The sequence below is a fragment of the Miscanthus floridulus genome, chromosome 1, assembly GCF_019320115.1.
Source record: "Miscanthus floridulus cultivar M001 chromosome 1, ASM1932011v1, whole genome shotgun sequence".
NCBI lineage: Eukaryota > Viridiplantae > Streptophyta > Magnoliopsida > Poales > Poaceae > Miscanthus > Miscanthus floridulus.
In genome coordinates this window covers 54,606,892-54,678,582 of record NC_089580.1, presented here as the reverse complement: position 1 = coordinate 54,678,582, position 71,691 = coordinate 54,606,892, and the positions used below count along the sequence as shown (strand labels likewise).

Here is a 71,691-nt window from a genome sequence, read left to right as displayed (position 1 = left end):
ACAAGAAACAATTTTTTCTATGAAAGGACATGGACAAAAAATTGGAGTGGGCTTGCACAAATGACAATAAACAAAGCAAAAGGTGTGTTAGCACAAATGACAAGAAACAATTTTTTTCTATGAAAAGACAAGGACAAAAAATTTCATGTGGGCTTGCACAAATCATAATAAACAAAGGAATAGGTGTGTTAGCACAAATCAGCATGCATGAGAAACAAAAAATGCTTTGGCAAGTTTGTTCAAGGTTAATGTCCCAGTCTTGGGAGAGGAAGGCTGACCGGTAGCAAACAACTTCATAAAATATTGGAATTAGAAGATCAATGAAAATACCCCGCAAGGAGATGTTAGTGCTCCTGGTGTTGTGATTGGAGCCGGAAAAGTGTGGTTTGTACAGAAGTTAGTCCAAAACAGAGACATTTGGTCTATTTTAATACACAGCTACAAGTACAAAAGCAAATATAATTTGTCCGTGAACTCAAAACAGTGTCACTGGAAGAACCGATCATATCTGATAACTTTTTTTCCCTCACATCATCTAATTTCTCCAGGGATCGTTCCAATGGTTTCATACCAACCATCTATAGAGAGCAAGAGTAAAAAAATCCACAATTTAAAGCTACATTTTGATACATTTAATGAAGTGAAGAGAAAAGCAAGCTCTCAAGAAGGAAACCTTGGCTATGACAGTTAAAATAGAAACTGAAGCATCTCAAACTTCTGGAGTACCATCATTCAAGCACTACATATAGAAAATCAGATCAGCATAAATACAAAACAGAAAAATAAAAACAAGGATATCACAAGAAGTATATAAACACATGGGTGTTACAATCCTAATGGTTCCATGCTATTGTGAATTGACATGAATTTGACTCATCGCAGTGGCAATGATTATCAATTACATACATGGCAGGATAGAATTATATCACCACCGGCATAATGTTGGTAGAGACTTGTTCATTATACATGACTTGCACAAGATGACACAAACAGAGAGGTATACATAAAAATATGTAAGCACTTGATGCACAAATTTCAGGATTCAAGCAAAGGCTTGATATCATTAGTCTAAATTTTAGATGGCATAGTAAGGAACCAGGTTCGCTACCCAATTCCTTACGAGGCAACTATTCAACAAGGACTTTCACTATGATGCCATAGTGTAAATTTCAAATGCCATTGGACATATATAAGGGGAAAAATGGACTTAATTAAGGGTCTCAGGAAGATGGGGGGCTTTAGACAGGAAAATTACCATATGCACTATTTGCAATTGCTGCAGCAACAGAAAGCAAGTTATCGTAACAGCTCCTCATATCTGTCATATCCTGTCAAAGAAAGCAACAATTCAGAACAAAACTAGCAGGAAGCAGACCCAGAACTTGAACCAAGAGAAGTTTTAACATCATCCATTATGGTATTCTGATGAAGCTATACAGCTGGTAAACAGCAGGACTAGGTTATCACTGCTTTTTGTTTTTAAGACACCCACACAAAATAGTTCAATTTTGAACAATTGAAGACTTCTGGACAAACTGATTGGGAATGGGGCACCCATTTGTCAGATCCAACTAGATTAGACAAGGTCCCAATTGGGCAAAATGCCACTTTCATTTATTGTAAGGAATTCAGAAGTATCACGAGTTCTGCTGCTGCCCCCACTACACTAGTGCAGAAAGACCTGCCAAATGCATAAATACATCTCCCACCAAAGCGACACCGCACACAAGCATCGATGCATGATAATCACTCGATTACCACCTCATTGAACAGGAGAAAATGCTTCCCAATGAAAACCAAAGCAAACATGACTCTGCCAAGTAACCATAGAAGTTGAGCTGAAATCACGCCACTAGCAGATCAAAGGAAATTCTCTCTCAAGACTATGCTAAACCAAATGTGAGCGGATGATTCCCACCGCACCAGGAAACAACCCCAAAGCAAAGCTCATTCCTCCCCGTGGAATCCCAACGACGTCCAACCGTGTGTTGTGAAATTGAGCACAGATCCGGACACTAGAATTTCTTATGCAATCCCCACGGCGACGATGCTCCACACTCTCACACACCAACAACCGAACTACGAACCGGCCATCAAAACCAATCGCGCGGAATCCATCAACCCGTGATGGCTGCTGCGGAAAACCAGAAGCGGAACCGGAGCTCCCCCGCGAGATCTCCACACCCGCAACAGACTGACCCACCCACCCGGCTCGCTCGCTCGCCCACGAAGCGAAAGGGAGAGGCAAGGTCCACACACCTGGGCAGCCACGAGGAGCTCGTCCGCCGCCGTGGCGGCGGCGGCGGTGGAGTGGCCCCGGCAGCGGTCCCGGTCCCGGTCCACCCGCTGCTCGTGGCGCTGCAGCGCGAAGCCCCGTAGCTTCCGCAGCGACGACTCCATGTCCTCGCCCCGCGAACCCGAGTCAGGGCGGGCGCCGGATCGAGCCCCAGATCGCCCGCGGCTGGGCGGCGATGTGCTCGCGGAAACCCTAGCGGCACTAGTAGCCCCGCACGCACACTCCCACTGACGAGCGGGAGAGAGGGAGCGAGTGGGGAAATGGAGAGTTCTTTTTTCCTCCTTTTCGGAGCTCTGGGACAGAGGGAGAGAGGGAGCCACGCGACCCATCGGATATCTGGCGTGACTTCCAAAATACAAACAGTAGCAGTGGACCCATGCATCAGCCAGACAACGAAAGGGCACCTCACTCTCTGCCAAAACCAGCGCTCCCAGGCTCCCAGCCCTCCATCGCCAGATGAACGCAGCAAAAAAAATCGTGTGCTGCCAATAAAAGAAACACACGGGCAACAGATAGCGATCCCGTCCAAAATACAAACAGTAGCAGTGGGACCCATGCATCAGCCACACAGCGAAAGGGCACCTCACTCTCCGCCAAAACCAGCGCTCCCAGGCTCCCAGCCCTCCATCGCCAGATGAACACAGCAAAAAAAAAATCATGTGCTGCCAACAAAAGAAACACACGGGCAACAGATAGCAATCCCGTAACAAGAAAGAAATCATGCCGAGATCAACGCATCAGTAACAAATTTCACGGGTTTCCCTCAAAAGGAAAAAAACAAATTTCCACTACTATAAAAAGCATTTCTAGGGGCGGCCAGTAACCCTTTGTAGGGGCGGTTTGGCCAGCCGCCCCTACGCAAGGGTCTCTACAAATCATGCATTTGTAGGGGCGGTTCCCAGGCCGCCCCTACAAATCAATTTGTAAGGGCGGTTGGTGTTTCCAGCCGCCCCTACAAATCGATTTGTAGGGGCGGCTCGTGTTTCCAGCCGCCCCTACAAACAGGTATTTGTAGGGGCGGTTCAATTTATAGTACGTTTTTCCGTAAAAAAAATTCAAATTTACAATTCAAAATCACGTTGCCGAACATCCCACGACCAACGTTTCGAACCGCGTTCGCGTTGCCGAACGCTCCGCAACCAACATTTCGAACCGCGTTCGCGTTGCCGAACACCCCGCGACCAACGTTCCAAACCGCGTTCGCGTTGCCGAACGCCCCACGACCAGCGTTCACGTTGCCGAACACCCCGCGACCACGACTACAAGCACAAGAGTATTCTATAAACTACAATTACAAGTCAAATTCACAAGAATATATACAATCCATCATTAAATATACAAATTCCATACACAATGTTATCAACGTCCTAGAGCTAGCCTTTCAGTCTCACGAAGGTGTTGGTACTAAGGATTTGTACCTAACTCAGACTCTCGGTCATGGTAGGCGCCTCTAACGTGTACAATCTGGTCCAATATGAAGTTGCAAGGGTCGCCAATGAGCTCTAAGAGTTGGTCATCCTTGTATGGGTCTCTTTTCATTCCTTTCTCTTCTCTCCACTATAAGAAAACAAGTTTTGGTTTAGTATTTCATACCATTTACAAAGTTTTTATACTACGGGTGAAGAGGTTCAAACTTACCTTTAAGGGGTGTCTCCTGTAGGCACCGGTGTTACCCATTATAGAACATATATAGTATCCACAATGTACACGCCCAGGCTTCTGCTTGGGGCACTGTGTGTTTTGCATATAAAAATGTTAAGTAATGCTTTTGACAGCCATGTAACGGAGTACTGAAGAAGTAAGTTACACTTACCGCACATAGTGTTTTTATAGCCAACTTTTCCTTCCTTGCTGGATCATGCCTTCCATGATGATTAGTGACATAGAACCTAAATGCCATGTTCGAATTATTTTAGCAAATACAACTTGTTAGTATCCAAAAGTGAACGTTACAAGTATGTATACAAACATATAAGCTAACGAGGATTGTCGATATGTATACGTCTTGAGAATCGATATGAAGTCTTTGTATGTCACCGTGTCCTTACCTAATGAATCAAAGACACATGCCATGCTCCTCCCGACATCGACGGCTATACAAATCCAGTGGTTGCTGCATGGATTTAATCATAGAACTAGATAAGTCATTTTGCATTGAATAAAATATATCGAAAAAAGCTTTAAGTATAGAGTTGAGCTTACTCGAAGTTGTATGGTAGCCATATAGTAGAGTGGTGTTGGAGATTTTTGAAAGCCAAGGCAATGTATGCCGCAACCTTAAGGGACTCTTCCCTTAGCTTCGCACTACGCATGCGCTCTTTCTCTCGAAGAGTCTTTGCAGCTGCTAGCTCTTTGGCATTCAGTGTCCACCGTTTAGGGTAATTAAAATTTGTTTGGGCTATAGCTTGAGGGTCTACATACCCAGCTTTCACACTTGGCATTTGTTTGACAATGTGCACTTGCATTCTACAAATCACGGCATGGGTTAGTTACAACAAAATTCAAAGATTACATTCATATCATATCGGGAGGACAAGGACTTACAGGCACCACGTGCGAATTAGATTCATCTCCATTTCTCCCAAGTGAAAGCATGTGTGCATGTCATTGAAGTCAAAGACAATTTTCCCAGCTGGGCTTCCAAATGTGCCGGTGGGAAAGCATGCTTGTATGATATCTATGCTCGTTGGGAGAACACGCAAGTACTAATCATGGAACTTTCTCATTCCAAGTGGTAGGTGCTAGATGTCCCAGTTTGGTAGGAAGGGCTTACCTCTTTCATATGTTTTCGGGCAATCCTTTGACCATTTGATGGTATCAACATTTGGATACTGCTTTGCAATTTGGTGGAGTTTGCTAGTGACAGCCTCCTTAGAACCCCGTGATGAGACTTTGTTAACTTGATTCTCAGACTTGAACTGGTCATGGGAATACCACTTGGACACCGACGAGATGTCTTTGATCGAAATATAAACTAGCCTTATGTTGATTGGAATCTTCTTTCGAAGTTCCCATTCAGGCATGTCCTCATCTTCTTGTGCATCACCTTCTTCAGCAGACACTTGTTGTTCATGTATCGGTTGTGCTTGTTGAGAAGACTGTGGCATCTCATGATGTACTTGCTTGGTACGAGCTAGAGAAGGTTGTGGCATCTCATCAGGCACATGCTCGATAGGAGGTGGGGAAGAATGTGGCATCTCAGGAATGTGGGGGTCATGAGACGGTGAAAATATCTCCCCGACCTCAACAACTTGCTCCAAATTTGGGAGAGGGGGAGGCGGCAAAGAAGCAGTCAATATAATGTCCCGTTTGTGCCAGAGGATGAACTGCCCCATAATGTCTCCGAGTAACACTAGCCCCTTGGGAGTTGCGTAGTCTATCCTCCACTGCATGAACTCGGGCTTCACTGTATGCACCTCGACCCTAGTGTAGTCCGACGGTATCTTATTATTGTGGTGTAAGCCACTGGGAGGATGTGCCACACTCGTTGCCACCTCCATCACAGTGTTCTGCCAGCCGCTGAGAAACACCAAGGTGCAACTAGTTGGTTCCCGTATGTGATCGACTGGGGTTGTGGCTGCAGTGGAACCTTGGCTGCTAGGAACTTTTGGAGGGCTGCCAACTAATGCCTGTTCTCCCAGCGGCGTCACTAATATCCGTGGCTCCGTAGACAGTCATTGCTCCTCCAGCGCCTTCGCAACTAGAGCCTTCACTTGAAGCTCAAGACTAGTCTCCTGGTCTCGGTCATGTTTCTTGTACATGTGTCTGTCCTCTTCGAATCCTTGCTTCCAGGTCATCCTTTTCCCTAGCCCCCTGGTGCGGCCTATGTGCTCCTTATTTCCTAAGCCAAGGCTAAGCTCGTCCCTCTCTCTAGAAGGATTGAATGAGCCCTTCTCTTTGTCTTCAGCATATTTCAATATCCTTGATACCGCCTCTTGGGTCTCCGGCTTATCAAACTTAAGATTACTACCGAATGATTCTGTACTCCTCGCATATATTCAGTTCCTTGAGCGTACCTTCAAGTTCACCACATCGATATTCCTAGCAGTTGTGGCCTCTTCATCCATCTTCCTAAACTGCTCTTCCTTGGCATAGTAGCCACTAGGGCCTAGATGATGGTGGTGTTTGTTCTTCTTTGCCAGCTCGATGTTACGGGCACTGAGTTCCAATGCCTCTGATAAAGTCTTCTGAGCCACGAGCTCCTCCCATTGACTAGGAGTTATTTTGCCGAACTCGTTGAAGGGAGTTAACCCCTTTTGGATATACTTCGTGTTGAGCTCCGACCTCCAATGTTGGAATGACTCTCCCATCAGCCTGATAGCATTTTTTTACCAATTCGTGCTTACCCTCCGGAAATCTAAAATTGACCTTTAGCTGCCTATCCTATAGTGCATTCTTTATGTTCTCTGGTACCTCTTTCTAGTTAGGGATTGCTAGGTTCAATTTATCTCTTACTAGGGCCCCAATCGCATTACGGAATCGTCCTCTTAATTCCTTCGGCTCAAGGATCTCCCCTGCTGGCCCAACCTCCGTTATCACATAGCAAGCCTTATTTGGATATAGATTTCCTTTTCTATCCCCTCATTTCCTCTTAGGCTTGGTAGTCGTGGTTGTGTCTTGAGTTTGTGGAGCAGAGGCATCGTGATCCATCTTTGTGGCTGTTGCCTCTACTCTCCTTTCCTCTACTTCGTCTTGTCCAGCAAGATGTCGCGGACATCGACGTTGTCTTTTCTGAGTTTCAGGAGGGACCTATATATAGGATAGGTCAAAGTGTTAGCAGAGGTAACACAGCCAAAGCTTTAGCAAAATTTACAAGCTAAGGCTTGTTCCCTACCTCCTCGTTCGGGTCAAAATCCTTGTCCAAATCCTCCTCCATTGGCCTCCTTCTTGCTTCAGGTGGGAAAGGATCCTTGGGACTTTCATATCCCTCTTCTGAGTCATCATCATCATCATCCTCTTCTTCTTCGCCTTCAACAGCCTCTCCTTCGGGGCCTTCCTCCTCGTCACACTCCTCCTGAGTAAGCATCACTTCTAGATCCTTTTCTACCTCGTTATCGAACTGTTCCTGAGTAAGCTGGTCCTCTAGTGCTTGCTCCTCAAGGGTTGGCTACTCATCATGCTTGGGGCATCGAGCTGCACTGTCTGTTGTCCGCGACATTATTGCATGCTTTGTTCTAAAAGATGCAAGAAAGTGTGCTTTAGGTACGCAAGAAGGTATAAGAAATAAAAAAGGGCTATAAACCAAAGTAGTCCTATAAAACAACAATATATCAAAAAAACTAGTAGTAGCAGTAGTAGAGGCCTCAGAAACATGTCAATCATCATTTGATCTTGAACTTGGAGCATCAAAGCATCATAGCAGAGAAGAGAGGAGAAGGTAATGTAGGGGCGGCTGCTAATGATGCCAAGTTCCTCATAAGTTCTTGATCATCAGCTCATATTCCATATAATGTATGGACTTGGACAATTTCATCATCAGCAAAACAAAGAAGAGGAGAGGAGAGGAGATGGGAGATTTGGCAAAAAAAACAAACAACTGCTTAGCAAACATAGTGCAGCAGCTGATGGCAAAAGACAGGACAACAAGTCCTGGGCGAGTCCTGGGAGATTTGGCAAAAAAAGCAACAGCAGCCACTTAGGAGTAGCAAGTAGTAAGACGAGTAGTAGGAGTAGTAAGAGGAGGAGTAGTAGGAGTAGTAAGAGGAGGAGTAGTCGGAGTAGTAAGAGTAGTGGAGTAGTAGTAAGAGTAGTAGTGTAAGAGTAGTGAAGTAGTAGTAAGAGTAAGAGTATAAAGTAGTAGCAAGGACAACTTAAGTATTAGTTAAGTAGTAGTATAGAGTAGCAGCAGCAGTTAAGTAGTACAGAGTAGTAGTAGTAGTATAGAGCAGTGGTAGTAGTTATGTAGTAGTAATAGTATAGAAAAGTAGAGAGTAGTAGAGATAGTAGAGTAGAGTAGAGGAGTAGTAGTAAAAGTAGTAGAGTAGAGTAGAGTAGTAGTAGTGGAGGAGTAGTAGTATAGGAGTAGAAGTAGAGTAGTAGTAGTAGTATAGGAGTAGGAGTAGAGTAGTAGTAGTATAGGAGTAGGAGTAGAGCAGTAGTAGTAGTATAGAGAGTAGTACGAGTAAGAGTAGTGAAGTAGTAGTAAGAGTAAGAGTAAGAGTACAGACTAGTAGGAAAGACAGCTTAAGTAGTAGTTAAGTATTAGTAGCAGTAGTACTAAGGATTTGATATTGACGACCACTGCTAGTAAGCATCAAGACAGTGACAACCACTGGCATGTGCTAAAAGTAGTAAGCATCAAGACAGTTACAGAGTGGCATGTGCTAAAAGTAGTAAGCATCAAGACAATTGAAAGTATGCAGTGTAAGTGTCATGGAGCCCAATCAAAACCAAACACAAAACATAGAACAAAATATCCTCCAGCTTGTATGTCAAACATGATAAGTACTTGTGTTGTTTCTAGGATGCTGGAGAAATTTAAAAATGATGTGGAGAAGCAACAAGTAGAGCAAATGACGGATTGGCAAACAAAGCTTGTTATGATGGACTCCAAGGAACGACAATATATCCTCCAAGTCTCAAATTATAAGGTGAATAGCATTTTGTATTATTTATATTAGGAGTTGGCTTTTGCTTGTGCTTCCAGTTCTTGATTTTGACATGCTAGGTGTGGACGACAATCACCTAAATCGAAACTGTCAACTAATACAGCCAAGCAAGTATCATAGTCCAGCAAGTAATACAACTTTCCTATCATAGTCCAGCAAGTAGCACAAGTTTTCATAAAAAAATACAGTCAAGCCAGCATGCTAGAACAATGCAGCAATATTTTGACAAGCAATCTAGCACATCTCATTACGGTGAAGTCAAACTGATAACTCAACAATGAAAACTAAATTCTTCTCTGCAACATCATGTATCAATCCAACCATAGTTCAAATGCAAGAACCTACCACAAATCATATCATGTCATACTACAAATAAGAAATAACATGTGTACTTGCTGATAAAAAACAAATAATTAAGTTTTACTATAGTATATAATCCAGGAAGTTAGAACAGATCATTAAAGAAATAACATGTGTACTTGCTGCTAGAAATTTCATATTCATCACCAGCACCATGTAAAAAAAATCCTGCAAACTGCATTCTTAATTTCTAATCCGTTGACAAATTGATATCCCGATACCTAAATTTTTGAAACTGCCACTCTAAAAAAATACTTCAATCCTAAACCTGTGTATAAGCAAACACAAGCATACTAATTTTTGAAACTGCTTATATCATGTTCAATTTCATTCCCTTCAGTGGTACATCTAACAAATACAAGCAGTTTTGTAACCAGATATAAAGATAAACAATTTCATTCCCTTCAGTGGTACATCTAACAATAGCATGTACCATTTTCTAGTGTGACTAACTTAGTGGGAGTTTCCTCAGTGGCTGGTCCTTTGAGCCCAACTGTACGAATTACATATTGAGAAGTGAAAACATGTTCAGGACCACCAGTGGTTTGCTACTCAATCTTACGACAAGTCTGAAGGCGAAGGCATAGAATTGCATAAGCAATATAATTAAGAAGAGCAAATAAAATCAGTTTTGGACTTATATGCTCAGCATTGAAGCTCATTATAACTCTAAAACAGAAAACTTCTATCAATCATAAAACCATTGTCATATTTTATCCAACAGCTAGGACGTCTACAAATCTCAGCAGCTGAGCAAATTCTGCGCTCTGAAAGTGTTCTCAAATACAACTTCGCACTAAAAAACCACACAAAAATAGTGACAGCTCAAATTGCATACAGTGAACTCAATTGCTCACAAAACTACTAACCATCCGCCCCCACTTCACCTTGATCGCCAAAATCGAAGCCTTACTATGTTCAAAACACAGACAAGGGGGACAAGCTGGGATCAGGGGATGGGAATCCTAGCATAGGATTCTTCAGCCTCTGTTCAAGATGGGGATGGACAGCAGAGAAAGGGAGAGGAGGAACATACATGTGTCGTCGGTGCACGGGGGCAGGGGGCCGAGCGCGGGGCGCCGGGAGCGTGCGTCGTCGGCGTACGGGGGCAGGACGCCGGGGGTCGGGCGCCTAGGGCCGGGTACGGGCACGGGACCGGCGGCGTGGCCGGTGGCGTGGCCGGCGGTGGAAACCCTAGGCGCACAGGGGCGGGCGCGCGGGGGCTGGGTGCGGGACGCCGAGGGCCGGGCGCCTGGGGACGGGTGCGGGCGCAGGACCGACGGCGTGGCCGGCGGCAGAAACCCTAGGCGCGCAGGGGTGGGCGCCGGGTGCCTGGGGCCGGGTGCGGGCGCGGGACCGGTGGTGTGGCCGATGGCGGAAACCCTAGGCGTGCAGGGGCGGGCGCCGGGGGCCGGGTGCGGGCGCGGGACCGGTGGCGTGGCCGGCGGTGGAACCCTAGGCGCGCAGGGGCGGGCGCCGGGCGCCTGGGGCCGGGTGCGGGCGCAGGACCGGCGGTGGAAACCCTTAGCACGCAGGGGCGGGCACCAGGGGCCGGGTGTGGGCGGGCGCGGGCGCGGGACCGGGGGCGTGGCCAGCGGCGGAAACCCTAGGCGCGCGGGGCAGCCTGACGGCGTCGTTGGAAGAAGACAGCGCCCAGATAGTCTGACTCGTGTGCACCCTCTTATTTATACTTGGGACTATTTTTAGGGGCGATTTCTGATCCAGCCGCCCCTACAAATGCATTTATAGGGGCGGTTCCTGATCCAGGCGCCCCTACAAATAGTTTCTATTTTTTAAATTATAAATTCTATATTTTTATATCATAAAAACACAAAGTAATATAAAAAATTGTGTATATGCACAAATATAATATTTTGTATTATTATATATATGAATAAATATATATATAAACAATTGTAGTCAAAACAATATAGAAAACAAAAATTAAAAAATTGAATTTTAATACTTCAACTACAATTTTATGACATTAAATGAAATAAAATGAAAATGTTGTAATAAATGAAAATATAGTGGATGTTCAAATAGAGTCATCTGGATGTTGCAAAGGGTAGTCTCACACACATGCATAAAATATAGTCTCACACACATACAAAAATATGTAGTCTTACACACGTACATAAATATATAGTCTCGCACGCATGCATAAATGAAGTCTTACAAACACACACTTACACAAACACTCCACGTTCAACAACTAGCTAGCCCGCTGTAACGACTTTCCCCTTGACACCTTTTCGTTCCCATGGCATTATGTCTTTGGGGAGGTTCTTTTCGACAACACTGATCTTCTTAGGAAAGTCTATGAATAGCGGTATCTCATCGTAGTTATTGTACGCTTCAACATCGTCCATGCCATCAACTCCAATAATGTGTTGTTTCCCAGAGGCAACCACGTGCTTTGTCTTCTTCTTCGGGAGGAGGTTACTTTGTGGGTTAGACATATAGAAAACTTGTGCAACACGTGAAGCGAGCACCCAAGGGTCATCTTGGTAGCCTAGATTCTCGAGGTCCAAGACTCTCAATCCGATCTCGTTCAGTTGGTGTTGTTTGATCCAACGGCATCGAAACAGGGCCACCGTTATATCCCTTCCATAGTCAAGTTCCCATATCTCTTCAATGATGCCAAAGTATTGGATCTTTCGCCCTAATCTATCGAGAGCCTCTATTCGAACACCGTTGTTTTGGTTCACATATTTACTATCCTTTGCGTGGGTATAGTACGTATACCCATTGATGTCATAAGCATTCCAAGATGTCACTTGTCTCGATGGCCCCTCCGCCAACCTACTGATGGTAATAGAGTCTATGGTTTCTCCAGGCGGTATGTTTTGATCCTTCAACCATGTAGTTAGTCGTTGCTTGTGTTGTTTCATGACCCAATCATCTGAACGGCCATTTCTCTCCGCCATAATGATAGCCAAGTGTTCATCAATATATGGTTGCATCAGTTGTGTACTTTGCAAGACACTGTAATACGCTCAACTCATCTCTTTGTAATCATGGTCGATGAACACTTTTCTACCACTGGTGCTCTTCCCAGCCAGCCTACCCTTATGACGAGAATTGGGTTTACCAATCCCTTTCTATACTTTTAGGTACTCTTGACAGCACTTGACAACTTCTTCAGTACTATAACCCTCTATCATGGAGCCCTCTGGGTATGCTCGATTATGCACATATCAACTTAAAACCGACATGAACCGCTCATAGGACCACATTTCATGCAAGTAGCAAGGGCCAAGCGCCTGTATCTGATGAACCATGTGAATCATGAGATGTGGCATTATATCAAAAAAAGCAGGAGGTAAACACATCTCTAGTTGGTTTTGTGTCTCTACCACAAATTCATGTAGGTCACTCAGCTCTTCCTTGCCAATCGTCTTCTATGAGATCTTTGAGAAGAAGTAGCACATGCGGGTGATGGCCATTTTTAAGAACTCTAGCTTTATAGCCCTGATTGCAATAGGTAGAAACACTGTCAGCATCACATGGCAATCGTGAACCTTGTAGTGTGTTATTGACAAGTCCTTCATCGACACTAGCTTCTTCACATTTGCTGAAAACCCAGTCGGGACTTTGATCCCCCTCAGGAAAGTGCATATAGCTCTCTTCTCGTCTGGTGTTAGGTTGAAGCACGCCATGGGCAGAGTGTATTTTCCATTAGCCTTAGGTACCGGGTGAAGCTGTGGCATCATGTTTAGCTGCACCATGTCTTTCCGTGCTTTCAGACCATCCTTTGACTTGCCTGTGTCCATCAAGATAGCAATGAGACTCTCAAAGACATTCTTCTGCATGTGCATAGCATCAATGGCATGGGGGACCTCCAAGTCTAGCCAATAAGGCAGATACTGAAAGAAGATCGATTGTTTCTTGAAAGGTACGCCTTTGATAGGAGGTGTGCTTCTATCTCTGTTCATCCCATCCGGATTCTTCTTTCCATAGACGACGCGTATATTTTTCACCATTCTGTACACATGTTCTCCGTTATGATGTCTCTCCGGAGGGGGTTCAATCTCCGGGACGTTGTCATAAAATCTAAAGAACAATTTGCTGCGGTACTTGTGACTTATCTTTAAGAAGCGTCGGTTCCTTAGGTAAACTATCTTCTTAGATGCATCTAGGTACACCCATGTAGTACCATCCAAGAAAACCAAGCATCCCGTCTTCCCTTTGATCTGTCCAGACAAAACAAACAGCACAGGGGTAATCATTGGTAGTAACAAATATTATTGCTCTACATATGAAGTCCTCCTTTCGGAACGCATCGTACATCTGCTCCCCATGCCTCCATAGCCTCTCCATTTCTTGCATCAAGGGCTCGAGGAACACGTCTATATCAATGCCTGGTTGTTTAGGGCCAGAAATAAGAATAGTGAGGAGAAGGTACTTTCTCTTCTAACAAAACCATGTTGGGATGTTGTACATGGTCAAGATCACTGGCCATGTGCTGTGGTTGCTCATCCTCTCATTGAAGGGATTCATTCCATCGGTGCTCAAGCCAAACCGTACATTCCTTGGGTCATCGCTGAATTCTTTGTGCTTCTCATCAAACCTTTACCACTGACTACAATCAGCCGGGTGTGTAATCTTGTCATTATCCACCTTGCGCTCATCATCCCACCATGTCATGAGTGCGGCTTCTTTAGGGTTTAGGAAGATACGTCTCAAGCGATCGGTCACTGGCAGGTACCACATTACCAGGGCAGGAATTCTTCTCTGCTTTGCGTCATTGCCTAATGGAGTGTCCTCTGGGGACTGAGATTCTTGTACCAACTTTTTTGTACCCTTCTTATTCCTCTTTTTCCTCGTGGAGGGTTCGTCCCTACCGTAAAGGTCATTGTTCTTGTACCGACTGGCCCCACACCGGGGACATTTATCCAGTGACTTGAACGTTTCGCCACGAAAAAGTATACAGTGGTTGGAGCATGCATGTATTTTTTCAACCCCCATTATCAATGGACTTATGACCTTCTTCGCTTGGTATGTGTTGGCAGGAACTGAGTTTGGTTGTGGCAGCACCCATGACAGGAGATGCAATAGATCATTGAAACTATAGTCTGACCAACCGTACTTAGCCTTTAGGATGAGCAGCTCAAGCACGAAACGTAGCAATGTCCAATGTGTCGGACAGCCCTTTTCAACAGCATACACAGTCTCCTTCGATGCTTTTGTCACTCTTTCCAAATTTTCTAGACCTTTCGGGCTATTTAGTAAAATCTCTGGTCCAAGGGTTCGAATTATATCCTCTAAATCATCTTCATCCCCTACACGTGCTCCACCATCATTATTGGCACCACCTTCGTCGTTACCATCCCAACCACCAGCATCACCACCTTGTTCATTACCAAACTCGAAATCCATTCGTGCATCAAGCTCTACTGAATATTGGGACAGGGATTCTATGGTTTCATCGTCGTATTCCTCCTCATCCTCATCATTAACAATAACCGTTTCACCATGATGAATCCACACTGTGTAGTCCTCAACAAATTCTCGCATAATCAAATGTGATCTGATGATAGTTACATCTGTCTATATCATACGGTTCTTGCAATCTTTACAGGGGCAAATAATTGTATTCTTATTCTCTTTCAATGTCGTTGCATGCTTCGTTGCGGCTTCAATAAATTTATCCACCTCTTCACGGAAACCTGCCTTGAACCTTAACGAACCATACATCCAAGAGTTCCTGTACTCCATTTTTTACAACAACAACAAAACAAATATTAAAGGACTACTTATTCAGATATATATAAAAATAAATCAAAGTAATAATTATTTGAGAATAATTGTATATACTTCAGATATATATGAATATAAATCTAATATAATTACATGAAGCATACAAACACACCATGGTAGAGGAAAATTAATTAATGGTCCATTTATCCATAAATAATTAAAATACATATTTATTGATTACAATAAACAATTTCAAAGACAACAATTAGCAATAATTATACTTTACCCAATATCTTTTATACAAACTCTAGTCCAATTTTATCAAACATAAATTTACAAAAACAAAATTAATAAAAAAACCAAACCCTAGATCTAGATCATCATGCACATGAAACATCCATAAAACTAACTAATTGTTCACTAAAATCAAGAAACAAGGACCAAATAAGGGTATGATCTTGTTCCCCTCCTTAATTTACCCTAGTACATTTAAAACTTGAGTCTAATTTGCTTCATAAGTAGCTCAAGCACCATAGAAGAGAGAGAAAAACAAAACTCTAATTACTCACTAACCAACCATTAAAACTTCAAAAAAAATGTAGAATAGTATTTTCTTACCTTCTACAACCTCTCCACCAAAAGATTTGAGACCAAAATCTTCCCCCCTTAGTAGAGCAATTTTTGGGAGATGCCCAAGACCTCCCCACCTTTCTTTCACGGGTTGGAGTGAGTGACCCGAGAAGGAAGAATGTGCTGCATGTGTTTTATATGGGAGGGCATTTATAGGGGCGGCTGGTGATTGAGCTGCCCCTACAAATCGGAGCTATAAATACGGGGCTATTTGTAGGGGCGGCTCAATCACCAGCCTCCCCTACCAATACCATTTTCAGGGGTGGCTGGTGATTGAGCCGCCCCTACAAATCAGACCATATTTATAGGGGCGGCTCGTATCACCAGTCGCCCCTGCTGTTCCATTTATAGGGGCGGCTGGTATCTAGGCACCCGAGCATGTCACTGTAGGGGTGGCTCCATCACCAGCCGCCCCTACAAAAAAAAATCGAACCGTTACTAAAAAAATCGTTTTTTACGTAGTGTTCACGGGTGCCGTCATTGGAATCCAGGTTTCGCAAAATATAACTGAACAGTTTTTCTTTTCAAAACACGCTCATATACACTGACCTTTATTTTAGACTACCACTTTAGTGCATCAGCTACCTTAACGGTTGCAGAGACAAGCACACGGAACACACAGAACAAGAGCAATACCCTGTGTGGCTATGTCATATATGAAATTCCTGTATATATCTACATCGAGAACAAAGATTATGTCCTATTTACAAAGGAAGATATGATATGTACTAGAGCTAAAATTAATACACGTGCGTGCTTGACGCTTATGGCTTCACTGTACTCATGCCACTCTATAACACGGTTGTTATTGGCCATGTTATATGACCACATTTGTTTATGCTTCTAACTAATTACTTTTTTTTTAGAATTTCTAACCAATTACTAGTAGCAAAGAAAAAGTTTGAAAGATTATGTCTGTGCTGCATGCGAGCTTATCACGCCTACATCAGGGAACCGATGGATCAATTACACGTAAGATTTAAACCAATAGGATCTGCATAACTTGGTCATAATTATTCTTTTAGTGCCAGGGGATGTGCCTTTTTATTTACAAAGGGTACACGTAAGACCCAAACAATCGTTTACCGTAACTTTGTCGATCTTTTAAGTGATGCTAACTAGTCTTTAGTAGCATCATGAGTGTACATAGGGTAACAGTGCGTGTTTGTGTTTATGATAAACTAGAAGCATACTCTGCGCGTTGTTGCGGAAATCGCTAATAAATTTTAGGGCCTATTTGGAACACACATGAATTTTACATGAACCAAATAGGAATTTCACAGGAAAAACATAGGAATGGGAAAGTTTTCCCATATTCCAAACAGTCCCTTCTAGGATTGCGGTAAGCTGGCCTGGAAAAATAAATGCATATTAGTGGATGATGTGGTTTACTTACGTTGATAGCTTACATGAATAGATATGTGCCATAATTGCATGTGTCAGTGGGCTGCTGATGTGGATGACTTGCATGTGCAAGATTGACTGTTAGTGGGGTTTAGGATTATAGGAGATAGAGATTTGTTAAAGGACATCTTTCAATGTTAAGGAGTGTTCGGGACTCCTCCGCTCCTGTTTTTTTAGCTCGGCTATAGCTCTGTGTTGCTAAACACCTTCAACTCCAAAAACTCCGCTCCAAGAAAAATGTGGAGCTGGTGGCCAACTCCATGTTTTTTCTGGAGCACCTCAAAAAATATTTTAATTTTTAGAGTTTTACACTACTACAGCAAAGATTTGTAGAGGCGGCTCGACCAGCCGCCCCTACCATACTGTCTATACAAATCAATTTGTAGGACACCAGCCGCCCCTACAGTTCATTTTTCCACAAAAAAAAATAAATTTACAATTCAAACTCGACTAAAATATATATATATATATATACACACACACATATATAATTAAAATCTGACCACAACATATATAATTCAAATCTAACCATAAGCACAAGAGCATTATATAAACTACCATTACAAGTCCAATTCACAAGAATATATACAAACTGTTTTTCACGTAGTGTAACCAACAATTAGTATTAATTTAATGAAATTACTTGCGTTACATGCATATACTGAGGCATGGTACAAGAGTGGAATGTAGAGCACTGGCGTATAAAAACTGCACAGACAAGCATAATGTCAACTTACATGACTAGGTGGAATGTGCTTTCCGCTGAGGAGATCAAACATGAATAGTGAACGCCATAGGAAATGGAAAACAGCCAAACACGATTCTATTGAAAGTTTACCTCTGTTTTTTTGTGACTTCCGATAAGGAGCAGCTTGCCTTCAATAAGTATTTAGGTTAGAAGTAAGACAGCAGGTGACCATATAAGCTTGTAGCATTTTCATACCGTCTTTGCATATCTCCATGTCCTTTAGCTGCAGTATGTGGTACTTTGGCCGCCTTCGTTCCATATCATATTAGTGGAGCAGGTTTCTGCGTTTAAACCAAAAGCTTCTCCCAAGGTACTAACATATATATATTGTAAAGGCTTCTCTCTGGTTTAGCCTCAAGTGGTCAATAGATATTACCTTGGTGCATCTTTTTAGATTGTATTTTACTGCCATTTCCTTGGCCTGTTGCTTGCAAAGCACACTTCTATTGTTCTGAAGCTATATAACAAACCCATCAGTATGATGGAGGAAGCCACGACACTGTCTTGTCTTTGGCAGTGGCACTATATTGCAGTTGTTTCATTCCTAGTTCATATGTATAGGCATCTATGGTTCATGGTAAAGGTTATAGATTTTTTTAAAGCAAAGCATGCAGATTTAACCGTAAATATTTTCATTCCACCACTGGATAATCGTCCACTATTATCCTATATTCGAAAAGCTAGAACTTGGATTTGTTTTAGCCCCAAATAACATATGGAACTGACAGAGCAACCAACCAATTTCAGAACAGTAACAAAAATTGTACCATATAGCTAGAATATGTCCCTTCCATGTATATTGGCATGACTAATTCCATTAGGGAAAAAATAATCTCATCATGCACATATGATATATTAGACTTAAAATGTGAGCGATGCCAATCCATCAAGTTTACCTTTCAAAAACAATACATGGAAGAAGATAAAAGAGCTGTCCCATGGCTTCCAGCATATCCACAGGTAGAAGATGATCTGCAAACAAATAAATTCTTGAGTAATTTAGAATTCAGATTTGAAGAACTGTACACCTTTGCTGGAGTAGCTTGCAACTACCTCTGCAGATGAAATGCAGGTTATAAAAATGATAGTGTGTATTGAACACATCTCATATGGACATTCCATCGAGCACATGGGATGCAGAGTCATTCACATCTTACTGGAGAAAAAAAATGGGAGCCACGAATCATAGAACCAAGATCCATATATATGCAAAATTGGGGAAATTAGAACCCTACATGCCTCCTAGTGCAGCACGCGCACGCAGGGAGAAGAGGTGGGAGGGAGAGGAGGCGATGACGCACCATGCTGTAGACGTGCCGCTGCAGATGGGCGGCGGCTGAGCGCAGCTGGGTGGCCAGCCATGGAGGCACCGGATCCGGTCATGGGCCGGTGATGGAGAGGCAAAACCCTAGGTCGCCGCTGCCGCCACCGCGCCGGGTGTCAGCCGCCTAGGTCGACGTGCCACTCCAGGGGAGCCCACGCCGGGGCGCCAGAGCGGGGCCTGCCTGATGCGAGCTCCGCCAGGACGTATGGAGAGGTTGCCGGAGGGAAGGATGGTAGAGGCCAGGAGCAGACGAGGAATCGTGGAAGCTGGAGGAGGCGAGGATTGGACGGGGAGTTCGACATGGAGGCTGAGCTGCGTGGGGGGGGGCAGAGGGGAAGGGGCCGACAGCACGCCGCCCGCAGAGGGCGCCGCCACCTCAGGAGCGACCGAGGGAGAGAGAGAGGAGGGCGTTTTTTTGGGCCTTTTAACCGTGTGCCATTATAAATGGACACAACAAGGGTTCAGCCGCCGGATCCGGGACCCTCCTCACCGGATCGAGCTCTTCCTTGCAGAATCAAGCTCCTGCATGAGGAAGAGAGCACCGGCTACCGGGTGAGAGAGCTACGGAGAGGGAGTAGGAGAGAGCGAACAGAAGAGGGGGTGCGGAGGAAGCGGCTGGATAGATTGTCCGTGTGTGTTATACTTAGAGTCATTTGTATGGGCGGGTGCATTTACAGGCGTGGTTTCTGATTTAGCCGATTCTATAAATATTTTCGTATATTTTTAAATACTATTTCTCCATATTTTTTATAAATGTGTAAATATATATATAAATATATAAATGTAATAAAAATAATTTGCTATATTTTTTCGTACACATAAAAAATTACTTGCTTATATATATAGATATAATGATACATTTTATTTTCTAAAATAAAAAAATATATTTAAAAATTTTAAAATTTGAATTTGTGAACTTCGAATTGAATTTTAAGACAAAAAATGATCTCAAATGAAAATATTGTAAACATCAAAGTTGTAGAACTCATCAAGATGTACAACTTATATTTTGGTCATCTTTTCATTTGACAAAATTTAAAAAGTTCAAATTTTGAATTTTAATAAATCGCAACTTCAAACAAGATTTTAAAAACTTAAATGATTTTAAATAAGAAAGTCATGAACATAAAAGTTATCGAACACATCACTATCTACAACTTTTATTTTGATTATCTTTTCATTTGACAAAATTTGAACAGTTCAAATTTTGAAATTCAATAAATGACAACTTCAAACAAGATTTTGAAACCTTAAATGATTTCAAATAAGAAAGTCATAAACATAAAGGTTGTTGAACACATCACTATCTATAACTTTTATTTTGGTCATCTTTTCATTTGACAAAATTTGAACAGTTCAAATTTTGAATTTCAATAAATAGCAACTTCAAACAAGATTTTGAAACCTTAAATGATTTCAAGTACAAAAGTCGTGAACATAAAAGTTGTTGAACTCATCACTATCTATAACTTTTATTTTGGTTACTTCTTTATTTGATAAAGTTTTAGTAAATATTGTTCACAAATTCACATATCACTCATAGTTTCATTAACTATATGAGAGACATGTTGATTTGTGAACAATGTTTACTATCACTTTGTCAGATGAATAAATAACCAAAATAAAAGTTGTAGATCTTGATGAGTTATACATCTTTGGTATTCATCACTTTTTCAGCTAAAATCATTTGGTGTTTTAAAATCCTGTTAGAACTTATCATTTTTTTAAATTTGAAAATTTGAATTGCTCAAACTTTGTCAAACGAAAAGAATGACTAAATAAACACAGTAACTTCATAGGGCATAATTTTAGAAAAATTTAGGAAAAAATCATCACATTTGGAGTTAGTATGAGGGAGAAAGACTAGTTACAAATTTTACCCAGAGATTAAAAAAAATCACAACTGTTTATGATGATCAATGATGAACAAGTGTGATTTCTCTTTTTAATATGTGGTTGAAAGTTGTAACTAGTTTTTCTACCTCGTACTAACTCTAGATGTGATGTTTTTTCCTAAAATTTTCTAAAATTATGTTCTATCATTTTAGTCTGGTCATATATTTTTGTCCCTCATTTTGGACAATTTAAATTTTGAATTTTAGAAAAATGACAACTTCAAACCTAATTTTCAACCACTAAATGATTTCAGCTGTAAATGTGATGAATATAAAAGTTGTTGAATACATCACTATCTACAACTTTCATTTTGGTCATCTTTTTATTTGACAAAATTTGAACTGGTCGAATTTTGAATTTCAATAAATGACAACTTCAAACAAGATTTTGAAACCTTAAATGATTTCAACTACAAAAGTCGTGAACATAAAAGTTGTTGAACTTATCACTATCTATAATTTTTATTTTGATAACTTCTTCATTTGACAAAGTGTTAGTAAATATTGTTCACAAATTCACATATCACCCATAGTTTTATGAACAATATGAGAGACATGTTGATTTATGAACAATGTTTACTATCACTTTGTCAGATGAAGAAATAACCAAAATAAAAGTTGTAAATCTTGATGAGTTATACATCTTTGGTATTCATCACTTTTTCAGCTGAAATCATTTGGTGTTTTAAAATCTTGTTAGAACTTGTCATTTTTTTTAAATTTGAATTGCTTAAACTCTGTCAAACGAAAAGAATGATCAAATCAACACAGTAATTTGATAGGGCATGATTTTAGAAAATTTTAGGAAAAATCATTACATTTGGAGTTAGTATGAGGGAGAAAAACTAGTTACAAAATTTATCCAGAGATTAAAAAAAATCACAACTGTTAATGATGATCAATGATAAACAAGTGTGATTTGTAGGGGCGGCTGGTGATTGAGCCGCCCCTATAAATCGCAACACCGTAGGCGGCTGGTGAGTGAGCCGCCCCTACAAATTGACCCATTTGTAGGGGCGGCTTGTATCATCAGCCGCTCCTACTATGTCATTTGTAGGGGTGGCTGGAATCATGGGACCCGAGCTCACCCACTATAGGGTGGTTGGTAGTGAAACCGCCCCTGAAAAACCTGTTCTAAAAATCGTCTTTGTAGTAGTGTTAATTGAATTGTAGGATAATTATTCACAACAACTCTTCTTTCTCCGCCGCTCTTTCCACACCGTTGCATGATTGGGACCAGGGTTTTCAATTTCGGTATTGCAAAAATTTCGGCCACCACCGAAACTACCGAATTTCGTGAAATTCGGCCGAAATTTCGGCGAATTTTTTTTAGAGACTAGCACATGAAGTATGCTTTTTCTAAAAAAAACATTTAAATCTAAACAAATATTAGTATGATTTATGACTACACATCTATTGAATACAAAAATATGCAATATAAACAATAAAAAATTGAGTCTAAAGTTATATAACACATGTATTAGTGTATTATAAAATTTCGGATTTTTCTTTCAGCCACCACCGAAATTATCGAATTTCTCAAATTTTCGCCGAAATTTTAAACCCTGATCGGGACAGAGTCGATGGCCTCAAGATTGCATGACCCGCGGGTGGCGGGCTGACCATGCCCCGGCCGAGGCCACATGCAAGCCTAGTGCAGCTATGCGCGACGTTCTTCACTGCTCCAGGAGCTCTGATGTGCTAGTGTGCAGTAGATGCAACAGTGTGCTTTGATTGATGGTGTGTGCTTTTGTATCCGAATGATGGAAATTATTTAGCCAAAATATTTATTTTCTGGATACTGCTTGAATGGACAAACTTAAATCACCATACACATAATAGACCATTTGCATAAAAACAACCCATTCCTAGAGAGGGTTGTGTGCCAAACAGTATCACCTGCTCTACAACCTACACAGTGGAGCTGCTCCATGGTGGAGTTAGTGGAGCGAAGGCCCCGTTCGGCCGATAGAATTTTGGCTGACTGTTCTGACTGAATTGTTGTGAGAGAAAAATACTGTTCCGGCTGAAAAAAAAGAAGCCGAACAAATCGAATATGGGATAACCCGAACGAGGCCGAAGCTGTAAAAACTAAAGTGAAACAGTCCCAAACATGTTCTTAGTATTTGCTGATGGATATTCTCAACCTATTTTTGTTAGAAGATATTCTTCAACTGTAGTAATGGGCTCCTAGACACTGTCTATTAAAATAATATTTTCTTAGAGAGAACGGAAGAGAGAAGTTAAGAGTGACAATTATGCCCTTGATTATTATACCGCAAACCTTAATAATTATCTAAAAAATTCATAACTTTGCGTATGATGTGCAATGAAGACAAACTTTATGTTAAAATTATAGAGCACATTGAGATCTACAACTTTAGTTGACGAGTTTTATTTGAAATTATCTAGTGAATAAATTTTTCTAAATTTTTATATTTTAAAATTTTTGAACGATCTTGGATGGAGACATGGTCTATACAAAAGTTATAGTTATCAATACGATCTATAACTTTGTAGTTGATATTTTTTTTATCTGGGGTCATTTAGAGTCATAAGTATCTATTTTATTTTCTTAGCTTTTGAAATTCTAAATTTTGAATTCTAAAATCCAAGAAAATGAAACAAATATTTATTAGTACTATAATTGATTTTAGATAAAAAAAAAGTCTACTACAAAGGTATAGATCATATTGATAATTGCATTTTTTACATAGACCATGTCAATGTCTTATGTCGTTCCAAAATTCTAAATTTTGAATTTCAAAATCTATAAGTTTAATATGAAAATTTGAAACTATAAATTATTTTAAATAAAAAATTTATCAACTACAAAGTTGTAGATTTCATCGGGCTCTATAATTTTGATATAAAGTTCCTCTTCATCCAACTTCATACGAAAAATTATGAATTTTTTTTGTAACCACTAAGAGTTGTGGTATAGTGGTTAGCGACATAATTGTCACTTTTAATTTCTCTCCTATCCACTAAAAAATATTGTTTTAATAGCCATACTTTTAAGAAAAACAAAATGAAATAGTGTGTTAGTGTCCATCAGCAATTATAAACATCGAAGTGTTAGTGTAAAATAAAGATCAGTGTATATGAGCGTGTTTTGAAAAAAGAACTGTTCAGTTATCCTGCCCACGATTGACGGCCGATTTATACCTTCCTGTTATCCTGAAATTATAAAGAGCACATTGAGGTTAGTTTTTTTTATGGCCGATTTATACCATTACATGTCCAATTCACAAGAATATATACAATCCATCATTAAAATTATCAACCAATTTAATATAAATATTAACTTAGGCAATAAAAAGAGACAACAACAGTCAAACACACATACAAATTATCAACCAATTTAATATAAATATTAACTTAGGCAATAGAAAGAGACAACAGCGGTCAAACTTATAATCCACCTGACTAAAAATTTAATAAGAATTTGAAGGCATTTTACAAACTTCAACATTTGCACAGCAAAGTACTGTCAAGTTCTTTCATTTCCGAAAACTGTTGAGATACGGAGACGGATACTTGACAACACATAAACAAATAAAAGGAAGGTTCAGAGAAGTGACAGCTGAAACCTTGCTGAATATATGTGCTTGATCTTTGTGTTGCTATGGACCTGCAAGCATAACTGAACCAGAAAAACAGTTGTTCAAAGACAATCAAATCTGAACTTCAGTAGAGAACTGAAGCAACTAGATAGACTACTACGTAGATGAAAATACAGTCAGAGACAGTTAGACATCCTAGGCGTTTTCTATAAGCATCCATGTACATCTGCAGTCAAAGGTTCACAATTCAAAGGGATCAAGCTTCCTGGCATTATACCAACAAATCAGTTACTCATCTCACTAGTACCTTTTTGGTTGCCATTGCAAATTGAAAGAATCCAAATATGAAAACAATCACACAAAAGCATGCAAAGAACATGATTCATGAGGCTCCCTGAAAATTGCATGTATGCAGAAATCTTGCATACTACAACATATTCATAGTCTTCAGAGAAGCTCATAAGAAACATATTATATCCTATACTTCTTTTTTATTGCAGCCTTGCAATTTATACTGGTTTTAGCACAAACAAAATGCACTGACACTCGGCTAGGCATAAATCTTGTGTAGCGAGAAATTTAACTAACCATTCACTGGACGACAAGGTTTTTATAATAAAAAATAAATTTTGTTGCCAAAAATAAGTTTGCCTTTTATAGTAAAAACATGTGGAAGTGGAACCTAACAAATTATTCATCAGTTGACAGATTCAGTAACAAATTTACAGTAAGATATTTCCATTCGATAGACAAATTCATTATATGTACTTAATTACAGTAAATCTTATATGGACTCATTTACACCAAAAATAAATTAGAAATCCATAAGATTAAAATAGATTTCATTGGATACAATGACATCCCTGTGGCACTGTATATCATATAAAGTGGTATGAAAATCACAAATGAACACCACTCAGGTACTAATAGTGGACAGATTTAAATTTCATTTCTAAGAAAGTACCTATGTAACTTCACTGTTGTGTTGGGCTGAACTTACGAAAACTAATGTATGATACTCCACTGCATTCATACAGTTTTCTTCTCTTATTTAGTAAACCTAGGAATACATCAGATGAAATCTTTGTTAACTCATACTCGCAGGCACTGCTTCATAATATTATATTAAATGAAACAACAGATGAAATCTTTGTTAATTATATCTATTTAACTAATTAGATATAAATGGATCTGTTGCATGGTGATCAAAATCAAAGCCAAATCATATGGATTAGGGGGGGAGGAAGAGAGGGGAACCAACTAGCACAGAGATGGGGTTCACGCTGCTCGAAACGACGTGGAGATGACACAAGGCGGCCGGATCCATCACTGTCGCCTACCTAACCTCACGCTGGTGCCGGAGGAGATGGGGGCGCTGCCACTTGGGGGATGCGCCGTCGGGGGGCAAAGGAGACGGATCAGCCCATCGTTGCCGACCTCGCCTCAACGTGCCACTGCTTGTGGCCAGGAGGGAGGGCGCTGCTTGGTGACCGAGGGCGCCATCGTGGGCCGAGGAAGACAGATCCGTCGCTGTCATTGTAGGCCAAGGAAGGCTGATCCACGACCACTATTGCCATCGCGGGCCGAGGAAGGCTGATGCGCCGTCGCTTGGGGGCTGGGGAGGGAACGCCACCGATTGGGGGCTAGGGTGCGCCACCGCTTGGGGGCCAAGGTGCGCTACCACTTTTGTGAGAGAGAGACTCCCGGGGAGGTTGTGGCGGCTGAGAGAAGGGCTAGGGTTAGGGCGGACGCTTTTATGCGCCCGCTTTTGGGCCAGCCGAAAGGCCAGCGCAGCCCAGGTCTAAGTTGGCTGCGCGGCTCGGGTTTCATCGCCCGTTGAAATTAATTTCTGTGTCGGTGATTCAGCCACCCCTACAAATCGATACATTTGTAGGGGCGGCTCATATTACCAGCCGCCCCTACTATGCCATTTGTAGGGGTGGCTACTGTGCTGGAGCCCGTGCACGTCACTGTATGGGCTGCTCCAATGCCAGCCGCCCCTAAAAAAGCCTCGTTGCGACAAACTATTTTTCACGTAGAGTCATACATATATCTTACATGATCTACACGCATGCACGACGACATGGCATGGCGACTGATCGACCGGGGCGAATGGGACGTAGTTCTCGAGCTTTGCCGCAGGAAAACCGAACCCGAGTACGACTGCGAGTACTTCTATCGGTACGAGCTGGATGGCGAGGAACGCCTAAAGAATCTCTTTTGGGCCGACACCGACTCCATGATGGGCTACGGCGACATCATCATGTTCGACACCATGTGTTGGACAAACAAGCACGGCATGTCGTTCGTCCCCTTCATCGGGTTGAGCAACCACCGCACACCCATCGTCCTCGACTGCGGCGTCACCTCAGAACAGTCCCTCGATTCCCTCGTTTGGCTACAGCGTGCCTTCAAGTAGTCTAATGACCGCCAGAACAGGCCCACGTCCGTGATCACTGATGACAGCGACGCGGTGGCCGAAGCCGTCAAGGTGGTGTTCCCGAGGGCCAACCATCGCTTCTGCTCGTGGCACGTGGAGCAGGGCATCGAGGAGCACCTCCGCGGCTCGCTGATGGCATAGAACGGGTTTAGGCCCCTGATGTGCGATGACGCGTGCTCCCCTACGACGTTCTAGGACCGGTGGTACGTCTTCGTGGCGAAGCACCGCACGCTCGTGAACCGGCGCTGGCTGGACGCCATGTAGGGCAAGAGGAAGATGTGGGCTGCCGCCTCCGTCCATGGCAAGTTTTCCTTGGCATGGCGATCGACCAGAGCACCGAGTGCCTTGCCACGCCGCTTCACACGGGCCTCCACCAGGGCACGTCGCTACCCGACATGTGGCTGTTAGAATTCTAGGACCATTGGTGCATATCAGTGGGTAAAACATAACTTAGATGGGACACTTGGTGATGTACCTCGCCATGCGCAGTCACGGCCACAGCGCCACTATGACATGACCCCTGGAGTCATAGTAGGGGAAGCCATGCAGGCGTCTGCTAGGTCGTCGAATGCAGCAGCAGTGCAGGTGCGGTGCTATGGCGGCGACAAAGGCGATGATGCTTCCCGTCACTCACAGCGCCCCTCTCGATTGGTCTAGGGTTAGGAACTTCGGGGTGGGGCTAGCAGCTATCGATGACCTCATGTCTTGTGCCCCAGCCCCCACCGTCCTTTTATGATGCTGCACGATAGGGCCCATCAGCCAGTAGAACCGGCTGAGCGACCCCAATCAGGGAGCGGGTTAAGGGCCCAATTGGCCGTTGAGCCAAGGAGATCATCCTAACATTATCCCCCTTGATCTCACCTTATGACTTAAACTCAACTTATGTTATTTTTCCCATTCCATCACAGATCAGTGCATAGAGCGTACCACAACATCACGGTCAGTTGCCACTAGATTAAACTGCTACAATGCAACTCTCTGTTTTGAAACAGATTCTCAGCTAGGCCCTTAGTATCCAGAAATTATAGGCTTTCCCGTAAACCCATGTCGACTGTGTGTTCTCTAAACGCACTGGGTGGTTAGCCTTTGGTAAGCGGATCTGCAAGTACTTGCTTGGTACTAATATGCTCAATGCTTTCAAAATGATTCTAGATTTTCTACTTTACAACATATAACTTAATGTCAATGTGTTTAGTAGCACACTTGACCTGTTGTCTTAGGAGTTAACTACTTTAAATGGTTATTGTTATTGACTACCATTGTTAAATTTGAGTACTAATTTCCTTAACCTCCTTTTGCCTGTTCCTTAAGCCTCATGTCAAGTTATACTACGGTATGCATCACTAATGACACCACAACTGTTTCTTTGGAGCTTTTTCACAATAATACTCCAACCGTGAGTGTTAGCAACTACTGTGGGTTTCACTACACATCTCGCTAAGACTTGACATTTGTATCCTCAATTATTTGAGAGTACTTGTTATTTCTTACTTAGCATGAGGCCTATGATACTTTGCAAAATTGCAAGACATTTTCAACTCCATTCCAGTGATCTTTTTCTAGACTGGACTTCTGCCAAAATATCCCAGATACATAAATTGCGTCAGGGTAAGTTCTTACTTGTACTTGTACACTCATCATGCTTCAAACAGCTGAAGCATATGGAACCATGTTCATTTGATCGATCTCATATCGGTTCCTAGAACACTTAAAGTTTCCAAATCTATTACCCTTAACTGTACGAGCAGGCATAGGTTTACTCGTATGCATACTTTATTTCTTTAGAATCTTTTCAAAGTATGTCTTTGCGATAGTCCTAATACCCCATTTTCTTCTATCTCAGTGAATTTCGATTTCTAGAACCAATGACGCTTCACCAAGATCATTCACATTGAAACTTGAGGACAAAACTTCTTCTCCAATGACAGATTAACATCACTACTAGTGAGTAGAATGTCATCTATTTACAGGATATGAAAAATAAATTTTTCATTCTTGAACTTTACATAAACGCTATTGTCCTTCTCATTTTCTTTAAAACCTAAACTTTCTCATTGTTTCATCAACTTCAAATACTACTGTCTTGAAACTTGTTTTAATCCATAAATAGATTTTTACAGGCGGCATCCCATACGTTCTTCTTCTTCCACGACAAAACCTTTGAGTTATGCCATGTAAACGTTTTTATATAAATCCCCGTTGAGAAATGTCGTCTTTACATCTATCTGATGTAACTCTAAATCGTAATGTGCCAATAACACCATTTTGATTCCAAAGAATCCTTGCATGAGACTAAAGAGAAAACTCTCATCATAATCTATTTATCCTCTTTACGTAAAGCCTTTTGCTATAAGTCATGCTTTATATCTTTCTATATTCCCTTTGGAGTCATATTTTGTCTTGTAGACCCATTTACAGCTTACTATTTTGGCTTCATTAGAAATTTCTTCTAAGTCCCAAATAACATTGGTATTCATCGAATTCGTTTTAACTTCCATAGCTTCTTGCCATTTAGACGAGTAAACGCTTCTCATGGCTTTTTTAAAATGAAGTGGAATCACCCTCTATTTTAATTTCTTCACTAACATAGACTTCATAGTCATTAGAAAAAACTAGTTTACTATTTCTTTAAGACCTTGTGGGGCCTCAGCTACTAGCACTTTCATATGGGGCTGTTGTTGCTCCTCATTGCCAAGAGGCAATTGATTCGACAGGCTCATGTATTATAAGATCCTTGTTTGCATTATTCATCTTATTCAAAGAGCCAACAACAGGTGTTGTATAACATATACAATATCAATAGGTATTGAGAAATTCATTGTTATTAAATCACTGAAGTGGGCAAGTAGTCCCGCTTCTCTTCAAGTCATAGATCTCTACATACCATGCTCCCCCAGATCATCCCATCTTCTAAAAAAGATGGTGTACCTTTAAATTTCTTGTTTGGGTTTAATCTGTTATAACCTTACATGGTGCTTTAAGCACCGCCTTTATATTTTTGAGGCAGACTACGCTATCTTTTTATCGAAACTTTTAAAAAGTCTAGGAATTTAGCTATTCCTCTGCTTAGGGGTATCGTTATTATGACCGTTGTACTCCTCCTACAGTCACATTCATCTTAATTAATTTTTATCTCACTCTTAAGGAAGAGTATCTTTCTTAATTGATCTTTATCTTACTCTTAATGAAGAGTATCTTTCTTAATTGATCTTACTACAATTAAGAAAGATACTCTTAATGAAGACTATCTTTCTTAATTGATCTTTATCTCACTCTTAATGAATAGTATCTTTCTTAATTGATCATACTATTCTCCCCCTCGAAATATGGCATAAATTTTATTGCCATAATTTCGAGAACGATTCAGGAAACTATGACTGAGGAGACACTTATTACTTCATTCACATGATTACATCATGCAAATAAAGTTATTTCTTGATCCGTATAGAAGTACGCTTTCTTCATTCCACTTAAAGACCTCAATGAGGTCTGTCATTAGCAGTACTTTTGAAAGTCACGCTCGCATCTTTTTCTTATCTTTTGGTTAGTATTGACCATGACGATGCATTTCTATTGTGCCATGGTCAATACTAGGACAGCATAAGAGCTACCCAAACTTCTCTCGCTATGCGAGATACAAAACATGTGAATCATCACAAAACTTTTCTCGCCATGCAGGATTGACTAGCCTAAGTACTATGCCAAACTTCTCCCCATACGGGATAAATATATATACAAACATGCATGCTTAATCCAACGTTGATCAAATTAGACATGCATGTTACTTATTGCAACTCTTAACATAAAACATTTACTTATACTTCATTTTCTAATTAAAGATTCCCCTTGGTTCCAATTTAATAAGAAAATTAGTAAACCAATAAAAAACAGTCCTGAACTGGCTTAACTCAAGCCTTTTCATTCACATAGCCCAACATTGTAGTCGAGTTATCTCGGTTAAAATTAAAATACACAAGATGCTTCTGCATCAATTCTACATTACCGTTGGGCAGAAAATAGAATTAATGTATAAAACTCATAAATTAACTTGGAAGACATATAACTACTCTTCAAAATTAAATTCTCCCATTGGTTCGAATTTAATTAGAAGATAGTCAACATCATTACAACGAAACTTGATAATAAAATGCATTCTATTGGTTCAGGAGCATTTCTTGGTCTTTATCTACTCTCTGAAAAATTGACCATGTTGGTGTAAAATTTATCAGAGATTTAAACTTCAACCTTAAACTCATTATAATATTGTTATCATCAATGTTGGTTAGAAAATAACAATACCATAATTTAACATAAACAAATTGGACTGCTCCTCTAATTTAAATTTTCTCATTGGTTCTAATTTAATTAAAGGATAAACATAATCATAATTTACTAAAAGTAACTGCTCTTCAAATTAAATTCTCCCATTGGTTCGAATTTAATTAGAAGATTATAAACATTAAACTTTGTAGCGGAAACATAAAAAAATAATTTATCTACTTTTCAGAAGCATTTTACTGTACTCATCTACTCTTAGAAAAAATTATTTCGTTGGTCCAAATTTTGATAGAGATTTAACATCAAAACTTGACAAAATTCATCAAAACTGCTTCTGATAAAACAAATGCTTTGCTACAGTTCTACGCTTTCAGCAAAAATTGGCCCAGCGGCCCATGTGCTAGTTCGACCGCGCACGCGGCCCAGCGTACTACTGCACTCTACCGTTGGCCCAGCATGTGAAATCGGCCCGTGGCGGCCGCTTATGCTGCGCTCCTCGCATCCCAGGCCGTAACCTAGGCCTGGGCCAGGATTTGCCTTGCCTGCCTAGGCTGTATTTGGTCCGCTCGACCAGAACCGTTGATCTTGATCGAACGGTCAAGCGACGATCTCTGTGGAATAAAAATCACCGCCTCATCGGTTCGCCCAAACCCTCGCTTCATTTCTCTCCTCCCCCTTGTCTCTCTACACCACGTCAGGACAGAGAGCCGACGGCGGCCGCCCGTGGCGACTAGGGGAAAAGAGTGGTGGCGCCACCGTGGGCCCCTCGCCGGTGAGCATGCTCGCCCGAGGCTGAGCACGCCGCTGTCAAGCGGCCTTGCGACGTTGCCCTTGACCCCAGGCGGCTCCGCTCCTAGAACCCTAACCCTTATTTTCTTCCTCTGCTTCTCTCTCCTTGCCACAACCATCAGCTTGCTCTCCCCCTTCTCACCCAAAACACGGTAGCAAGAGAGAAGAGTGATGGCGCCGCCGTGACGCCCTTCATCGGTGCACGCGTGCAGCCAGAACGGCATGCGGCGCTGTCAAGTGGCACTACGGTGGTGCTCTTTGCGCCCCCACACGCGCTCTTCCCTAAACCCTAGATCCATTTCTCCTTTGTTAGCCCTCAAAACAGAAGACGCGGGAGAAGAAGGGCGGTGTTGCCGTGGGTCCCCTCGCCGGAGCGCGAGCTCCCCAGTGGGTGAGCGCGCCGCCATTGAGCGGTCCTGTGATGGTGCCCTCGGCCGGGGCTCACGCGCACGGCGATGAGCGCGGCTCGGCTGCATCTTCCCGCGTGCGGCAGTAGCAACAGCGGCGAGGAACCAGGTAGGTCCTCCCCTTTCTCCGTCCATCCATCTAGGGTTAGGGTTAGGGTTAGGGTTAGGGTTGGGGTTCAATCCGGTTCATCTCCTTTTTGATTTTGTTTCACTTTTCTACCCGTCTAGATCTACATACTCGCAACACAGCTTTGATACCATTGATAGAATTCTAGGACCATCTAGGTGCAGATCAGTGGGTAAAAACATAACTTAGATGGGAGACTTGGTGATGTACCTCGCCATGCGTAGTCATGGCCATGGCGCCACCATGACATGGCCACTGGAGTCGTAGTAGGAGAAGCCGTGCAGGCGCCTGCTAGGACGATGAACGCAGCAACAGTGTAGGTGCAGTGCTGTGGCGGTGGCGAAGGCGATGGCGCTTCCCATCTCTCACAGCGCCCCTCTCGATCGTTCTAGGGTTAGGAACTTCAGGGTGGGGCTGACGGCTACCGGTGACCTCATGTCTTGTGCCCCAGCCCCCACCATCCTTTTATGGCGCTGCGCGACGGGGGCAATCAGCCAGGAGAACCGGCTGAGCGCCCCCGATTAGGGCGCGGATCAAGGGCCCAATTGGCTGTTGGACCGACTGGTGGAGATCATCCTAATAGTGGCAACACACCGACGCTGCACCCACGCTCTGCGCAGGGACGCCGCCGTGCTCGACCACCGGGCAGCTAGGTCCCGGCTGGCGCTCACCACCGAGCACTAGCGCCTGGAGTAGCACGCCGCGCGCCTGTTCACGTCGGCCAACTTCTACCTCCTGTGTGAGGAGATCAAGATGCCGGGCAGCTTCGACGTCATCGTCATGTCGCAAGTCACAACTACTCGATGCCGCATCCGACGATGTGATCTATATCTACACCGTGGCATTCAACCAATGCTGGGGCATGAGCTTCCGAGTCAAGTGCTCTGGCGATGTCGTCAAGTGCAGCTGCCGGAAGATGGAGCGTGATGGCCTCCCCTGCCGGCATATCTTTTTGCGTGATGCGTTACACTTCCATGGTGAAGAAACCGGCCTGCTGCGCGCCTAGAAGGATGATGACGCGACACGATGCCAAGATCGAGAGGCTCGACAAGATGAGGGACCTGGGGCGTCAGGTTTTCGACCTGGCGTCGGAGGACGCCCAAGAGTTCCAGGAGATCATGGAGTTCTTCGAAACCTGGCTTGAAGAGAAAGAGGGGCGGCGAGGCTCTGGTGCCGTTGCTGCAAAGGATGGCGGTGATGCCGCGGAGGCGGAGAGTAGCACGCCGGTGACAAAGAGGATCAAATTGTTCGACGACTGAGGTGAGGTGCGGCACGACAGATTTCCATGCAGACTGAGTGCGTTACGCGCATGCATCTAGTTCATTTTTATTATTCATCCTAAATTAGCCTAAAAATGAAAAAGGAGAGGAGAGAGAAAGAGAGTAAAGTCATCTGGGACCAATTTTAGTCATTTTTAGCTACCCCTTAGTGACAATAGCCACCAAACTTTAGTAACCCCTTTTAGTCAGCGTGTTTGGCATTTTAGTGACTAAAAATGACTAAAGTTAACTTTAGTGACCCCTAGCCAAACAGGCCCTCACCGTCAGTGCAGTGGCACTTCCATGGTTTTCCTTGACACTATGGACAACAAACCTTCTTAATGCATCCAGTTTTATTTCTTTAACTAAGTGTGTGTCCGTCCAATGCATGGGCAAACCAAATTTTGCATTCAATTTATGATTTTATCCGATGCATCTGTGGACGATAATTCATAATTTTGGTATGTTCCAACCTAATTTTTAAACGCATGAGATATGTTAGTCGGTTCAATTTATGATTTTATCCCATACCCAAACTTATCAAGGAGAACAGTTTCGGGCTTATTCCTCTCGGAAAAAATCAGGAAATGCAAACTCCGTTGACTGCAAATTCCAACAAATAGAACAGCGAGGAAGTAGCACTCGACCAAACATAAGAAAAATAACAGATGCAAAATTTTGTAGTTCCACAGAAGTTGATAAGGCTCCTTCAGATTTCAACACAGTTGGCATAGATAAGTTCAAGCCACTGTATATCACAATGCCTCAATGTTTTGCTTGGCCTCTTCCTTATCTTATGGTCAGGTACCCCTCAGTTAACAGGGGCAATTAATACTGTCATATGGAAGTTCTTTAATTTCAACCATGAAGAAATATTTAGACAGTACAGTACAGGCAACCAAGTCACAAGCTTAATTTAGATGCATCACTATGTCTGGATGGAAGGGGAGCATGCCAGAGCTACAAAGGACAGAAAACAGACACATTGTACTGGATAAGAAGCCATCAACATAGGTTCCACAAATTTGAAATTTTAGTTTTCAAATGAATCGAACAGTAAAGAACAAGTGGAGATATACCATAACACTAGCTGCGTTTCGAAATGGTGACATATTGAGCAGCACCCATTCTAATTCAAATGCTGATACCTGATAGAAACAAGGTCCTTGTGATACCTTACGTGACGATGGGCAGTCGTATGTAAAAGCTATACAAGGCAGAGTGTTGCCTAAGCCTCCAAGTCACATATAGGTATTATTTCTTTCAGTTTTCAAATGAATCAAGCATCAGCAGGACATAAGAACCATAAAAATGCAAATGCAACAGAATTGTGATGCATAAATACTTAAATTCCAACATACTTACAGATCATGTAGTATCCAATTAACTAAGGCCAAACATAGTTAGGACCATATCAGCTTAGCAAAAGGAAACATATTGAAAGCTTTACAGAACAAGCCAGGTTCAGGACAGGACAACTCCAAGAGCAAAAGGAAACCCCAAAGGAACAAAATAGGCTATCACTGTAGCATAAACCTCCACAGCTTTGCACATTATTAGCTGTCTGTCATTATCATCCACCTTGCGTTACGACGCTTAAATTTGGCACTTTAGCAGCTAAATCACTAAGCACTACATATATTATTTGGCAGCCACTTCATTGGGATTGCATATATCCCTTGGTAGCAACTTCACCGAGACTGCATATATCAGTTGGCAGCAACTTCGTGCAACAATGCAAGATGTATAACTATAAGAACATGCTCTCTGTTCATCAAGTGCTTCATATTCTAATATGCTCCAAAGGAATCAAGATATGCTCACTGTCATTCCAAAATACTTCAATAAATATATAGTCGAACTTCTGAACTATATATATTGGAAATTTAAGTGTTTTATATCCGGATATGCCCCTTCCCCTCCCTCTTTCTCAGCTCAGCAGCAAGAGCTGGGAATTTCTGCAACAACATGGCGAAACCATCTGTGAACACTGCCTTGTAGAAATTTTCCTGCACAGCAAAAATGTTTATGCACTTTCTCTTCAACTTTGGATAGTTGTATGTCTCAGCGCAAATTAAAGCAGAAGCAACTGTCTTCACAGAGGTGTTGTCCCATAACTTCAGTTCACATAAAACCTTCAGACGGTCCAGTGCAAATCTGTCAGCCGCGGCAAGCAAATGTTGCAACATCTCAGCAGGAGAATATCCAAGCTCATCATCTGGAGGCAAGGCATCTGTGTACATGAACCGAAGCATAACTTTGAATGTTGCAGGGTGAATGTCCTGCAGCGTGATGGATGGCATCGTGGCGTCAGCCATTGGGCCAAAGAGCTCCGCACTGAAGACTGGTGATCGAGCTGCAAGCACAGCACGGTGAGCATGGAACGTCTCACCACCCACAATGAATGACACGTCTGTTCCCAAAGTGCAATCCAGCAGGGCAGCAGGTGACCCAAGTGGCTTGGGTAAATTGGATGGCGGCAGCACAGACAAGGTACTGTCATGCATAACTATGACCCCGCACACAATTGTGACCATGTCATTCATCACATACAACTCAAGATCACTTCGCTTCATGAACTGATCCCATCCCCACTCTGTCTCTACTAGCTGGAAAGTGTCCTTCTCTACTAGCTACAAAGTGTCCAAGCACCTATCATTGGGAGAACATAGCTTGCCATCTCTGCCCACCAAGAAAGCATCAAAGATGGCTTTGAACTTCTTCGATTTACTCACAAGCTCCAGGTAGAGAGATAAGTGCTCGTTGTTGCCGTTTATGTCGCCCCCGCGGGGGTAGCAGTTAATCCTCCACAAGTAACCCCCAGCAGAGAAGTTACCGAAGCTCACGAAGTCCCCAGTGGCGAGGTGCTGGGTTTGCTCGTAGTCAAGCATGAACTCAATAAAACCAGAGCCCAGAATGTCTGTGTCCTACTGCTCCCTAGCACTATTAGGGTGTAAATAACACCGATTCACAAGATAGAAACCCCTTAATTGTAAGAAAAACTGACGAAAACCACGCGAAAATACTCACATTTTCAACAAATCGTTGTGGAAGACTGGTAGGGGTGGGCCGTCGGCGGGCTTGGTGGTGGCTCCGTACTCTCGTCGGTGCCTCAATAAACTTAAGGCTCCTCAGTAAAGCAGCGTCTTGCGCCTTGCCTCTGACAAGCCTCCGCCGGCAGATGCCGACCGCCGACCGTTTGTTGTTCCCCGTTCCTCGTCGCCTAGGGCTCTCAGCATTTTTTTTTTGACACTTGGGGAGAGAGCGAAAGAGTGATGGCCGCGCGTCCTCGTGACATAGGGCGTGTTTATGGTCTTCTCGGACAGGCCCGCCACCTACACCGGCCCATGTTTATTTGCCTGGACGCGTCTGGGCCTGGGCAACGCAGTGCTTTAGGGCGCGTTTGGTTGGCCGCATATGGCTGGGCCAGGCTGCCGAGATGCATTAAAAAAAGAAATCAAGCTTCATTTCTCTCTGGCCTGGTCTGCTCCATGCAGCGGCGGCTGTTTCCATCACCTCCTGAGCCCTTTTAGTTCCATCTCAACTTTCAAAAAGTTGCTACAGTACTTGTCACATCGAATATTTGCGACCCGTGCATGGAGCATTAAATGTAGACGAAAAAAAAACTAATTACACAGTTTGATGGGAAATTGCGAGACGAACGTTTTGAGCCTAATTAGTCCATATTTAAACACTATTTGCCAAATAAAAACGAACGTGCTACAGTAACCCCGGAATCCAAATTCCTACGACTGAACAAGAACTCAGTCTTCTCTCACCCACCGCTCCTCTCGACGACGCGAACGCGGGGCGCATCTCTGTCGGGTCCAATGCCACGGCCTTCCATCGCTGGCCGTCCTCAGTTAGCCACCGCACGTCTTCCCGCCCCTGACGCCCTGCACGACGGGAGGCGGCGTCGCCGGCTGGGACACCTTGTAAACAGCGGCCATCGGCGGCGGTGCCGGTGGGCTGGGTCCCGCCACAGGCGACACCATACCTAGCCATGAGCGCATGGGGAGCATCACGCGCGCTGCATTTATTGTCCACCACCTCGCTGCCGCTGGCGTCGGTGCCGGCGGGCTCGGTCCCGCAACAGTCGCCGCCATTCCCACCCGCGCGCGCAGCACAGAGAAGAAAGAGCGAGCATGCGGACGCAGTGTGAAGGTCTCGACCACCATGGAACGACATGTGTCTTCAGCCCGTTTGTAAAAATGTTTGCAAGAAGAGAAAGCCCAACTTCGTCGAGGTGAGACGCAATCTCCATGGCTCCTATCAAACTAAGGAACCCGGAGGGAGAAGGGTCCAGGGAGAGATCTCAACGTTACACTTCCTACCTACTCGTTCTGGCTCTGCTTTTCTACGTAAATCTTCCCTAAGAAGGCTTCCGGGAAACTGCCTAGTGGTAAGTCTACCACATGCCACTCTAGGGTGACCATAACTACATGTACAGGCAAACAAACAAATAAGATCCCTATCTAGGCCTTGGCCTTGTTTAGATTGAGAAAATTTTCAACCTGATGAATAGTATAATTTTCGTCTTATTTGACAAACTTTGTCCAATCGTGGACCAACTAGGCTCAAAAGATTCATCTCGTGATTTCCAACTAAACTGTGTAATTAGTTATTTTTTTACCTACATTTAATGCTCCATACAAACGTCCAAAAATTGATGTGATGGAGAGAGAGTGAAAAAATTTGGAACTTTGAAGGGAACTAAACAAGGCCCTTGTTTAGATTGAGAAAAATTTCAACCCGATGAATAGTAGCACTTTCGTCTTATTTGGTAAATATTGTCCAATCGTGGACCAACTAAGTTCAAAAGATTCATCTCGTGATTTCCAACTAAACTGTGCAATTAGTTTTTTTTTTTTACCTACATTTAATGCTCCATGCAAGTGGCTAAAAATTGATGTGATGGAGAGAGAGTGAAAAAACTTGGAATTTTGGGGTAATCTAAACAAGGCCCTAGCCTGTCTCTGCTAGGAAATAGAACCAGACACAGCAAACTACAATTACAAGACCGACCTCATACGAACCAGTCCCGATTATCTAGGCGAACTAACAGACCCATAAGCCCCCGTTCGAGCCATCATGGGCCCACCGTTTGGCCCAAACATCTGCCTATCACAAGGTATAAACCCACCGTTGCCTTTCAGATACTAAAAGCATCTCCATGACCAAGATTTTCCAAAACTCACTCCCAATGATAACTTTTTAGCAAGATTGAAAAAATATTCTCCAACAGCTTCCTATCGCAACTCCCAATCTTTCAGTACTTAGGAAAATAGACCCAACCGCACGAAAATATACACGCACGTATCGATTGGGCAATCTAGAGGTGGAAGGATGTGGGGTAAAAAAGAAATAGAATAGGGTTCCTGATGCAAATGTAAAAGAGAGAGAAAGAATAAACTCGGTTTGTTTTGCTGAAATTTGGTTTATGCTGATTTGTTGTGAGAGGGAAACACTGTTTGTTTGATGAAAAGTACTGTTGAAGTAGTGGTGCAGAATATGATAAAAATAGTTAGGATGATTTAGAAATAGTATAGAAGCTGACCTTCGCCTGAAAGTTGGTATCGGGAATGAAGTTAGTAGCCTAGTAGGTGCCCCGTCGGTGTCTCATACCGTACGTGCATGCTTCACGGCCATTCGTATACGTACGTACTCTCTGCATAATCACGCGGCACGATCATCTTCCTTACATATATTTATATATAGCAAAGTGGGCGTGGCCGGTGGCCGGTGACATCGCAATAATACAAATCCACGTGACAATCACCTCCAAATCCAAATCCAAACCCAAATTCCAAGCATACGCAAAATGCACAAGTACGTATACGTGCAGTCGTGCAGAGTCCCATTTGCCGCCACAAGCTGACCGCTGTCGTCTCGGAAGCGAGCGAGCGTGGTCACCAGCAACACCGCAGCAGCAAGCGCACGCGTCTCATCCATCCATCCATGGATCCGCGGAGCGGCTTCTGCCCGAGCACGAGGACGTTCCGCAGCCTGCGCCCACCGATCCCGCTCCCACCGGAGGACGACGACGCGGCCGCCTCCTTCCCGTCCTTCGCCTGGTCGCGCCTCCCGCGCCCGCTCCCCGCGCACCCGGCCTTCGTCGACGCGTCCACGGGCGCCGCGCTCTCGTTCCCGGCGCTCCTCGCCCGCGTCCGCTCCCTCGCCGCGGCCCTGCGCGGCGCGCCGCTCGGCGTCGCCAGGGGCGACGTCGCGCTCGTGCTCGCGCCGCCCAGCCTGGACGTCCCCGTGCTGTACCTCGCGCTGCTGTCTCTCGGCGCCGTCGTCTCGCCGCTCAGCCCGGTGTCCGCGCCCGCCGACGTCGCCCGCGCGGTAGCCCTGTGCGACCCGTCCGTCGTCTTCGCCACCGGAGCAACCGTCGGCAAAGTCCCTGCGTCAGGGAAGAAAAAGGCATCCGTCATCCTGCTGGACTCGCCACAGTTCCAGTCCTTCCTCCACGGCCACGACGAACCGGGGTTCGCCGCAGGCGTGCCGCCACAGCCGGTCGAGGTGGTGCGGCAGTCCGACGTGGCGGCGATCGGCTACTCGTCGGGCACGACGGGGCGAACCAAGGCGTTGGCGCAGTCGCACCGGCGCCTCATCGCGTCCGCGCTGCAGTACCGCTCGGCGCGGCCGCGCGTTGCCGGAGGTCCCGCGGTCGTCACGCTCCTCGGCGTGCCCATGTTCCACTCGTACGGCTTCCACATGCTCATGCGCGGGGTGCTGATGGCCGATACCACGGTCGTGGTCACCGCCACCCGCTGCGGCGCGGCAGCCGTGCTGGAGGCCGCCTCGAGGTGCAGGGCCACGCAGATGTTCGTCGCGCCGCCTGTCGTGGCGGCCATGGCAGCGCGGGGAGGCGGCGTCGGACCGGAGGGGTTCCCGGACCTTGTTCGGATCGTCTGTGGCGGTGCGCCGCTGAGCACCGCCGCGGCGTCGGCGTTCCATGAAAGGTTTCCCGACATCGAGCTGATTTCGGTTAAGTACTCCCTCCGTAATAAACGTCTGTCGTTTTCGCTTTAAATTTGATTAAATATATATTAAAGAATATTAATATTTATGAAACATAATTAGTATCATTGATAGATATTTGAATTTAGTTTTTTAATAAATTTATTCACGTATTTTTTATAAATCGAGTCAAAGTTATTAACACGTAAATTATGACAACAAGTGACAGAGTGAGTAGTCCTCGTCATCTCTGTCAATGCCATCCACTTTTGCCTGTATAAAATTATGAATTGTAGAGGTCCGCGTCAGACGGGCAACTTGCATCTTCGTTTGGTTCCATCATCAATCACACCACACGAGGATCTCGTGGCCAGTGAGCAACATTATACACGTGCCCATCGTGAATCTCCGGGGGTGTTTGTTTGCTCAAAAGATTTAGCCCCGTAACATCAAATCTTTGATACTAATTAGAAATATTAAATATAGGTTAATTATAAAACTAATTATATAGATTTATGTTAATTTGCGAGACGAATCTATTAAGTCTAAGTAATCCATAATTTGACAATGTGTACTACAGTAAATATTTGTTAATTATGAATTAATTAGTCTTAATAGATTCGTCTTGATAATTAGTCTACTCCTATGTAATTAGTTTTATAATTAGTTCATGTTTAGTCTAACATCCAAACGTCCGATCTAACTTTAGCCCCAGATCCTGACACTATTGTTTCACTTGTTTGGTTCTTGAGCAAAATATAGGCATGATACAATGTGCTACTCCTGTAGTATCTTTGATGGGTTTATTTACGGACTACAGGCACTAGGCTCAACTGAGGGTGGTGTGATATCAAACATGGTCTGTCGTGAGGAATGTCATCGTATAAAATCAACAGGTCGGCTATGTAGCGGTGTTGAAGCCAAAGTTGTTGACATTATTAGTGGTGAACTCTTATCAACCAATGAACAAGGCGAATTATGTATCCGAGGCCCAAGTGTCATGCTAGGTACTATATCAAAACTTATAATTTACTTACATACATATTACCTATATATCCAATAATTTTTTATTACAAAGACGCAAGAAAAAGATTCCATACAACATCTTTTTCCAAGTCCAATAGAGAGTCAACAAATAAAAATACAACTAAACTGAAGACAAGGCACCTCGGATCATTGTAAGATTGAATATATATACTCGCTAAAGACATTGGAGGAATATAAAAATATCAATTGGATGTTGTATTTATCTCATGAAAAACTTATTTAATACCATTCATAAAATTATAAAAATAACAATTTTGTTGTTGTATTTATCTCATGACAGTCTACCAACCCTTGCTCGTACATGGGTTTGAATCTTAGTAGATAAGTATGACGTCCATGTTTAGTACCTAGAATAATAAGTCAACATTACTTATCTATTCGCGCACACACTCTTGATATGTGTTATTTTCTAATGTAACCACTATATACTCTGTAATCTCTAATAGTTGTATGAACCTATCAATTACTCATGTTGTTTCCTATATGTTTCTCCATCTACATTGCCCTCATGGTGTTTACAGTATGCATTTAGTTGAAAGCCAAATTTAAATTTTGGTGGTTCTTATTGTAGCCCATATCTTGTTAAGCTAAGGATCTAGATTTTGAATTTTAAACTTTGATCTCACCATATCTTGTTAAGCTATGGATCTAGATTTTGAATTTAAAACTTTGATCTCACATGTTAGTTAAAACTATTGTATTTATTATACCTTTTATTTAAACCCTCCTTCTATATTTTATTAAAAATAGGGATTTTAGGTCTTAGACTGCACTCTTAATTGTTATGATGGTACGTTGCTTAAGATTGGCATTGGAGTAGTACTTTTAGAAAAAAAAAATAGAGTGACTTCAATTATATTATCAATATAAATATAAATAAGTCATATTTATTCAAAATATATAAGTTTAACTAATTTAACATATACATGTATATTCATTGTTCATGCATGCATGGATGATGGTTATAACATATATGTTCAATTTAAGTAGTTTTATATCTTATAACAAAAGTGAATAATTTAGAAATAAACTTTTTATGCATAAATTGTTTTCATAATAACAAATGTTGGTGATTTGAATGTAAATTTGAAGGATTATTTTAGTTTTATTTTAACAATAATGGTGAATTAGGGAACCTAGATGTGAATGTAAGGGGTTACTTAGATTATATATCATAATAGTGGCAGAGTAATTTGGATTTAAGATGAGATGTAGGTGTTAGTAAATATCATGTTTTATAATGACAAAGTTAGATAATTTTGATGCATATTTATGGGGCTCGCATTATGTTATTTGTCATAATTTTAGAGGTGGATGATTTTTAAGAAGACATAATAGATCCAATGGCTATTATTATCAATGGTGACTAAATTCTACTAAATGGATAGATAGATCTTTCTTATTTTTGTGAGCATTTCTAAGAAATAATTTGTTCTAACAAGTCTCATATATAATGTGAAGGTTCCTTTGGAAGTCTCCAAGTAGTAACAGTAAGATACTAAAGTTGTCACATTCATGCATTTCCTCAATCATTCCCCACGGAAATGTCCAAATTGCAAATAAAAAATGGAAGTAAAGGATATATTTTAACCCATCGGAATTCACAATTATTCTATTTCCTGACGCTTTTTGCAAAACCCAAACACCTCAAATAGAGGTAGGAATTTGTCAAACGAACCACACTCCTTCAAAATGCTTACAAATGTTTGTTTGATCATTGCACAACATTATTGAGAGATCAAAAGAAAAAACACTTAATTTAAGAGATAATTTAATTGATACAATATCATATCTACTTAGTGGTCCAGTATAACATAGTACACATAAGCAAAAATTACAAAGGCAAATTTCAACATAGAGAAAATAGTAGCATTGGACAAAATTGTTACTGTTAGATTATTTGACAATTGATGCAGTTCATAGCAAACAACAACAATCATCAAAGTAATTAAAAATAAAGTAGTAAAATAATATAAATCGGTACTTTTTGTTACAAGTCTCAAAGTAATGAATGGTTGCCACTTTTAGCTCCATGAAAATGTATTGTTTACCAATCATAGGATATGTTGGTGGTGATGAAACAAGCAATCGAGCATTTGACTTTGATGGCTGGCTTAAAACTGGCGACCTCTGCTATTTTGATGAGGATGGCTTCCTTTACGTTGTTGATAGACTAAAGGATATAATTAAGTACAAGGCGTATCAGGTATTTGACTTGTTTAGCTTTTAGTGACTTATTAGTTTCACTGCTACATCCATTACCAAATTTCATGCCTTAACATGCAATCCTTTTATTTGACACATAGGTTGCACCAGCAGAGTTGGAGGATGTGTTGCATTTGATCCCTAGGATATTGGATGCTGCGGTTAGCTCGTATGTTTTCTTGAAAATAGATAAGAAAAAGATCTATATATTGTTTATTTCAATGAAACATTGTTTCAACAATGGTTGAATTCCATACTATCCTAATAAGCATATAGTATTTCAGCATTTTCTTAAAAGCTTATAAAATCGTTAACCACTAATAATTATGACAGCAACAAAAAATATCAAATTAAAAAACAATAAATATATATAAATGAAACAACATATAGAACTATTTATATTATTCCATACTGATAAGTTGTGCCCCTTTTCTAATCTACCAATTTATAATTGCAACAAAACATTTATATGATAGTTTGGCATAATTTCAATGTATAAATATACCCAATTATACCATAAATCTCCATGTATTGAAAATTTATTTACTAGTTCCTCAAATCACAAGATAAATCAATATAGATTTGTCCTAAGTCAAACTTTTGCATCTTTGACTAGCGAATATACGTAAAAAATATATTGGCTTAGATGAAAAGAAGTCCTCCCCTCCGTCTCAAAAGTAAATCTCATTTTTCGAGGAGTCAGTCAATCTCAAGTTTGACTAGGTTTATAGAAAATAGTACTAACATTTGTATATCTAGATAGGTTTGTTATGAAAAAATATTCCATGATAATAAATCTAATAATACTTATTACATATATGTATCATGAATATTAGTGTTTTTTTATATATTTGGTCAAACTTATGATTGATTTACAACTCAAATTCTTTTTTTGGGATGGGGGAGTATATATTACATGAAACTATTTCATAGTGAATTTAATAATGTTAACCTTGTGTTGTCAATCAACATAAAAATTATATTAATGGCGCCAAAGTTGACAATGTTTGACTATTAGGAGTTAGGACAAACTGAAAGGTCCTTGTGTGGTTTTGGTAATTGAGTGACAACCTAGGTTGACTAATTGTGTTTATGTGAGATACACAGGTGATTAGTCCACAGGTACATATGTGTGAGCAACATATGCCGTGAAGGTGAAAATGATTTGGAGATGTTGCAAAGCTCACACATGTGATGATGAAGGAGCTTATTGCACATGAGACATGACATTGAGTCATGTGATCAAGGTGAAGAAGATCAAAACAAGACTTGGCTTGATGGATCGGTTGCAAGCGTGAAGGGCAAGTCAGAGGCTTTGGAGCGATGGACCGCGTGGCGGTGAAGCTTGAGCAAGACTTGGCGCCGATGGACGAAGGCAACGGTGAAAAGTAAGTGAAGTCAAGATCGATGAACCAATATGATCACGTGATGATATAGAGTGGATCATATCATTGTTGATCATGTTGGTGCATGTGTTGCATCGACATTGAAGGAGATGGAATGGAATACGCAAGGCAAAGGTATAACCTAGGGCATTTCATTTCACCAGTCATAGGTGTGTAGAGAAGTTGATGACCGGGTTTAGGATAGATGGCCATACTATCAAGAGGAGCAAACGTGTTTGCATATCGGTCATCTAGTGCCACTCGAGTGATCTAACTTTGCATCATCGCTAGGATTGAGTGGCATGGCGAGTTGAGTGGATAATCCTTTGAAAAATGATTGTGAAAATGCTAACACACATACACATGATGGTGTACACTTGGTGGTGTTGGCACATTTATAAAGGAGATGAAGTTGGAGTTGATGTGGATCAACTCGGCGATGAAACGGAGGCGAAAGGGTTAAGAACTCTACCGGCGGAGTGTCCGCCCGTAGAGTGCAGATAGTCCAACGGTGCCACCGGTGCCCTATATAGAAAAGACAGGGTCTCATAGAGTAGACCGGACGCTGGTCACATGGTGACCGGACGCTGGGGTCCTACATCCGGTCAGTGGCGGCAGAGAGCCTGCAGGCGTCGGTCTTCGATCGGATGCTAGCGCTAAAAGTGACCAGACGCTGGCAGGGTGCGTCCGGTCAGGCTGACGTACGGTGATGTAGGCGACACAGAAAAGTTGGAGAAGGACCGGACGCGTCCGGTCGCGACTGGTACCTTACTAGAAACGACCGAACGCTGGGGTTGCTGTGTCCGGTTAGTTTGAGCAGCTGCGTCCGGTCATCACTTGACCGTTGAGATCAAGTGACTGAGGTTGAATGGAGACGACATGTGGCGAGCATCCATTGATCAGACGCTGAGGTCCTGCGTCCGATCGATACGACCGGAGCGTCCGATCGTCTCGAGTTTTGCCCAGTGAAGGGGTAACGGCTAGTTTAGCCTGTGGGGCTATAAATAGAAGGTGGCCTCGGCCATGGCTTGTGTTGAGCACCTTAGGGGACTTTGTGTCCATGCTTGTGAGTGCTCAGGAGCCCTCCATCTCACATATACTTGATAGTGATCATTCGATTGTGTGAGAGAGCGATTCTAATGCGATTGCATCGTGAGGTTGCATTGAGTGACACTAGATGATCGAGTTGCAAGCCGGTGGTGCTTGTTACTCTTGGAGGTTGCCACCTCCTAGATGGCTTGGTGGTGGTCTCTGTCAAAACCCGCAAGAAGCTTGTGCGGTGCTCCGGAGAAGAGCTTTGTGAGGGGCATTGTGCTCGCCCCACGGGAGCCACGAAGAGCAACTCTAGTTAAGCGTGTCATTGAGCTACCCTCACTTTCGGGGTAGGTTCTTACGGTGCCCGACGTGTGGGCTTGGCGGGTGATGCCAATTAGCCACCGAACCACCAAGTGAGCGGTCGACACAACGGGGACTAGCGTGTTGGCACGCACGTGAACCTCGGGAGAAAAATAATCGTGTCAACCTTGTTATTCCCGTTGGTTTGTATCCTCGTTACACAAGCTTGTAATTACTTTCATATATATTGTGCTTGTGTAGTTGCTCTTGTAATTAGTTAGCTTGTGTAGCTCGCTAGTTACCTTCTTGCTTGTGTAGCATAGCAGTAGCTCCCTTGTGTGGCTAATTTAGTTTGTGTAACCTTGTTAGTCATATTGCTTAGTTTATGTAGCTAAGTATTTGTGCTCTCTAATTTGGCATTGGGTGCCTTGTTATTGAGCATTGCTAGTGAGCTTTGGTAGCTTTGTGCTTTTGCTTACTAGCATGTGTAGGAGCTCCCTTGGTTCTTGAAGTACTAGTGGCATATGTTTGTGCGACCTTGCTTCTAGAATTGGTTAGGTGAGCTCTAGCTAGCCCGGCACCTTTGTTTCTTAATTAGGATCTTTTGCAAGGTGCTAGAGAACATAGATAGAGGGGTATAATCTCGGCTAGACCGATTGTTATAATTCCGCATTTGTTTCGGTTAGCCGGTGCGATTAAGTTTTAGAAACGACTATTTACTCCCCCCTCTAGTCGTCATCTCGACCTTACAAGTGGTATCAGAGCTAGGTCTCTCATTTGTGGTCTTTACCGACCCGAGAGGATGCCGAACTTTGGGCTAGATGACTGTGAGATACATATTTTTGATGGCACAAACTTTGCACTTTGGAAAAATCACATGCTTGATCATTTTCGTGCAAAGGGACCTAAATTTTGGTGGGTTGTCACTAGTGGTCTCACTCATGTATTGGACCATAGAAATCTCACCAAAGCTCAAAGAGTTCTCTATGAACTTGATGCACATGCTTGCTGTTTTCTAACGAATGCATCGAGATTTGAGTTGATGAAACAAGTAAACTACACGGGAACCGCTCGTGAGATATGGGAGTCCATCAAGCGCACCTTCGGTGATTCCTCCACATGGGATGATGGCAAATTCAAGAAGGAGAATAAGCCCAAGAAAGTGGCGCATGAGGATGTTGAGCATGACCACAACTTGGTGGTTGTGGAAGATTGCTCCACCTCATGGTCAAGTGATGATGATGATCGATCTACTACAAGTTTACTTGACAAGATTAATGAAGCCTCAAGTGATGCACATGATGATCCTACCCCATGCACAGTTGATGATGATGATGGTTCATGCTCGGGCCATGATTATGATGCTACTACAAGCTCTCCAACTACACCACACTGCTTCATATCATAAGGTGACACCAAGGTATCAAATGATAATGTGGTTAATCATGTTGATTCATATGATGAGCTTGTTAGTAGACTTGCTAGCATGACCATGTCTTTAGAAAATGAGAAAGCTAAAACATTGAAATTAGAAAATGAAAACTCATTTCTAAAGAACTCTTGTGAAGAACATAAGAAATTACTTGATGCTTTTAAATCTTCACATGATGAGCTAAAATTGAATCATGAGACACTACTTGCATCTCATGATGAATTATTAGAACAACATGCTTCTCTCATTAAAGTGTTTACAGAGAAACTTAAAAATAATGAGAGCTCATCACATGGATCAAATGATAAATTGCAAAATATTGCTAACCCTTGTGATGTAGGCAAGAAGCATGTATCCACCTCTTGTGATGATTTATTAGATATGCCATGCTCTTTACATTTAGATGCTTGTTCTACTTCTATGTCTTGTGAGACTAACCTTTTAAAGGAGAACAATGAGCTCAATGAGCAAGTGAAGAAATTAAGTAACAAGTTAGAGAGGTGCTACAACTCTCAAGTCACCTTTGAGCTTATGTTGAAGTCTCAAAGAAACTTTGGTGACAAGAGTGGCGTCGGCTTTAAGACTAGCAAAGTCAATCATCAAGAAAGCCGCAATGACATGAGTGGCATTGGCTTCAACAAGAGCAAGATCAAGGGCAAGAGATGGGGCAAGAGAAGATATGAAAGAGATATGAAGAAGCAAGAACAAGAGAAGCTTTCTTATTTTATGTGCTTCAAGTGCCATGAAGTGGGACATCTTGCAAATGGTTGCCCCAATAAAGAAAAGCTTAAGTTAAAGAAAGAAGAAGAGAGGCTAAGGCATGTTAAGTGCTTTAAGTGCCGCACGTGGGGTCATCTCACCTCAATGTGCCCAACCAAGCAATTAGTGAAGCAACTAGAAGAGCCTCAACCAAAGCCACAAGTTGAGCAAGAGAAGACACCCCAAGAGCAAATCAAGATCAACCATGATGGTAGTAATTTGATGATAAAGAAGAAGAAAACTAGGAGGGGTGGAAAAGCAAGAGAAAGAGCAATGCGTCCAAGGATGAATCAAGATGCAAAGCAAGTGAGCAAGAACAAAGAAGAGAAAATGGAGAAGATTGATCACATGAGATGCTATAGTTGTGACACATTAGGCCACCTAGCTTCGAGTTGTCCAAACAAACTTGAGAAGAAGGCTCAAGCAAACAAGGAGAAGCAAGGCAATGAGAAGCACAACATGAGCAAGAAAGAAAAGGCTCAAGTAAAGAGAAAGTGCTACTCATGTCGGGAAAGGGGACACATGGCACATTCATGTCCCCTAGGTAATAATTCTAAGCCTACTTCAATTGATGATAATAATGTGCTTAGAAAGGATGGCAATGGTACCTCATTGGTTGCAATTGTAAAACATCCCGCTATTCATACTAAGGCATTGCCTAAGTATATTGCTCCTAACTTGAGAGGACCCAAAATTGTTTGGGTACCATTAAAAATTGAATGATTGTTTATAGATACCATTGGCATTGGAGACTTGGTTCAAATGGTATTCATCTTGTTGATCATGTAGTTGAGCTAAGAATTGCTAAGTGATGATCATTACCCCAATGCCATGTCAAATTGAATGAAGTTCAAAAGAGTTACAACATACAAGTGTCACATTCAAGTTGTGGTAATTCATTGGATATATTTGATGGTTTGCAAATAATTGAGTTGAAGCTTGCAAGTTGGATGATCATGAGCCAATCAAGGTATATCTCTTGTTAATCATTTCATTTGGGTGCATATGAGTTGATTGAAAGGGACAAATATGCAAAGTTACTTGCTATAAGTTGATTGAATGGATAATTGATTAGTAATCAAGGTTGAATTGATTTGTGTTGGATAAATTTATGAAATGACTTTTAGTAAGTGGTTTGAATGGATATATGTCTTATGGAAGTATTCAAATAAGTTAGTTTCAAGTTTGATTCATATTTGATGAAGTATAGCTCAATTGTTGAAATCTGTCCTATAATTGAGAATCTGAGCTAGCTGTGATCTTAGCCATGTTTGAGTAATCAACACTTATTGGATTAGCATAACAATTGGTGTACATACTCTAGACTTATGGTATAAGACGCTGTACAATTTTCATGTGTGGATAAGAAATGCTTCGGTTTTGGAGTGGATCTTGTCAGCTATAGTGCAGCAATTTTCAGCATGTAGTAGTGGTGGAAGAATTGAAATCTAGTAGCGATCTTGAAGTCAAATGAATCTTAATTTTTTACAGCTGCTAGATAACTTAGTTAATCACATCTCCACCAAATTTCGTGGTATTTGGATTTGTACTTTGAGACATATGCATTTTTCTTTGAAGAGTACAAAATCTGCTAGAAAAGTGACAAATATTGGATTGATCTAGAGTCACTTTGATTGAAGGTCCTCAAGTTGGAAACATATTTATAAGTAATTGAGGCGCCTAAGTTTGGTTTTGAGATGATCTAAAAGCATGACAAACAAAGAGTACAAGGCCATTTGATTGTGGAGTGTACTTTGCACATGAACCTCAGGAGAAAAATCACCGTGTAAACCTTGTTCTTCCCATTGGTTTGCATCCTCGTTACACAAGCTTGTAATTACTTTCATATACATTGTGTTTGTGTAGTTGCTCTTGTAATTAGTTAGCTTGTGTAGCTCGCTAGTTACCTTCTTGCTTGTGTAGCATAGAAGTAGCTCCCTTGCGTGGCTAATTTGGTTTGTGTAACCTTGTTAGTCACATTGCTTAGTTTGTGTAGCTAAGTATTTGCGCTCTCTAATTTGGCATTAGGTGCCTTGTTATTGAGCATTGCTAGTGAGCTTTGGTGGCTTTGTGCTTTTGCTTACTAGCATGTGTAGGAGCTCCCTTGGTTCTTGAAGTACTAGTGGCATAGGTTTGTGCGACCTTGCTCCTAGAATTGGTTAGGTGAGCTCTAGCTAGCCCAGCACCTTTGTTGTTTAATTAGGATCTTTTGCAAGGTGCTAGAGAACATAGATAGAGGGGTATAATCTCGGCTAAACCGATTGTTATAATTCTGCATTTGTTTCGGTTAGCCGGTGCGATTAAGTTTTAGAAATGACTATTCAACCCCCCCCCCCCTCTAGTCGCCATCTCGACCTTACACAAACCTACATCGTTATGATCGGAGGAAGTATACGAATAGCATGAATTTGAAATGTTTGTTGTCCAAGAATCACAATTGCTTCTTCCCAACATCTCATGTTTATGAGATTCAAATCTATTCCATATTTTTTTACATAGGTACCCAGATGAAGTAGGACAATTACCAATGGCATTTGTTGCAAGGCAAAATGGGAGCAATAATCTTACAGAAGACCAAATAATGGAATCCATTGCCAAACAGGTACACACTACACCGGTGGCCTACCATACCAACGTCCTACTTAATTTCTTGATTACACTTTGCATTGCACTAACTATCAGCTTACATACAATTTTTATGTATGTACATATATGCTAATTAAATCAACTTTCATTAGGTTGCCCCTTACAAGAAGATACGTAAAGTTTGTTTCGTTGATTCAATACCACGGTTGCCATCAGGCAAGTTACTAAGGCGCGAGCTGTATAAACACATGACGCTTACCAGAAGGTTGTAACACATCATCCACCACCGGAGTCTGCATGGAGATATACTGGAGGAAAATATATCAAAATGGATCTTTTCATCCCAAACTATCATCATCGTCGGTAGTATGTTAAGGTTTGAGAACTCCAACAGAGATGTGGGGTGAATCAATGAATATGCTCTTGATCGATTTCAATCTTAACAGTGACTCGTGCCCCTGTAGCTGTCTGGGATGGTGTACCTGTAGTACAAGCCTACAAGGACTTTGCATTGACCATTTTGTCTATCCTTTCGACTAGTTTTAAACATATTCTGCAACACTTTGGGTCCAGCGCTGGATGGCCAAATGGGCCATCTGGCCCGGCACGGCACGGCCTGATGCCGGCAGACCCGACGGGGGTCGGGCCGTCACAGCATGCTAGCTCATCGGGCCATGTTGTGCCTGCCCACTGGCTGCACCTAAGGCCCAGGCATGACCCTTTAAGGCCTGGGCTTTGCCGGGCCAGGCCGTTGGCACGACGAGCCGTCATTGCCCAAGCTTTTACGTGTGTGCTGCCCTGCCGCCGTGTACGTAGAACCACTGCGGGTACGCGCACGGCCGTCGCCGTCGCCGTCGCCACCGCCCACTTTAGTGGAGAAGTCGCCTTTGGCACTAGTGTACGTTGAGATGTGAAGGGCGAGGAGTCGAGATGGGAGCTCAGCGCCGATGTTGGAGAAGGGATGGGAGGTGTCAGGATGGGAGCTCGGTGGGGCGATCTGAAAGTCACCGCTGGTATGAGCCGCTGCTGTCTGATCATCTCAGTCTTCTCTGAATCACTGGCAGAGGCCAAAGATGCCATTGCTGCACTTTCATGCCTCTTTAAGGACCTACTTGACCGGCGTAAAATTGAGAAACAGATACTTGCAAGTGAAATGGAGGATGAATACATACTTCCTACTGAATATTGTGGTGTCACTGCGGCCAGCAGGCTGATGGAGATGGAGGAATTGTTATTTGTGCGCATAGGGCTCGCACGGCAAGCAGATGGGAGCTATGACATTGCTTCGAGTTCCAAGAGCAGTGCTAGTTCTGCAAATGGGTATCCTCATAAGCCATCATTGGAGCTTACAGACAATCTAGCGTTCCTTGTGCATTCTTGAGATGCCCTCTTGGCAGATTTCGTTGAAAACAGGTTGTCTGAGCTTGTAGTGAAGGTCGAAAGTTGCAATGAGTTGATTTGAACTAATAATTTAGAGGTCTCAGGCACAATGGCTATACTAAAGGTGCGTTTGGTTGGGCTTTTGGCTTTGGCTTTTGCCTTAAAAAGCCAAAAGCCCAACCAAAGGGGCTGCTTTTTCAGGCTGTTTTTTCAGAAGCAGCTGCTTTTCCGTAGTACATTTTTGAAAGCTGGTTTGACCCTGCTTTTGGCTTTTGGCTTTCTGCTTTTTGAAATTGGTGGCATAAAAAGCTTTTTCATAGTTGTTTCAAGAGAGATAAAGATAGAAGGTATATTTTATACTTGTTTAACCAAACAGCTTTCAGTTTTTCTACAGCTTACAGCCCACAGCAGCTTTCCCACAGCTCACAGCCCACAGCAGCTTTTTCCCACAGCTACAGCTCAACCAAACACACCCTAATTCATCGACTACTTTTCTTCCCTACAGCTAGGGTTTGAAAAATTAGAAATGGACTAGAGTAGTTGAACCTTGATCATCCGTACCTTAATATGGAGGCAAGGAAAAAAATTATCAGTTCTATGTGCTTATTACTTCTATTACTATTCCTAATACCTTTTTATTAAATTTTTGCCCTCTATTTGTGTGATTTGTGTGGTTTCATCTCTAGTCTACCCCAGCCCAACCTACATGGGATCAAAAGGCCATTTTGCGTTGGTTGTGAATTAAGAGGATTGAACATACTCTCGCAGTGGATGGTACATAGCGTTTTTGGGAATATCCAAATATTTTGGTGCTCTTTACCTGCTTGAGTTAGAAAAAAAAATCTAATGGAACAAAGATCTTTTTTTTTTGAGAAAACAAGGATCTTTTATGGGTAGCTACGTTGGTGGAGTATTTTGTTTTTCAGTAAGGGTAGGCTGATGCTGATCTAGTTATCATTCATTTATTCTTTTATGTCTTCCTCGCTCCACAGGGTATTACGTGATGGTATGACTTCTGTAGTCGATCAACGACTCCTTTGTCATGACTTTTTTTTTTGAGAAAAGGAGGGTTGCCTGTTTTATTCAATGAGTAAATCGAACAATGTCCAGCATTGATGGCATGCTCTCTAGAGCTACACCCAGATAAACATTCTAATAACTAGAGCTATATATAAATTCTAATAAAAATCTCACTGCTCAGCTTGGCGAAATCAGATTGAAGCTCCCCGTAATGCTCGCTAATGTACCTCCGGTTAATCTGTCTATCTATCTATCTATATTTATTTATCTATCTATCTATCTATAATATTAAAGAGTGAAAATTTCTATATCGGTCCATCATCTCTCACCCCAACCTCCGTCACTCACTCTACTTTTCTAGTGTTCCTCATTCTTATGCCAGTCTATATCTATATCTATACCTGATATTAAAGAGCATATCTATCTATATCTGTACCTACCTAACCACCTTCGACTATGACTATGTCCTAGCGATCGGTGTGTCTGGCGGCATCCTGCTAGGGTGGAACACGGATATGTGGGCCGTGAGCGAGGTCGCCAAAGGGCGCTTCTCGATATCGGCCAAGATCCCTCGCCGTGGTTTCGACTCCCTCTTCTTTCTCATCGGATGGTTGATTTGGGAGGAGAGAAACGCGAGGACTTTCGGCAGGGATACTACATCACCGGCAGGGCTACAGGTGGTCATTCAGGAGGAGATACACGCCTGGTGCTTGGCTGGCTACAAGCACCTAAGGACCCTGATGGCGGCGACTTGATCCCAAAGTAGCTCTTCTTTGTCGTAAAATTAATGATTGTGTAATCACACTCGCGTGTTCTGCTTTGCTTGTGTAGCTTCTGGCTTCGGTAACCTTGGATTACCGTGGCCATATTGTAACAAAAACTCCTTTCTGCTTAATGAAAAACGTGCTTCGGCACGATCGCTAAAAAAATATTAAAGAGTGAAAATTTCTCTCTCCGACCATCATCTCTCACCACCAACCTCCTTCACTCACCCTACTTTTTTTTGTTGTCCCTCATTTTTACCATTCGGTCTACAATAACTTCAACAAAGCTCATGTAACCTGATTAGTGATAGGGGTGGGCATTCGGTCAGACCAAACCAAACCGATTGGTTCTTCGATCTTTTAGAAAATTTAGTTATCTAGAAATAGAAACTAACCAATTACTAAAAAGAACTCAAGAATGGGGATTCAGTTTCAATTAGGTCAGTCATGATATATAGACCAATTCCAGAACGGCATTACTAGTCAAGAAATCAGTTTCTTAGAAGCGATTTGGTTCCGCAAAAATTCACCGGATGGACTCATGTGGAACCGACCCGCGCTGCATGAACCAACCGGTAAACCAAACATGCCATTAGTGTCCTTAGGGGTTAGGTCATCAGGGCACTTTTTTCTGCACAAGAAAGAGCAGTGCCGCAAACAGCAGCAAGACTATAAAAAGACAGTTCATTAAGAACTTTTTCTGTTAGAAATGAAGGTGTTTAGTTTAGACCATTATTATATTGAAGCATATACACCAAACACACCTTTTCTAAAGAGTACAGTATAAAGTACTACATCCGTCCGCAAAAAAATGCAATTATGGGATACGTGCCGGTTAAAGAAGCTTAAGTTTGACCAAGTTTATAACAAATATTATTAGCATTTATGTCTCCAAATAAATTTATTATAAAAATATATTCTATAACTAATCTAATGATACTTACTTTGTATCATAAATGTTTGTATTTTTTTATACAAACTTAGTCAAAGTTCAAACGGTTTAGCTTCTCGAAAAACGAGAATTGCATTCTTTTGTGGGCGGAGGAGGGAGTATATCAACTCAAGAAAAAAAAAACGACTACAGTTTCTTGTGCAAAATGCAAAAACAAAAGGGACCATGGTCGTCGCTTGTTTGGCAACTGAGGGAAAGCTGGGAAAAAGTGAAAAGAAAGGGCGCTTTTCAACAGCAAAAATAACCACGTGAATGCTTGCTGCTCAGCCTTTCTTACGGGAGAGCTTATCCACTCCACCAATCACTCGGCATTGTCTGAAAAGAAGGCTGCACTATAACGAGTGGATCCTGGTCCCGGCCAGTCCTGATGATCCTGCAGTCCTGCTGCACTACACTCATAAGCCAGCGTATTCCACTCCTTGTTGCTCCAACTTTTAAGCCTCATTTGGAAGGTAGGATCGAAAAATACAGCAATAGGAAAAACATAGGAACGGGATAGAAATATATATGGAAAACAGAGGAATGAAAAATATGGAATTTTATTGGAATGGCGGGTGTTTGGATGAATGTAGGAAAAATGCAGGAAACAACAGTGCATGTACTGACTTGTTGAGGTAAGCGAAATAATTACATGTGAGCTAGTACTACACTATTGTATCCAATCTGTATCATTTAATGTGTTCCTTCAGTCAAATCATCTCTCTACCTTGATCCTACGCGCGGTGCGATGAAAAAAATGAGATCAGAGTGGATGTTTTGTTTCCCATGTTTCACTTTGTGAAATGTCTTCCAAAGGAATTTTTCCTCCAAAGTTCCTATAGCACAATCCTACCAACCAAAGGGCACTACCGTGCCAATTCCTATAGGAATCAAAATCCCACGTTTTCATTCTAAAGGGGGCCTTAGGGGTTTCTTCTACCGTTGTTGTTCATGGAAGATATATACTAGTACTTCTGTATTCGCTTGTTGCCAAATCCTCTACACAAACTTGCTATTTTCTGAATCAAAACAAGCGAGACCTTAATTAGCTTCCCGTTTTCTACAGTAGGATGCCCACTTCCACACGCATGCACACAAACGTCACCGCCGGTCTGAAGCCGGCCGCCATCTACCAAGCAACAGAACAATGCAACGATGAACAAATTATTAGCACAAAGAGCAAGTTATTTTCTGTATTCATTAATTCTGTACTATGCATGAACCCACGTAAATCCAGTGTACGCACGTCAACGGTGGATTCCCTAATCCCTAGCTAACGGTGGATTCCCTAATCCCTAGCTAATTTTTCACAACTTGTAGGTTTTAACAAGTGATTACACTGGTAACTAACTCGTAGGATTATTATTGGGAAAATTGGTTTCATAGCATCCAAAGATCACGACATTCGAAAAATACCATCAAAAGACGTCCGTCACGTAAAATATCACCGAAAGAACGAACTGTTACCTTCAAATAGCGTTTTGTCACGGTGGCTGCTGTTGTCGTGAATTCCTCCGTCGAGACACCTTTCTTCCTCAACCCAGCTACCTGGTTCGGCATGGACACGCTGATAGGTAGTGACACATACCCTACGCCGCATGGCTACCTCGCATGGCCCAGCCGCGCCGGGTCCGCACGGCGGCGAACGCAGCTGCCTCACGCCCTCACCTCCGTGGACACTGCCAGGAGATCAGTGCCCAGTGTGCGACTGTGCGTACGTGCATGGATCATCTATCAATGAGCTCACAGTGCATGCAAGAGCAATCGAGTTTGCGTGCATGCATATAGGAGTACTCGCGATGGCTGGGACCTAGGATGACGGCTGCCTGTGCCTGGTCCACTCGCATGTGCCTATGCCTGGACGCCAAGCTCGGAGCCTCCGATCTGCTCTCAGCTCTCACCACCACCGTTCCCCCACCATTGGCACCACCGTACCACTGTCGAGCCGTGTGCCCCACCATCTCTGCCAGCATGTTCTCACCCCTGCGCACGATAGCAAACAACTCCGGGCCGGAGCCACGCCATGTCGCCAAAACTGCCGCTGTCCGCCGCCATGGTCGGCTCTCGGTCCGCCGTCGCTGTTCCCATGGGTGCAAACCACCAGTGCCTCGGCCGAGCGTACCACCACGTCCGTCTGGACTTCTTCCGACCGCGGCTCACCTGAACTGGGCAAATCCGCTCTGGGACGCTAGATCCTGCCGCCGCCAGGTACATTGTTCCTGTTGTTCGCCATGGCCGCCACACTGGGAACTCCCGCGGACAGCTCCAATCGGAGGCGCCTCCACCAAGCCAGCAACACTGCCGCGCCCACCACCACCGCGTGCACCTCCTTCGGTCGAAACTCCGCCGGCAACCCTGCTTCGCGGGCCGCCTCCGTCCTGCTCGACACCGGTCGTAGACGCTTGTTTTTTCCGCATGATGAGCCGCCACATCGCTCTTACTCAACCCCGCATAAGCCATGCCCAGAATAGCCCCTCTAGCACCCCCACGCACCTGACGTGTACCCACGCCAACCTTATAGTCGCCGGATTCGCCATTGCTGCATGTCATCGTCGTCTCCCGTGTTGCATGCTGCGCGGGCACGGGGCCATGCTCCTATGAGCCATATCAGGCCACGCCACTGACATCGATAGGTGCCGCCGGACACCGCGAAGGGCGTCGGCTGGTCAGTCATGGCCGTTGTGCCCTCTCTAGGGCGAATCGGGTTGTGCCCGTACGTTGGCATGTGTGTTCTGTTTCTCTGAAATGGGGGAACAATTGTGACTCAACGGAGGAATTCACGGCAAAAGCGGCCATTTGAAGGTAACAGTTCATTCTTTCGGTGGTATTTTACGTAACAGATGTCTTTCGATGGTATTTTTCGAATGTCGTGATCTTTCGATGCTATGAAACCAATTTTCCCATTATTATTACACTAGTAGCTAATTTTTCACAACTTCTAGCTAACTTGTACCTAGGATTTCCTCATGCGTAGCCCTGGGGTATATTTATTTAGACCAGACTCAACAATAAATCACTCAAGATCTCAGTTCGTAGTTTTTCAATTAGTTGGACACATTAGCTCAAGTAGGTTTTAACAAGTTCCTAACTGGAGCTGCAACAAAAATTTGGTAGTTAGGAATACTTGTTCCTTATTAGGATAGGACTAGAAATCATGCGCGGCGTTGCCGCGCCCTGCCTGTGTCTGGGCCAGACTGCATACTGTTGTGTGAGTCCATTTGGAGACTATATGTTGTCTTCGCCATGTAGTAATAGAACGGATTCATACGTACTGACGTGTATGTGTACAACCTGATTAAGGAGATCATTCTGAAAAAGTATGATTTGCCTAACTGTGAGAGGAGGCCTGGACTGCGGGTTGATTCAACTAAAGTTCGAGGGTGTTTTTGAAAAAATGATCGTGGCTTGCCCGATCGAACGGCCTCGAAAAACACGCGATGTGGCACGCTGGCTGGCCAGCTTTTGGATGCAGGATTCATATGTAAAAGATGGGTTTGAAGGCTCGTGATGTTGCCTTTTTTTACTTTTTTCACATTTATTACCTTGGTCCCAAAAAGATAGAATTCTAGTATCTCCTTAGTGAAACTATTTAAATTCTGACCAAATTTACAAGAAAAAGTATTATTATTTATGACACTAAATAGGTATATTATTTAAATATATATTTAATGAAAAACTAATGACAAATTATTTGATATTAGAAATATTGATATTTTTTTCTATGTAAATTTAGTCAAAATTAAGATGTCTTGACTCACCATTATGATAAAATGACATTATCTATTTTTAGACGGAGAGAGTACTAGAACATTACTATTGATCGTTATATATTCTCATCCTGCTCCTGGTTTTATAAAAATCGGCCTCGCACATTCCAGGATGGGAGTTGTGATTTGGGAACGTGGGGTGCGATTGTCATCACTAGGTATAATCTACAAAATCTGAATGCAATTATATATTATTAACATTTATGTTGGAACCTGATAATATCAGTAAGGCCACATTGTTTATCACAGTCATCAGTTACAGCTCAGTTGAGATCTGGTATCCCCCTTCTTTTCTTCTAGAAATCTGATCAAGTAACGAAGGGATAGATCAGTGCTGCGAGTTGCTTCTGCTGGAGAAAGAAAGTCAAACACAACACATCCCCTGGGGGTGGCCTGGGGCAATTTGTTGCTTTCTTTTTCTTCGATCTAGTGAACACTGGGGGAGCTTGTATAGGATGATTACTTTACAACTTTGAAGACAAACAAACAGACCATAAACTACTACTTTCCCCCATTTGATGAAGAGCAAACAGCAGTAAAAACTTGGTCAAATGTGCCCTAAACAATGCGTGCAAGCTGCTGGCCTGCAGCAGATCAGATAAGATCGGGGCAGCAGCAATGAGATTACGAATCATAGAGCTCCAGCAAAGCAAATCCCTCCTCCCCGACCACGTGATCTGGGCCCTTGAGAAGCCCGATCCCGTCACCATAATTCTAATAAGCACTGCTAGCTCTGACAGCCTGATCGATCTGCTCTTTAGTTTAACCTGTATAAAGTATACAGTGCCGACCCTAGCTACTTCTACTCCGTACTTGCATTGTCAGGAACATCTCCCGTGCAAAATGTTCCCAAGTAGGAGTAGTAAAATCATTGGTAAATCACACCTGTAAAACTCCGTGTTCAGTGATACTACTACCACCGTCCTTATTGGATACCCGTACGTGCCCTGTTTGTTTGGCTGATAAACCACGACTAAAAGTATCGTTGGCTGATTTACTATGAGAGAAAGTTGGTTTAAAAAAGTACTGTTTATAAGCCAAACGTCGCTGATCTGTTCGTCAGACTGACAACTATCGCATTCACACGATGATGCACGACAGTAAAGAGTAGTAAACTGGAACTCGCTATACTCCTACCTGTATTCTTCGTCTGCAGTGTTTACAGTAGGGGAAATCAGACAATTGTGTTTGCAGTGGTAAAAGACGATGGAAGCCTCATCAATTGACATCTCTCGTGAGTCGAGAATAAGCAAGCAGTGACATCCCGTCCGTGGCAGGTATACGTATACGTACACGGTACACCCATTCCTAGTAGCTAAGAACCCGGAAATCCATGGCGAATCACATCACATGGCATGATGCGGCCATGACAGACGGGAGAAACGACGCTCGCAGCGCTGCCCGAGATCTCGTGGACCGATGTGGCATCCATCCTCACTCCACTACCACTCCAGTGATCCATCGCTTTCTAGTCTACTCCTTATATAACGTACATCCCGCGGACGGCGGACACCGGCCGCCCGATCAAGCGCTGCAGCGCGAGGCTCGAGCCCGCCAAAGCAGGGAGGCAAAGCTAATAAGCAACCGACTTCTTGTCTCCTTCTCCCTGCAGCAGCAGCCTGCGCCGCTTGTGCTACTGCTACACTGCCATGGCAGCGCGGCCGGTTCTTCCTCCTCCTGCTCTCCTCCTCTTGCTTCCCCTGCTGGTCGTGGCTGCTTCGTCAGCCGCCCATGGCTACGGCTACGGCGGCGACGCTGCTAATAAGCTCAGGGTCGGGTTCTACAAGGACTCGTGCCCGGACGCCGAGGCGATCGTCCGCAGGGTCGTCGCCAGGGCCGTCCACGAGGATCCCACGGCCAATGCGCCCCTGCTCAGGCTTCACTTCCACGATTGCTTCGTCAGGGTACGCTTCCACTTCTTCCATTGCTGTCTTCTTCTAAGAGTATAGAGTAGTAGTATATGGTTTCATTGCGATGTGCCCGGCCCTTTTCTTTTCTTCATTCAGGATTCAGTGGTATCCAATGCAGGTTGTAATGATTTTCAGTCAGTAGTTGTGCACGAACTAACCTGACTGAGACTTTGTTCCCTTTCTTTAAAAAAAGAAAGAAAAGCGTCTCTGAAACTTTATCTGGAGAAGAGGCAGAAAGCAAAGATTCCACACGCGAATCTCTCAAAAGCGTCTCCTTTAATTTGCTGGATGTTGTTTCCAGTTCAAACAAACTCAATCGAGTGATACTTTGATTCACTTTGGTCATCGAGTGATACTTTGATAATCCTTTCCATGTTCCCTGTTCCCGGGTCCCTGACCCTCCCCATTGGCCAATCGCCATTGCTGCAGGGCTGCGAGGGGTCTGTGCTCATCAACTCCACCAAGGGGAACACGGCGGAGAAGGACGCCAAGCCCAACCTCACGCTGGACGCCTTCGACGTCATCGACGACATCAAGGAGGCGCTGGAGAAGCGCTGCCCCGGCACCGTCTCCTGCGCCGACATCCTCGCCATCGCCGCCAGGGACGCCGTCTCCCTGGTACGTGCGCTCGCTGAATGGCTGATTCATTCCTTCAATTCCTTCCTCCAAGCAGAGCAATGGCTGACTCCAAAGTCCAAACCAACAAACAGGCCACCAAGGCGGTGACCAAGGGAGGGTGGAGCAAGGACGGCAACCTCTACCAGGTGGAGACCGGCAGGCGGGACGGCCGCGTCTCCAGCGCCAAGGAGGCCGTCAAGAACCTGCCGGACTCCATGGACGGCATCCGCAAGCTCATCAGGAGGTTCGCTTCCAAGAACCTCAGCGTCAAGGATCTCGCTGTTCTCTCAGGTATGTTCGATGGACTTTGTTTGTTAAATTGTACAACTGCATTTCAGCTTATAGTACGCTTTTTTTAAGTGAAATTGATTTTCTTTGGCTGGTAGAGACCTGCACCTAGACACCCACACGTGCGTCGCACACTTGTACTACTACTGCTCACTGAATCTGAAATTGAAATATAGGAAATGCAGCTTATTATGCTAAAAAAACGGAAATACAAACAGGAGGGGTGGTCCCCTACTGCATTTTTATTTCAAGAAGACGAAAAGTAGAAAAAAATAGAAAAATATTACATATTAGTACCGTCAGATCTACTTGTTAAAAGTTGTTGACCTTTTGATTTGACGAAGATAAAAAATGGCTTAAAATTTTCTATCATACCGAAAACGTTGGGGGTTTTTTTCCTAAGTAGTAAAAGTGCAGACTAGCTACTCAACATTTATTTTGAAAAATGTCCTTTAAGTTTTTTTTCCCAAAAGTGAAGAAGGGCACGCCATTCAATAATCAGTTTACTTAGTATACAAAAAAGAATCAGTTCACTTTACTGTATGTTTATTATTATTTTTTTGGAAAATGTTTCCTTGGAGATGACCTGAAAACCGTGCTGTGCCATGCATCCAGGTGCCCACGCGATCGGGAAGTCGCACTGCCCGTCGATCGCCAAGCGTCTGCGCAACTACACGGCGCACAGCGACAGCGATCCGACGCTGGACGGCGCGTACGCCGCGAAGCTGAGGCAGCAGTGCCGGAGGCGCAGGGACAACACGACGGAGCTGGAGATGGTGCCGGGCAGCTCCACGACGTTCGACACGGCCTACTACGGCCTGGTCGTGAAGCGGAGGGCGCTCTTCCACTCCGACGAGGCGCTGCTCAGGAACGAGGAGACGCGGGCGCTCGTGTACCGCTACAGGGACGCCGCCGGGTCGTCGGAGGAGGAGGCGACGTTCCTCAGGGACTTTGGGGCGTCCATGGTGAACATGGGCACGGTCGGCGTGCTCACCGGCGACCAGGGGGAGATCAGGAAGAGATGTGCCTTTGTCAACTAGCGATGTCGCTAGTATGTGATGGTGCATGTGTGTCAATTAGTACTCATTGTTACCCTCTTGCCTTAATTATATGCTGGAGTTTCACGTTTCGAGAAAACCTTCCATTTTACAGCACTATATAGATTTAGGAACGTTTTAGGTTTTATATATATATATATATATATATATATATATATATATATATATATATATATATATATATATATATTGTGAACGTCGTTTGGGTTGAGGTCATTTGTTGATGGAATGTGATAACATGTTCCATTTTGTGTGGACACGATATGCGTGGCAAACAAGGAATTTGAACCGGCTTTGACTTTGGAAGGGAGCTAGAATTATTTTCCCTCCCCATCCACCAGGTATCGAGGATATTCTACCCATGATGTAACACTAACACACCTGTACCTGCTGTCGAGAGATCGAACCAACAGCGTGAGCAAGATCAAGTGGAGTCAAAAATAGAAGTTCTATCTCAGATAAGCTGCTGGCGAGATCAAACCAACGGTGTGAACAACAAGAACAAGAGAAAATCAACAATGGAATTTCGAGGAGCAGGAAGGCAGCTTCCTTTCCTTATTGACGAGCCGTCCTTGAAGGACCTGAGCTGGATTGTCCAGAATGACCTGTGGTGGCGACTGAGCAAAAACTGGAGAATGATTAGCAGTAAAGCGCTTGAGCTACAAGAAACGGAATACATGGTGAACTTGCACTGTGAACCATCTGGCAACTCCAGTTTATACGCGGCAGCACCAATGCACTCCAAGATCTTGAAGGGGGCAACGAACTCGAAATCAATTTGGGGTATGGATTTGATCATCATCAGAGTTTGAGCATACGGTTTGTGCTTCAGGAGAACTTGATCTCCGACTTAACATTCATGATTTTGTTATGTGGTTATCATCAGATTTAGCCTTCATGTGATTCCGAGAAGCAAGCAAATGAGTGCGAAGAAGCTTGGTGTGCATCTCATGTTCAGCAAAACAGTCATGAACTGAAAGATCGAGAGCTGTTCGGTCGAATACCAGAGTCACCGATATATGGGTTTATTGGAAAATTTCTCAATCAAAATAAAAACATAAAATAACTCAATTTCTTTGGAAGTTCAATTGCCTCTAAAGCCTTTAACATAAAGAACTAGCACATAGTAATATTGATACGAGCCAGTATTGCACTTTCATATAGGTGGACTAGTAGAATTAGAATTTTTTTGGTAAAAAATACATTTTACCTGATCTCAATAATAAATGGGTTTATCAGTTTTATTGGAATTTTGTCACCTATAAAATTTTCCCTAGCATGAACTAGGGTGCCAATTGTAGATAATCAAGGCAAGAACCCCCACTGTTCCTACTTAGGCCTCGCTCGGTTGTATGAGGTTGGTTTCCGGCCAGACCGTTTCACCACTACTTTCTATAATGCCAGAACCAATCCTCGCACAGAACGGCCCGTTCCGGGGTAACCGGACGGAGCCTCATGTGGAACATAGCAAATTTTCTTTTGAGAGAATTTTCTGAGCCATTAAAAAATATCGCAATCTCCCGTGAGTCACTGGAAAAGTTCAGTGGTCTTCAGCGCCATAGCTCTAACTTTTTTTTTTGCCCTCCATGCCACTGCCGTCAGATTGGGCTCTAACGGTGTCAAACTGCAGGTGTGAAAAGTTAAAAATATCTTTAAGTCTAAATATGTTATTAATTTTTTTAGCATCTTAACGATTTCAAATGGAAAAACTCAAAACTAGAAGGTTGTAGATCTCGTCGAGATCTATAATTTTCATATAAAAATTATCTTCTTTTAATACCGCAAAAAGATATGATTTTTCTAATATATATTAATCATATCAAATCATATATTTTTTGTGGAACTAAATGAAGATAATTTTTATATGAAAATTATAGATCTCGACGAGATCTACAACTTTCTAGTTTTGAGTTTTTTCATTTGAAGTCGTTAAGATGCTCAAAAAAATTAATGACATATTTAGACTTAAGGGTATTTTTGACTTTTCACACCTACAGATTGACACCGTTAGAGCCTAATCTGACGGCATTGGCATGGAGGGCAAAAAAAAGTTGGAGCAGTGACGCTGAAGACCGCTAAACTTTTCCAGTGGCTCACAGGGGATTGCGATCTTTTCTAATGGCTTACGAGGAATTCCCCCAATTTTCTTTTCTTAGCTTTCTCCTATGAAAAATAAATTAATTCATGTGAATTCTCGTGAAATTCCTCCTTTCTATAGGGGTGCTTGACATATTATGTGTTATAATAAAAGTGTATAAGATATAAGAAGATGGATATATTGGACATATTATAATTTCATATTATATAAGAACTTTTTTACTACAAGGTACTCCGTCTGTCCAAGAAAACATGCAACTACAGGTTACGTGCCAACAAAAGTAGTTTACGTTTGACCAAATTTCTAGTGAACACTATTCATATTTGTGACTCCAAATTAATTTATTAAGAAAATACATTTCATAATTAATTGAACGGTATTTATTTGATATCATAAATATTGATATTCTTTTATCTATAATTAATCAAATTTGAGATATTAAACTATGACATTGTGCTAGAATTGCATGTTTTTCTGGACAGAGGGAGTAGCACTTAGGGCACCCGTAGTGGTTGGCTCGTAAGTTAGCTATAAGCATTTTTTGGCATATTTTAATGCAAGAGAAAGAAAAGCTAGCTCTTGATTAAAAGCTAGGCTTATACACACATTTCAAGATTATGTAATAGTGTTACGCTGATCTAATCATATTATGAATCATTATTAAAAGCTAATACCATCGGAGATGTTGGCTTCTGACTCTTGCTGTTGCGGGTGCCAAAGCGTGAGTTTTAGGCCGCGTTTAGTTGCCGCCTGAATCGGCGCCGCCTGAAATTCATCAGCACTGTAGCGCACTATAGCTTTTTGTTTGTATTTGGTAATCATTGTCCAATCGTTGACTAATTAGGCTCAAAACTTTCGTCTCGCAAAGTACAACAAAACTGTGCAATTAGTTTTTGATTTCGTCAACATTTAGTACTCCATGCATGTACTGCAAATTTGATGTGACGGAGAATCTTCTTTTTGCATAGTACCAAAGTTTGCATTTTGGGTAACTAAACAAGGGCTTATACGATGATTGACTTGGATTAGCTGATTTTAATTTTTGAAAATAGGAAAGTCCACAAGCACAGCACGGTTAAGATAGACGCTGGGCCGCTTGGGCCGTCCGAATCTCCTGAACCGTCGTCTCCTAAGAGAGAGCAGAGAGACCAGCGATGGCAAAGCCGGCACCGCCGGCGTTCGTGTACCGGATCAGCACGGCCGACGAGTGGACGGAGTTTCAGCGCACGGGCACCACCCTCGGAGGCGATCTCGACCGCTCCACCGGCTGCATCCATCTCAGCAACCTAAGCCAGGTAAGGTAACCCCACCTTAATATGGCTTGATTTCTTCCGGCCTACGCCCTGCCTAAAATTTCCACGATCCGTAATTCCGTAGAGAGCTATCCGCTTGCTGGAACAGATTTGGGTTGCTCTTGTGTTCTTGATTTGTGTGGTACTTGGGATAGGTCAATCTAGTTCTGGAATCTATGGCTTGGAGCATGTCCTTGTTGTCTGCAGATGCCATTCGATGCACAGTTAGTTTTAGTTTGCGCTATGTTATTTTAGAATTTATCCATTTGATTTGATTTGATGGGATTTGTTGGTTACAGAACTCAGGGTAGAGGTTTGGGGGCATGTTTCTTTTTTTTTAATCTGTTTATATGCCCAGGTGTTCATAGTTAGTTGGCACTGGCGGTTGATGCTATATAGGATGACTGTAAATTGACCGTAAGATAATACTAAATATGTTGTATGTACTATTTAAGATGCAGAGTACATAATGGGTTTTATCTGTAAGCCTGCTGGAGCCTGGAACTGCAGTAAGACATTTCTTGTGTATAGTATGATGAAATCTTGCAAATGGATATGCCTGCGGCCTGCCAACTCATTCTGTATTTGTTTACTCTTGTAATTTGTTTTCTTTTTTATCATAATAAGTTCCTCCTGTATTGATATATTATAGGAGAATGATATCTAGCAGTTTGTTGTGCTATTCTAAAGAACAATTGAAATTGAAGTATGGTTTACCAGAAATCATTGAACTATGCAATTTTATTCTCTTAAAATACTCTGCTCACTTCTGATATATGTATATTATTGCACTCTAGATGTTATCCCACATAATTGTTTGAATATCATTACTCCATCAGTAAGTACATTGTTTATTTATTGCCAACAATGTTCGAAACTTAAATGTTAGTCTTTCCAGGTCCTACAAGATGCATGAATTCCATTATGTTTACTCAACGTATTTTTTTGTCATTTCTATTCTTGACTACTATTTCTATATGTAATCAAAGCTGGACAACTTATCTTTTGATTTTACTTGAATGTGATTCCTTTCATTTTTCATGCTGTCACTCATATAATTTTTCTCGTGAACTGAAGATTGTTTAATTCTTGGACCTGGTGAAGGTGAAGATGACTTTAAAAAACTTCTTCCTGGGAAGGAATGATCTATACCTACTGCAAATTGACGCTTCCAAGGTATATTTAAATCCTATCAGTTGTTGATTTGTTACTTCCTAACTACCTCTTTTGTATAATGTAGATCTACAATGCTTTACTGCTCTTGTTTACTACTTATTTTTATGGGAGGTTGCATGCACACAAGTTAATTATTTGTTTGTCTACATGGATAAGAAAAAGTCATGTTATTGCTGTTTTCTATTATATAGCTTTGTCAATTCAATGTGCCAATAATTATGTTCAGATAATAACTTATTATGTATTGCGTACTGAGTTTCATATGCTTGTTGTTTATTTTTTTTTTCTTGTTTATCTCAGCTTGCAGATGGGTTAATTTATGAGGCAAGTGATGATAATAATTATTTTCCTCATTTCTATGGCCCTGGTCGGAGCTTTGTACCTCTTCAACTAGATGCTGTTGTGAAGGCAGACAAAATAGAGCTTGCAGACAATGATTTTACCTGTGCTCTACTTGATGGAAGTGATCTCCCAAGCTGATTTTGAGTCTCACATTTATCTTAACAATGTTCATTTGAGTTCTCTGCCGAAGCTTAGTTTTTAAGATCTCTATGTGCAGAAGTCATACTCATATATTAGTGTGACTGATTGTACCATCCAGAATTATCAACAGCTATGCATACACTTTCTAGTGGAACCTTGGAAGATAAACTATGACCATGGGAAGTTCAGAACTGTTTGGAATTTATGCATCATGATGGATCAGGATGTTCATTATGCTAAAGCAAATAATACAATGTGTACTTGCTGTCATGTTACATCAGTGCCTTGTTGCGTAGACATAAGCACTCTGTTAAATAAGCACCCTATTGTTCATCAATTGTTAATGATTCTGAAATGGGGGTTTTACATTGTACTGTATATTAGTAAAGAATGCAAAGGGAGGTACTTTAGAAAATACTCTGTTAAAATAAGCACCCTATTGTGCTTCAATTGTTAATGATTCTGAAGAAGTTAGTTTTACATGGTACTGTATTAGTGAAGAATGCAAAGCAAGGTACTTTAGAAAATACTTGTTAGCATTAGGTTCATGGTACGGATATCGCAGATAAAGTCTACAGCTATCATTGCATATTTTTGAAGGAATAGCAGACATTTTTTAAAAGATGGTTGTGTATAAGTTCTGCTAGTGATTGGGTTGAGCTTTGCACATTATCATTGCAATAGGTTGGTCCTAAACTATTTAAGTCAACATGTAATGTTCATCTCACTTGGAATAATTGGATGCATGACTTGAAATTGTTAATGCAGGAATTGAGTGCACCACTCTGTCATTGTTTCTTAAATAAGGACCCTATTGTGCTCACTTCTTTGTTGCCCCTACGTGTGTCAATTTTCACTGCTATGATTTCTTCGAGGTGCATCAGTCTGGAATATATTAAATTATACTATCATTGAACATTTTTTGTTGTTGTTGTGGAAGTTCTGAACTGTAGAGTGTAGTATCAGTGTCTACAAGATCCTACACAACAGAGACTTGTATCTTTCCCTGCCAGATCCTGGAGAGGCACAGATTGGAGCACGGCGATGGTAGATGGTAGCATTTTGGTGCATGTTGAGTTTGGAAGTTACAGAATGCGGCGACTGCTGCCCATATTGTCAACTCGCCAAATAACTTGTAATGGTCAAGTGGTGGGGAACTATACAGAAGATTAGGGAACTGTATCTGCTGGCATGAAATGCTCACTTCCTCGCTGGACTGGAAGGAATTACCTGATGGTTTAATCAATGGAGCATGCTCCACATTACCTCGGTCGTATATAGAGGAAAAATAAAATCAAAGAATCGATTCATGGGCTGGTTCATTGATCCCTCAAATTTGTCTGTAGTTTCCATGTGTCCAAGTAAATAAACTTACAAGATCGAAGAACTTGAGATGCAGCTAGAGGCTTTCGCGACATATGAGTTTGGGGTTTACTCCATCTGTGGAGTGGTAAAAAGTTGCAAAAATGCTCTCTGTACAGGAAGAAATTATGTGATCGATTATTATTTATCTTAATGGAATGGAAGATGATGCTTTTCATATATATAGAGGAAGAAAGCAAAAGGCTTATCTTGTGTTTGGTTCGGAGGATGACCGTGGACGGAGCTACTAGGCTATGCCAGTGAGTCAGTGTATCCTGGAATTCGCCAACCGTTTGGTGTGTGCCAACGAATTCACAGGTTATGTCAGACTGTCAGTCTATCCTAGGAGAACCTGTGATCCAACTTAAGGGGTGTTTAGGGACTAAAGTTTAGTTCCGTCGGATATTTGATGTTAACTAGGAGGATTAAACATGAGCTAATTATAAAACTAATTGCACATATGGAGACTAATTTCCAAAACGAATTTATTAAGCCTAACTAATCCACCATTAACACATGTTTACTATAACACCACATTGTCAAATCATGAACTAATAAGGCTTAATAGATTTGTCTCGTGAATTAGCTTTCATCAATGAAATTAGTTTTATAATTAATCTATGTTTAATACTCTAAATTAGTATTAAACATCCGATGTGACAGGCCATGCACTCCTTAGAGACCTCAAGTTACATATCTTAGAGGTCAGCGATATGCTTTATAGTACATTTTTTGTTTAGAAAATTTTCATAGAAAGAAATAATGCATTTGAAAGTACCTTTCGTGCACGTGGTACTGTATTGGTAATTTGGTATAGGATCCTAGTACATGCCGAACTATCTGAGAACCCTTCGTGCTGATTTTGACTTTGTCATGGGTACCCTTATTGCTGATTATGACTTTGACATGGGTACGGGATGGGCTACTTGGAGCAATCGTGGCTACACGCATCATAATAGCCGCGCGTGACAAGAATAATCTTCTCCGATGTGTTTATGGAAAGTTTTCACCGCTGGACTTTTCAACAGTTTCGGAGTGCCGCCTTCTGCGAATGGATGATGGTTAAATGGTCGGTTTTAGAGTTCTATCTAATACTTTTTTGGTTCTAAATTATAAGTTCTCCTAGCTTTTCTATTGCAATACTGACGGATAATTTGGAATGGAGGATAGTTATCTAGTCTAATTGAGTACTTTCTCAATGATTATTTACTACTAGGTGGCCGGTACCTTTTGGGCTAGGAGACTTTGGATGGGAATTTTGGTTGCTAATTTGATTTTCTTTAGAGATTGTTTAAACTAACAAATATGTTCGTGCATTATAATGAAATGTACATCTTGTTACAGGGGTTAACCGAGCGACTTAGAAATTTCTCATTTGTTCCAATACCTCTTAGGATTCGACTCTGTGCCATGGTTAGATGCACATTCACATTGTAATCACTCTTACGAGCATAGGTCAGCAAATAAAGAGAGATGTACAATGCAGTGTGGGAAGTAAATTATGGCGAAATCGTCTACTTTGACTTAAATATTAAAGATTGATAAGACTAAAAAAATCCATCACCCATTTGAAACAAAAAAAGGAACACCTAGAAAATGCTGAAGTATGTTGTACTGCTGTAGTAGTTTTAACAAATTATGTATTGCACGCTAAATATATGAATTCGGTTTCTTTTCCTTTTCTTCGGGCGTTCATTCTAGCACCCTCTGCATCAGAGCTTTGTTTATATCGGCTAGTTTTAGACTGTCTCTAACAACCGCGACAAAAAATACAAGGCTTATTTGTCCTTTGAAGAGCACTACAAACAAAGGGTTCAATCGCTCTGTTCGCTGGTTGGTTTCTGGGCTGGTTTGGATTGGCTGGTGCTGGTTTGTTGTGAGAGGAAAACATTGTTGGCTGGCTGGTTTGGGCTGACTGAAACCAACAAGTGAACAGGCTGAATACCTATTTTTGGTCTTCTCCAACAACAAGACCCAAAAGACAACTCTTTCTGCAAA

At 42.4% G+C, this 71,691-nt stretch overlaps 5 protein-coding genes and 1 long non-coding RNA gene across 7 annotated transcripts; 4 read left to right on the top strand and 2 right to left on the bottom strand.

The window, feature by feature from the left end:
- Window positions 1–10,260: 10,260 nt before the first annotated feature.
- On the top strand, window positions 10,261–10,971 carry LOC136457005 (glycine-rich cell wall structural protein 1.0-like). The gene has a single exon (XM_066457046.1). It carries the CDS (start codon window positions 10,261–10,263, stop codon window positions 10,969–10,971), a length of 711 nt encoding a protein of 236 aa, XP_066313143.1.
- Window positions 10,972–16,760: 5,789 nt separating this feature from the next.
- On the bottom strand, window positions 16,761–19,673 carry LOC136484183 (uncharacterized). 2 transcript variants are annotated; one of them, XR_010765790.1, is made up of 3 exons: window positions 19,051–19,673; window positions 17,739–18,721; window positions 16,761–16,949 (listed from the first exon to the last, which is right to left on the bottom strand). It is a non-coding gene; the product is annotated as an uncharacterized lncRNA (long non-coding RNA). The 2 variants fall into 2 exon arrangements; XR_010765789.1 differs by lacking the exon at window positions 16,761–16,949 and having other exon boundaries at window positions 17,527–18,721.
- Window positions 19,674–35,332: 15,659 nt separating this feature from the next.
- On the bottom strand, window positions 35,333–36,527 carry LOC136484177 (BTB/POZ and MATH domain-containing protein 1-like). The gene has a single exon (XM_066481397.1). It carries the CDS (start codon window positions 36,408–36,410, stop codon window positions 35,730–35,732), a length of 681 nt encoding a protein of 226 aa, XP_066337494.1. The 5' UTR covers window positions 36,411–36,527; the 3' UTR covers window positions 35,333–35,729.
- A 3,176-nt stretch (window positions 36,528–39,703) lies between these two features.
- On the top strand, window positions 39,704–51,917 carry LOC136484171 (4-coumarate--CoA ligase-like 7). The gene is made up of 6 exons (XM_066481384.1): window positions 39,704–40,824; window positions 41,618–41,804; window positions 43,905–44,050; window positions 44,151–44,218; window positions 51,460–51,562; window positions 51,699–51,917. Exons 1-6 carry the CDS (start codon window positions 39,793–39,795, stop codon window positions 51,816–51,818), a joined length of 1,656 nt encoding a protein of 551 aa, XP_066337481.1. The 5' UTR covers window positions 39,704–39,792; the 3' UTR covers window positions 51,819–51,917.
- A 9,029-nt stretch (window positions 51,918–60,946) lies between these two features.
- LOC136484166 (peroxidase 27-like) lies at window positions 60,947–63,356 on the top strand. Its single transcript, XM_066481373.1, has 4 exons — window positions 60,947–61,312; window positions 61,748–61,936; window positions 62,029–62,227; window positions 62,840–63,356. The coding sequence occupies exons 1-4, from the start codon at window positions 61,058–61,060 to the stop codon at window positions 63,262–63,264; spliced, it is 1,068 nt and encodes a 355-aa protein (XP_066337470.1). The 5' UTR covers window positions 60,947–61,057; the 3' UTR covers window positions 63,265–63,356.
- A 3,136-nt stretch (window positions 63,357–66,492) lies between these two features.
- On the top strand, window positions 66,493–68,611 carry LOC136484156 (uncharacterized). The gene is made up of 3 exons (XM_066481361.1): window positions 66,493–66,675; window positions 67,777–67,848; window positions 68,149–68,611. The coding sequence occupies exons 1-3, from the start codon at window positions 66,535–66,537 to the stop codon at window positions 68,326–68,328; spliced, it is 393 nt and encodes a 130-aa protein (XP_066337458.1). The 5' UTR covers window positions 66,493–66,534; the 3' UTR covers window positions 68,329–68,611.
- The last annotated feature ends 3,080 nt before the right edge of the window (window positions 68,612–71,691 follow it).

Coding starts and splice junctions, on each gene's coding strand:
- LOC136484166 (XM_066481373.1), top strand. CDS start 61,058: ATGGCAGCGCGGCCGGTTCTTCCTCCTCCTGCTCTCCTCCTCTTGCTT. Junction 61,313..61,747: donor TCCACGATTGCTTCGTCAGG/GTACGCTTCCAC, acceptor CCATTGCTGCAG/GGCTGCGAGGGGTCTGTGCT. Junction 61,937..62,028: donor CCAGGGACGCCGTCTCCCTG/GTACGTGCGCTC, acceptor ACCAACAAACAG/GCCACCAAGGCGGTGACCAA.
- LOC136484171 (XM_066481384.1), top strand. CDS start 39,793: ATGGATCCGCGGAGCGGCTTCTGCCCGAGCACGAGGACGTTCCGCAGC. Junction 40,825..41,617: donor CCGACATCGAGCTGATTTCG/GTTAAGTACTCC, acceptor TACGGACTACAG/GCACTAGGCTCAACTGAGGG. Junction 41,805..43,904: donor AGGCCCAAGTGTCATGCTAG/GTACTATATCAA, acceptor TACCAATCATAG/GATATGTTGGTGGTGATGAA.
- LOC136457005 (XM_066457046.1), top strand. CDS start 10,261: ATGGGGATGGACAGCAGAGAAAGGGAGAGGAGGAACATACATGTGTCG.
- LOC136484156 (XM_066481361.1), top strand. CDS start 66,535: ATGGCAAAGCCGGCACCGCCGGCGTTCGTGTACCGGATCAGCACGGCC. Junction 66,676..67,776: donor ATCTCAGCAACCTAAGCCAG/GTAAGGTAACCC, acceptor GACCTGGTGAAG/GTGAAGATGACTTTAAAAAA. Junction 67,849..68,148: donor TGCAAATTGACGCTTCCAAG/GTATATTTAAAT, acceptor TGTTTATCTCAG/CTTGCAGATGGGTTAATTTA.
- LOC136484177 (XM_066481397.1), bottom strand. CDS start 36,410: ATGAAGCGAAGTGATCTTGAGTTGTATGTGATGAATGACATGGTCACA.